We start from the raw sequence: 66,005 nt of genomic DNA on the forward strand, positions 1-66,005 counted from the left end.
ATACCTAAATCTTTTAAAATTGATTTTATAGTGATGCCAAGATATTAAATGGACCTTATGATATAGATAAAAGTGGAAATAGATAATGACTTGGTGGATAAATGCGGAGGAAGAAGGGCACGTTTACCTTTTGTGTTCCTAACATTTTTAATTTAAATAGTAAAATCTTTGAGACATTCCCAATAAACAAAAAAATACATCTTGCATAAACAGATTTTTTGAGGAGAATTAATAATTGTAGAGGAAAACAGCTGTGAATAATGCAAGAGTGTTTCATACTTAAATGAAAGAATGAACAGCAGGAAAAAGCAGTCCTTAGATATAAAAAAAAAAAGTTGAGGAATACTTGATTGGAAGAGGTACGCTGTACACCTTTAGATAAAAAGAATGTCAATGTAAAAAGTCAATGAGTAAAACTATAAAAATGCAAGAGCGCAGTGCAAACAGAGGAAAGTGGGTCAACCACCATTTCCAAATACCCCCACACCCCATAACCTGACAGAACACAAACAATTAAAAAAGATTCTAGCCCAAGACAGACCCAGGTAAAGTGTAGAACAAAACCCACACAGGAATACAACAGCAGTCATATGAAATAAACTGTATACCAAGTTATTCAAGTATATAATAGTTCAAAAGAAAAAGTACACCACCATTACAAATCTAAAACTCAAATGTTGTAATGCTGTTAAACAACAACAGAGAATGCACAAAACATATCAGAAAGGCCAGGTACTAGTTAAAAAGGAAGGTATTGATCGTATCAATAGTCAGCGTGGGATCTGTTAGGATGTGCTGCAACCCCCATACATTAAGTGAACTTTGACAGGAAAGAGAAAAAAAGACTTGAATTCTGCCATTCCTGGACTTATTTAAGATATCGCATTACAAGCTTGTGCGGTTTGTGCACTATTATCTAGAAAGAAGAGAATCTTGAGACCTTTATCAGTAATAGACTTTGCTAATGGCAGGATGACAGGTTGGTCAGAGTACCTTAAACTTTAAAATCACAGGGGGTGAATGGACTGCATCAGCCTTCTTGTTCAAAATATGTTGGGCTCAGACTTGAAATTTAAATGATTCAGGAATAAGAGTGGCTGTTGTGACTTAAGATACTGCAGAATGTCAACTTTGACATTTTTCTGGGCCAACTGCAATGACATGACTCCTTGTTATCCATTCAAATGCTCAAAGACAAAGTTGTCTCCTTAATCCAGAAAACTTTTCTGAATGACTGTATTTAATGAAGCTTCACTTTCGCATCCTTAAGCTAGTATTGCCACTCACAACTGCTTCGATCCTCTCCATTCCCATGCCTTGCCAGCAGATAGAGCCTCCTATAACAACCACATCAACACTATCGTGTACCACCTGAACTGTTGAATACTTGACCATAAAGCATTTGTGTCTTGTTTCCCTGGTGCATGAGTTAAAGATATGGAACGAAGAGCAACAACAATTCACGAGAAGCAAAATGATAGGACTAATAGGAAAATTATATTCGACACTGGCATGTTGACTGATGCAGTACTTCCCAATTACAATTTTGTTCATAAAAGTTCACCAGAGTGAAAAAGTTGGTGTATTTTCTCAAGCTCATTAAATTGTAATGATGCTAGTTTTGGTTCTTCTGCGTCTTTTGAGTATCTTGCCATGGTTATTCAAGGAGTGTTGAAGCTCCTCCAATTGACAGTTTATAGACCTCCAAAACATGCATCTTTCACTGAGGTATTCTCAGACTTCATAGCTTTAACAACTATGACTGTTTCCTAATGGTAGGCGATTTCAATTTTCATAAGCAGTGTGACACAAAAACAAGAGAATTCATTAACTGAAACTCTTGATCTTAGTCGGCATATCATCCAGCCTACAAATAAAAGGACAACACATACTGGATTTAGTCATTTCAAAAGGTTTAAAAGTTGACATGAAGCAGATCGTGGATATCTGTATATCTGACCATTTGTGCATATTATTTAATGTAGACATACTGGTAACCAAGGTTATCATAGTTAATGAAAACTAAAATCAAAACAAACTATTACTAAAATACTAGCTGAAGCCTGCCGTAGCATACAGCGGTGTAAGAATAGGAATGGAAAATGGTGAGAAAGGAATTCAGAAATCAAGAAGAAATAAATACTTCTTGAAAGACGAAGTTGTGACGGCGGTTCACCGTCTTCTCCGATGAAAATCGCTGCAACATTGGTATGACATGTCGGGGCATTGTATCGTCGTAAATCCTGCCTAAGGTTTTCCTCAAAAAGCATTTGTACAGATGCTGTTAGATTGGACTGAGAGATTTCATGCATGTGTTTGTATGATTTAGCGAAGGGTTTGATGGTCCTGAGCATGGAATCTAGCTGGAGAAGTAAATTTTGCTTTATTTTGTAAGCGTACTTCAGAAGCTTGGCGAGAAATGCCGTGTTGGCTGCCTGTGGGCGGGACCGGTTTTGAAGAGGAGCTGCTGGCAGCATGGGGAGGGGTTTGAAAGAGGACGAATAGGATTAGAGAAATGCCGTGTCAGCTGCATGTGGGAGGGACCGGTTTTGAGGTGGAAACAGGACGAACCAGAAAAGAAATATATATAAGAGATGTTTATAAACTGAAATAGAATAATCAACAAAACTGAAATGAAAAACTAAAACTAAGCAAAACTATTAAAGTAGCTGGAAAGACCAACTGGAATAAAATAATTTACTAAACAATTTTAGCTTTCGTTTTTGAATTTTCTTGCCGTTTTTAACCCTTATAACATTTAACTCTAAAACTGAAAGCCATCCACCATGAGCTACCTGCACATATTCATCCAGTGAACAGCGGCTGGTGACGGAGGGTTGGTGTTCACACAGCATTTGCAGTGACAGAGCAAGCTGAACACGTGTGTAAAGCGTGTGGAATAGAAAGTGATTTATGTGCCGCCTTTCTTTGCACTGGTTGTAAATCAAGATGTAATTCAAATGCCTGAAATCGGAATGTGCTGCTCAACAAAAACTTTACTGTATGGACAGAAAAAAATCACGAGTAACGTTTCAGTTTATTTCTCATGTGCCTGCTTTTTGTTGACAGTAATTCACCTGCCACTTCGCACTATAGTATAAAAGTATAGAGAAAGTATACTAATCATTAAAAAAAAAAAATTCGACCTCAACATTTTGATGAATCTTGATGTTTTAGAACTCCCAGAGTCCGAAAATACAGTTTTTTGGAATTGTGTGTGTGTGTGTGTGTATATATGTATAAACACGATATCTCTAAAACACAACTAGATAGAAAGATGTAATCTGGCATGTGGCTGTTATACCAAAACTGTAGATCTGTATTAACTTTTGGGCCAAATCCATTAACCGGAAGTGGTATTTTACCTGAACATACACTTTTTTATTCATACAGCTGCAAAGTCCTATTTATTCAACGTTACTTTTACAATAATTGTTCATTAATTTGATTTGTTGTTGATGGTTCCTTAATGTACATAATATAATCATTGTGTTGCAGTTTACTCCTCAAAATATCCATCTTAATATCTGAGTAAACAAGAAAGTCTGGGGGAGACCACTCCAGATTTTTGAAAATAAAACGGCACTGATCTAGCGACTGACAAGGTCATTATACAAGATCAGCATATTGTTGCTAACTGATCACTTTTGCTTTAAAAACGTCGTTTAACAACGAAGCGATACAAACCTTGTAAAATTCCCGAGTCGGCAATGTCTCTACTGAACTACAGGTAGAAAGGGGAAGAGAGTCTGCCAAGTGGTGAAAAGCTAAGCATACTAATTTGTTTTTGCATTTATTCAATATTTATTTCTCTTTTTTAGTTCATATTCATAGCTCAAATACCTGATATTGTGAAAATAATCCAGTAGCAGAATTATGATTTAAAATATTTGTCCCAATTTTTTCAATGTTTCACTCTCTCTCAAATCAGATAGTTCTTAACATCAGCCATATCATACATATTGCATACCAGGGATTTTTCCTGCCTTGCATCCAAACCTGCTTGGATAGGCTCCAGGTTCCTGTGATCCTGCTCTTGATAAACAGGTTTAGATAATGTATAAATTGTTCTTAATCTCAGATGCTGGCTCTGTCATTTTGTGCCTGTCCATACTCATTACCTGCTCATGCTCTGCTCATTAAGGGTTTACCATTCTTATGCATGGGCTATTCAAGTCTCATGGTCCCTAACCTTCACAACTACATGGTTGTTTTTCTTGTTTCCCTCAATATAACTAGGTGGGGTCTGCACACTGGTTCAAGCCTAAAAGCCCTGTTTTTCCTTAACCCTCTTGATTTTCATGTTCACACCTGTCAGAACACAGTAGAATCTCTTTTCTTAGTTTTTATATTTTTCTAGGCCAGAAGGTGCAAAATTCTGTCTATAAATTGTTTGTACCTAAGATGGAATCAGAGATCAATATGGCTGGTAGAAAATAAAGCCCAGTGTTTGAGACTTATGAATGAAATATGTAAGGCATTCATTATAAGCACATGGTCGTTGGAGCAGGAAATGTTGTGTGCTGTAGACAGAGCAAAAAACACTCACACCTTAAAATTCATCTAAAGTTCATTACAAATTGGCCCATTCCGGGCAATAGAAAGAAAAGTGGCAACAGTCAGCACAGATTTGTTCAGCACAAATGACAGAAAACATTTTAAAAATTATAAAATTGTGTAAAATTGTTCATATTCAGTGCCTGGTTTTGATTATGATTGTTTTTAAATCAGACAAAAACAAATAGTAAAATGTGTTGTGTAGCAAACTTGAACCATACTAGAATATATAAACTAAAATATATATATATATATATATATATATATATATATATATATATATATATATATAAATAAATAAAATAGAAATGTCTTTGTAAAATAAAAACTAAACTAAATACATGATGAAGGAAAACTAAAACTAAACTGAATTTCCAAGAAAGGTCAGAAAAAAATATAGAAATAAAAACTAATATAAAAAGGCAAAACTATAATAACCTTGCTGGTAACTACAACATATGAGAAGTGTAATGTTAAACAATGTTATTTTGATTCGTCTGCAGCCTCACCAATATTCTAAACAATCAGTCTGAATGTAGCTTGTCAGTGTCTCTTATCTAAGGAGAAAATGCCAGAGAGCAGAGCATAAATAGAGAAAAACTAAACTAGCAGTCCAATATGAAATATCGAAAGCACAAATAGATGAATGTAACAAAGCAATCCATCTTCAGATAAAGTCCTATTTTTTTTTTAAATTGTAAATGACAATGCTGAAAATTCAAGACTTTTATTCTCAACTATTAGTCTTCAAAACCAAGTTCATTCCACGGAATTCCTCCTAACAATTACTAGCAAACATGAATTTTTGCCATTTTTTTTTTTTTAAACAAAAAATAAAATTTAGAAATATAATATACCCCCTAATTTAATACTGTTGCACCACAGCATGCTAAATAAATGTTGCAGATGATATGGCAGTGTCACATTTCAACTCGAGACTTCCTTATAAGGCTGGCAGTTGCTGATTCAGGAGTAGTTAATCCTGAAGGCATCATTCCAAGCAAGCAAGTTAATGCCATGTTTAACACTTTCAAGGTCGATGTCGATAATAGTCAACACAAAGAACCGAGGGTTAACTGCCAAGAAAAAAAAAGAAGAAAAAAAATCACCTAGAATATATCATATAGTTTTATCCACTAGACGGCAGGAAAGACCACAAGATAAAGATGAATTGGCACTCAATTTCATTACAGCAAAGCGTCAACTGCCGGTGGCAGCTCTTATCAAAAAAAAAAAATAAAATAAAAAAATAAATAAATAAAATCCTCTGCCAGAGATGTGTTGTGTATTGTCTGACTCAGATTTTTGCAGTGTCAGATGAGGATTTTCGCCTGTCTGAGGAAAGTGACAATGAGTGTGCTGCTGAAAAACGTTTTGTTACTTTAGTGCTTTTCACAATCTGCGTAATATCAAGGAGTTTAGACAAAAAAAAAAAAAAAAAGACAAGAGGGCAGCTAATACGTGTCATGTGGACTTTTCCCCGCCTGGTTTTCATGACCATATCTTTCAGAACACAGTAACATCTACTTCATTTTTCTGAACTGGATGGGCTTGTTGGTCACAAAATTCTGTATATAAACATGGTTAGGAGAAAAAGACCTGTCCTGTATAGGAGGTTTATGAAAACATCAAAAGCAGCAATAGTAAGCACATTGTCCAAGTGCAAGATGCTTTGTCTGCTGTGCAGATTAAGGGTAAAAACCCCACAAACCTTAAGATTCACCCACATTGTTATCCGAAATTGGCCTACAACTTCTAGGCAAAGAAAAAAAAAAAAAAAGTGTCACTAATCAGGGAACAAGTGCAATTAAAAGTCCACATAATGCAAAACAACTGTTATCTAGATGTTTGTAAAGAACAGCAGCTTGGGAAACATACCAAAAATGAAGCCACATCTTCACTGAAATTGGCATGTCTATAAGGCTATGCGAAATGCCATGGGTCAGAAAATTTGTTATTTCACATTCTCTAATATGTCATGCGCTGCATTAATGAAGGTTATGGTGGGAATGTGGCATTGCATATATTTTTTATATATACACACACACATACACATATATATATATATATATATATATATATATATATATATATATATATATATATATATATATATATATGTTAGTTTCTCTCCTTGACATTTTCACTATTTCAGCCATTTGCTGCTTGCTTGATTCCAGTTAAACATTGGAAATGCGAATACGAAGTCCAGGTTGTTCACCAGGTCAACTAAATAAAGAATGTAAGCATGTTCAGAATCCATTTTGAGTTTTTCTTGTTTTTAGTGGAACATACATACTGGCTTTACTAACATTCAAATAATAAAATTAAAATAGCTATATGGAAGCATCTTGACTAAAAGGATCTGCAAACAAACTTAACCAATTTAAATGCCAAATATCTTTTAAAAATACTGGTACAGTATTTAGTTTTTGTACATTCCAAATTAGCATATCAAGACAATGGACAAGGAAGTTACACTACCACACACCAGCTCTGTACTAGAAACATTTTACCAATGCTCCTAAGACTTGTGCATTCACCTTAAGTATATCGTACAACTATGATGGCGTTGCATTATTTTCCTTCAGTGGTATTTAAAAAGTAGCTTAGAAGTAAGAACACTTCACAACACCAACATGCATGTTAGAATTTACCTTTTTACTCCATATGCCATGTTAAGGAGGTTGTCCAGCCTAGAACAAGAAACAACCCAAAATTAGTTGTAAAATTAAAGTATTTTCACAGTTTAAATGGAAGGACGTTTTAAGCAGGGATGATTTATAATGCAACCTAATACATATAAAGCAAATGGTTCTTTGACTATGACTTTTAGGCTTGCTTTAAAATCTATATGAATGAAACCACTATAACCATCTTAGTAACTGTGATATATTCAGGTATGAAAAAAAAAAATCTACATTTGAGAACACAGATATTTTTCTACAGACGCCACTGCTCATGGCTACTTTCTCCAGTGCTTTGATGTCAAATTAATATATTTCAAATATTTTGTTTCTATTAACTAGCCAACTTAGTAAAATTATTGTATACTGCATGCCCTGCAAACTCAAAAAGTCTAGGCTATTATACTCTTATTTGAGCAAGCATTGCTTTGTTCAACTATTTTTGAAATTAAATGTAAAAACAAAACTAATGAGTGGTTGTACGTCTGAGATATATATATATATATATATATATATATATATATATATATATATATATATATATATATATATATAAAACCAACAATTATTCATTTTTACAGGATTCTTCAATGTAAACATGAAATCTGAAGATTTAAAATGAGCTCAAAATCTGTCTCTATTTTCATGTGCAAAAAATTAAGATGAAGCATTTAATCATCCTATGGTTTTGTGTAAATGGATATACTGTATAATCCATTTACTGAGCACATACTGTATGTTTAGTTAGCTGCTGTGGATGGATGGATGGAAAAAGCCTTCAGTAAAAAGGCTAAAAAACTTAATTGCACTGCTGTTACACAAATGAGAAGCATTAAAAATGTAGGGAAAGGGCACATAATTTTATAGTAAACCTAAAATATGTGCACATGAACTGTTTGTAAAGACAAACCTTAAAGCTGATTTTATAAATAGTGCATTAAAATAAAATTAAGTTTGTGTTTGCTTAAACAAAAAATCATTGAATGTGTAATCCATTTGTAATTTATTTATTTATTTATTTTTTTTTTTAACAATCAGCACTTGACACTGGGAAAGAAAATTGACATTTTTCTCCTTTTTAGCTTAATGACTAGCAAATACTTGTATATACAGAATTTATGGTTTATGTTACAGTGGATAGTTTTATTTGATTCCAATGAAATATTGAAGAGAAAGTACTTGAAAAGGAACTTAATTTATAATTATTGATCTGATCATTCTCATCTTCTAACAATTTGCTTTTCTTGGCGAGGGTCGTGGTGGTCATAGACCAAGCAGGTCAACCCAGACTTCATTTTCCCAGCTACAGAACTTCCAGGAATTTCCAAACCAGCTGAGAGATACAATTCCACTAGTGTCTCACGTCTGCCACTCACTCTTACAACATGCTGAAACTGCCTTAACTGCGGCTTTATTTCTGAAGCAGCAACTCTACTCTGAGACCCTTGTGAATCGCTGAGCATTTCACTCTGTCATGGAGTGTCAGCCCCGACACCCTGTGAAGAAACCTCATTTTTGCTGCCTATGCTCACAATCTCAATTTTTAGGTCATTGCTTACAGTTTATGGCTTTAGGCGAGGAAAGGGATATACATTGAATGTTAAACCAATAGCTGCTACAGCTCCAATCCATCTATTGCTTTCATACTCCCATTCTCTGTTATTCATGAAGATCCTAAGATACTTTAATTCCTTCACTAAGAGTTGTCCCTCCCTCAATACCCGGTAAACAATGAAGAAATTGCTTGAGTGCATTTTGAAGGTCAGTCAGATGAGGCAAAGAGGACATCGTTTGCAAAAGTAACAATACTAACCTTTGCCTTCCCAACTGGACACCCTCATATACTTGGCTGATATGCTAGAAAACCGCAAACAGATGAAGTGACAAGAGACAGCCTTGATGGCATTCGAACCCCATAGTGAAAAAATATAACTTAAATGCAAGTATTCAGATGTGAGTCTTATTCATACAGGGAATGAATCGCACATAAGAGCAGCCCCATTATCCTATAGCATCTTAGGATTTTTGATTGGTTAAATAAATAAGACAGCAAACCAGGAGTACGCCATAATGTGGGATTTGAAAAAGAAATTTTAACTTGATTAATTAACCATTAGTTTCGAATTTGGCAACATTGGTAATTTAATAATTCAGCAAGGCTATTTACATTACCTTTCCCTGTTGTAGGAGTAGTGAAGGTAAAGGAAGGACATTTTAAGTAATGCAATTAACAAAAATTATAGAAATATGAAAACTACATATAAATATTGACGTACAAGACTGAACGCAGGCAGACTAGACAAACATATAGGTTGGCTATTTACTGTTATTAACAGTTCTCAATTATCTTGGCACAAATAGTTTAATACCAAGTCTTACCAAGCATGATGTCAGATGTGTGGAGTTTTGTAGCTTCTGAAGTGAAAGATTCTTCATGTGTTGGAGTGCACTCTCTTTGCTGCATGATCCTTTTCAGTTCTGTGCTGTTGCTTTCTCAGGTGGCCTTCTGTTGTCTTCTGCTACTTCATAGGTAATAGGTGTTAACTCATTCTCTGGCCAAAGAGTTTAGATGCTAAAGTTTCCCCTTTGAAGTCATGACTTCTTGGCCTCAGACTACTGGCACACAACTTTGGCTTGACAGGCTGGGTCTCAGCTTTTGGTCCACAAAGAAAAGAATTTCACCTTTTCAACTTCTCAAAGAGAAGATGCCTTATAATATCTTAGGTTTCAGAGACCAAGTTTCAGAGAGACATTTTGGAGAGTCGCCCCAAACGTGAGAGAATACCAGAACTTCTCTCCTCTCTTTGCTTCTTCCTATTACTTCGAGAGTTTGTGGCTTTAAAGGCTGAACTTCTACTGTTTGGATTAAAGTTATTTCCTGTTACAAAATCAGTGTCTTAACAGATGGGTTCTTTGGTTCATTTTAGTGGTCATCCCTTAAATGATAGGTCTTTGTGCCTGCTTGAGGCTATTTTGCACCTTCTGGCTCAAAGATCTGCAGAGAGGCCTTTGGAGAGATCTCAGATCACTTCTGAATTACACCTTTATCAGGCAAGTCCAGGAAAATCCGGGTACAAGTACATTCACTTAGATTGGAATTCAAGTGGTGATTTTGTGCAGCTGGTTGCCAGCATCCCTGTCAAATCTGCTTTCTTAACAGGCCTGTTTCACTATATGGTTGAGAGACATGCATGTTATTCAGTGACCTGAGATAAAGGCTGTATTCTTTCAGTACTAGGACTCTCCGGGTTAATCCTAGAGTACCGCTGGTTTGACCTTATGTTGAATGAGTGGTTGCTTACCGTTACCTACATTGTGAGGGAGTGTCAGTTACACTGTGGATGATCCGGCTCACAGGATCCTCATTGTTGAGGACCCGAGCAGCTGGAACAGGCCAAGGGGACTCCCAGGTAACACCTGGCTGCAACAGATAGATGGATGATCATTTCCAGAGCGTGAGACTGGACTATGCATCTGCCTGGGGGATTGCCAACTGAAAGCCCAAGGTGTTGTGATGTATGGTGGTTGTCATAATGCACTGTACCACTGCATGATCCCCCAACCTGACCTGGTGTGCCACGAAAGCCTAGCAGAATGGGCTGTGCCCAGTTTGTCTTACAATACCTCCAACAACACATGCAAAAGGCACAGGGTCATATGCTTTTTCCCCCAAAAACTACCACAGAGAGAAGAGCTGGTCTATTGCTCCATGGCCAAGAAAGAATACACATTGTTCCTCTTTGTATATCTGGCATTTCCCTCTGGAACCCTTGCACATGCTATACCTGGGAAACTGAGGTGTGACCCCTCTGTAGTTGGAACATACCCTCTGGTCCCCTTACTTAAATATGGGGACTACCAGAGATGTCAGGCACTTCAAGAGTGCTTACCAACCTTCCAGGCAACATGGAAAGGTTATCCAACTGTCAGAAGGTAGCCTTCATGTAAATTACTCCTTGTGGGATCTCTTGACTTGACTAAGAGATACCAACAGACTAATTGGACTGCTGCAGTAGTGGTTTTGGAAACAAATGCCCAAGGCAGGGAAGCAACTCTATAAAAATACAAAAATCAGGGGACACTGGCAAGAAAATACACAATAAATATCCCTTGGAGTCCAGTTAAACATTAAGAAACAGAGTCTGATACATCTGTAAGTCTGGCTAGAGCAGGCCTTTCACAAAAGCAGAGCGATTAGCAAAATGGATATGAATTAAGGAGGTCACCATCCATCCATTTTCCAACCTGCTATATCCTAACTACAGGGTCACGTGTAAATGCGATAACCTACAAGCCTACAGTAATTGACACTGGACTCAACTGCTGTCCTGGTGTTTCACAGTCACAACTGTGCTTTATATTTGTAAAAATTTAGATCAGTTTGTAAAGATATGTTTCCACTGTATATTTGCAAATAAAGGTGGATGCTAGTTGTGCAACTTTAAATTATTTATTCACTTAGAACACAAACCCATAGATTGAAATCTTTTCAGAATATATATTGTACAAAAGCGAGACCTATTTTTCAAACTGAAATGTAGATACTGTACATAGATCAAGTCACCAAGAAATGCAACTACACTCTTTAACACTAGAATTACCAGAGCCTATGAAAAAACTCGTAAATCTGTCCCACCTTAAATTGCTTCTTAAAACCGTTCTCACCTCTCCGCCAGCGTCTTTTGTTAATCTAAATGTGCTGATGAAAGAAAAGCTGCAAGTAGCCAGCTATTCCATTCCCCCACCGACTTAGAATGTGCACAAACTTCGCCCAGCTCATGTCTTGATTGATTTTCTGGGAGTGAAGTGCAGTTTTAGAGTGGAAATAATAGATCATTGTTTGGAACACATGCATTTCATGTCTGTTCCGTTTCTGCAGTAATCTGTGTAAACACATTGTTAAAACAAACGTTTTTTATATTCTAGTAGTAGATGACAAAATGTAGGCATAAACTATATAATGTATGAAGCCTGAAGTCCAAATAAGAAATACTTTCACAGAAGGTACAAATCTAACACAACAATTGCGCTTTTATTCAAAAATATAACTGCATAAATAAAAAGCCGCCTTAACATGCCGCATTGACACCTGTTTATTGTGACAGCCTCAGTGGCGCAATAGAATCATCTGCCGACTGGGAATCAAAAGGTTGCGAGTTCGATCCTGCACCACTCCGTTTTGAGAAGTAAACTGCTCTTAGTCTTACTATTTCAGAATAAAAACATACATTTGATTTCAGTCTGTAACAGCCGGTGTAATTTATGATACTTGTAAAGGTTAGCTTTGTTTTTTTTTTTAGTCAGTTTTATTATCTCGGCCGCGTTCACGAGCCCAAACACACCCCACCCCCGTATCTGACACTGCTGTTTTCACATAGACACACTATAACAGAGGTAAACTAAGCTCCCTTCTACATCGGAGCAAGAATGCACATACCATTTCTTGCATACTAAAGTGTCAGCAGGCACTTTTCGTGGTATTACACACATTTTTGAGCATGCCCTCTGCACACTACTTGTGACTTTAGGCTTTAAGTAAATAAAGGTAAATCGTGTCATAAAATGATTTCTTCAAAACGTCACATATATTTGTCTCTCTTTTTTAAAATGTGCGTTGATCACCGCCAGCATGTTGTAGCACACAGCATCTGGCCACCTGCATGTTCTTGCGCGCACACTGAATAAGAGACAAATATACAGTCTGACAGAGAATCAGACTGGAAAAAAAAGCAAACATTTAGAAATGCCATACTTTTACAGCTGATCGGACGCTGTTCGTTTTCAAATATTGCATTTGTGTGATGATGTTTTCACATATACAGTGAACCCTCGTTTATCATGGTTAATCCGTTCCAGACTCTACCGTGATAAATGAATTTTTTGCGAAGTAGGATTATTTATAAATCGAATATTTTCGCAGTTAGAGTATAGAAAACCTGTTTACGACCTTCTAAATACATTTATTATTAGAGCCCTCTAGACATGAAATAACACCCTTTAGTCAACATTACACATGTATTACCAAATATATTAGACAAAATAAGAGAAAATATATTAGACGTTACAAATATATTACTAGGCGCACTCGCCTTTTAAGGCGACCGACTTTTATCCTCAATTTTTGTGCGCTCCATGTGTACATCAAGCATGTAAGTGTAGGGAATGAGAACAAAGTGCCCATTCATAACATCTCCCGAAAACCTACGTTTTTTTTTTATCCCCTCAAGTGCCTGTCCAAAGTCGTACAATGTCAGCCCGTATCTGTACCGCTACAGACGGAGTTACATGCACTAAATAAGCTATAGATGGAGAATAAGCAAGCACCATCTCCCCTGATATTTACTACGCGGTGAGGCATTTGTACTCCACCAACATTATTTCCAGAGACATAATTTTGTCTATTTTTCCAGCGCATCGCGCACAAAAGCAAGGGAACGATGAGAGCATCAGAACTCTGCTCACATCGCGTCACTTTGTACCTCAAGCCGCAAGTAGTAAGTCTGTAATAAACAGAATATCGCTACGCTTTGCACTCACGGGACGGAAGGACAATCCCGAACGCTTTTATATAGTAGATTATTGTACTGTACATTTAATTGCACACAACCACTAACCTATGAAGGCACGACCTCCGTAGGAGAGTCTTCAGAGGTGCGTTATTGTCTTCAGTGAAAAAGTACTAGGCAGTGAGCGTCTGAAGAACATCTTGATAGGCAGTTGCTGGCGCTGTCTTTTCATATGCGTGAGGAGGCTTTTGTAGGGTATTGCCATCTTTAATCATATCCAAGAGTTTCTGATTGTAATTGTATAATGGTCCACGGAATGGTCAAAATATTCTAAATACCATAGCTGCTTTAGCATTGTTACTCTCACTGCACTTTAATTATCTTCTTTCAGCTGCTCCCGTTAGAGGTTGCCTCAGTGGATCATCTTTTTCCATATTACTCTCACTGCACCACTCGGAGAAGCTGATCGGAAAGAGAATTATCGGTATGCAGCATCAAGCACACGCTGCCTCAGCCATGCTTCCTATTTGAACTGTTTCTCATATGACAAATGCTTCAAACCATTTCCTGTACGGACCTCGCGGATCAGAAATAGTTTCATCCCAAGAACTCTAAACGTACTCAATCAGTCCATCAACTGCTCCTTGTAGAACTGTTAGTTCTTAGTACAGTTCTTAGTGTAAACTTGCTGTACATTTATAATATTACACAACCTGAGCCACTTTATAAAGAGAGTGTATTTACATATGATGACGATATTTTTAAGATGAAATGCAGCAAAATATGTTTATTATACAGATAAAACTTCATTTAAATAATCTATATTGTTAATAATTAAAGGACACAGTGTCGCTACGCTAGCAAGGATCTGGTGCTCCGCTCACGGATTGTTCCTGCTGTGCACTGTATGCTTCACTGGGACTGGCGTGAAGGATAGAATAATTAAACATGTACTACGAAGATATTTCAATGTTCCTTAAAAGTTTTGAAGAATTGGCATTATAAGCTTACACATGGCTTAACGTCCATTACAGAGTCGATTGTGTGGCTATCAGTTACTTGGACGTCATGTTATAGTGCGAGTTCTACACACGGTGTTATGCGAGGCCCCTGGTGAGTTGCAGTGAGTTCAGGTACTGTGACAAACCAGCTTAAACCTCTTAAATGAGACTATTTAATGCTGGATGGGTTTTATCACATTGAGTGGTAAAAATAGTAGGGGGACTGAAGATCTCTTTGAATAAGTAATGGTTTAAAAAATTTAATTAAAACTAAAATGTATTAAGACATTTATCCATGTTACCACCCAGACAGATACATTACCCGGGCTGAATCAGCGACAGAAGTGATTCACTCTGTACCAATATTTTAACAATGAATAATTCTAAATACTGGTAACTTCAATCAAGAAAAACTATCAGCATGTTTTCTCTGTAGACACTCCATGTTGGACAAATTCTATTCAAATGTTAACCTCCTCTGTGTCAGGTCTCAGCGTTACCCCGGCAACAGTGTAGACGCTTCTCCTAGCCTCTTAATCACATGTCATAAGCAGTGATGATAAAGTGAATCGGTCTTCAGTTAGTGAAACTGAAACAAACTGTGATAAAAGTGATTTTGACGAATCCCAAAGTGATGCTCGTGTTTGGATTTTTTTTTTGATCCTTCAAACAAACCAGCACCACCTCTTATGATTCTGTGGGGTAGCCAGGAATAAAAGTGAACAGCCAAGATCCATTAACGTACTTGAAGTTACTTCTGGATGATGATATTTTTGAAATAATAATTGTTGACAGTTAGGACAGGTTTATACTTCATGCAACGTGACATGCTTCAGTGGACGCTACTGCTACACAAGCGTTTTACAGTTCACACTTGCGTGCATACTTTATGTAAATCTGGAATATTCCACCAGGTGGAAATTTGAGATATCACGGTAAGAAAACGTTCGGCTTCACTGTGTTGTGAATTGCCTGAAACAAATTCTGAGGACACCATGCCGCAATATCTCTGAAAAGGATGTTCAAGGATTAAGTCCATCAATCCAGGGATGCACCCATTCCAACTAGGATTGCACAAAGCAATCCCTGGACAGGGCATCAGCTCATCACAAAGTGAATACAAGCACTCAGATACACTATCGGCATTTTAGCATTACCAAATCCCCAAACCTGCATATCTTTGGAAGGAAACCGGAGCACACTGTGGAAACCCAGCAGGAAAACATTGTAAACTCCAGGCAGGGAACATCAGTGATGTGACTCCCTGCGAGACAGCAGCAAATCAATTAAGTGAAGTAGACCAGATTGTGGACATGCAGTTTGTGACAGGAGTTGTGAGAATTGTGTGAGGACTGCTTAGTTTAACACAAACCAAAAAGCCTTTATGCATGAAAATCGATTGTTAAGAAATACAGAAGAATGTTCTTGCCATTACACACAATACAGACGTTACTAGTATTTGTAATTGAAACCAAAAACTACTGTAAATGCTGATGGAAGGTTTTGACTCTATGTACTGTAACTTTACCTAATGACATATAACAAATTTTGTACCTTGAAATGAGACCTCAGGCAATGATACACATTGAATTTAAGTTGAAAACTAGGCCTTTCCTCCTTAAAAAAAGGATGGTATAAGGAACTGAAACTATCGACCTATACACAGAAACCACTTTATTTAAAAAATTTTCACTGCTTTAGGCTTTTCAATTTCATAAGCTGTCCTGTAACATCATGTTATGAATGAAATAATTTCTAATGAACATTTCTAAACATTTAAAACTAGATGCAGCATTCGATGTACAGGTAGGTGGTATAACCTGCTTGGCATTGCTGCCTGTCGCACCTCCTCCGGTGCCCATGGGTCAGCTGCAGGGTCTTCAGCTAGGAACCACCATTCACCAACGTTTCGCTCCTTTAATCGCTAGAACGCCTCCTGGTGGCGGAGCAGTGACAGGGATGTCTCCCTGTCACCCCCTGCAGCTGTTATTGGGGTTATTTGTTCTTTCCCCAGCTCCTGTCCTTTCTCCTCAACCAGAGCCAAAAGCTGCCTTTCTCTGCCTCTTCTGCCAGATCTTTAATGGCCTTTCTTAGGTTCATTCCAGTCACCCCTGCGTCCCTCAGGAGGCGTGTGGTTGACAGCCCCACATACCCTCGGCATCCCACGTCCACTGGGTAGATGGTGGTCTTCCAGCCGGCCTCCCTGCACTCCTCAGTCAGCTCGGAGTGCTGCCCTGTCGACGCCCCTCCAGCACCTCAGCCAGTTTCCTCAGGACTTGGTCGTGGCGCCATCTGTAGCGCCCCTGGGAAAGTGCGATCTTGCAGCCTGACAAGATGTGCTGGAGACTTGCATTGGGTGTGTTGCAGAGTGCGCAGCTTTCCTCATTCCCAAACCACTGGTTGAGGTTGCGAGGACAGGGAAGCGTGTCGTAAGTTGCACGAATCAAGAAGCTGACCCTTGCCTGTGGGATCCTCCACAGATCCGACCAACTGATGTTCCGGCCGACGACTCCCTCCCAGGTTGTCCAGCCTCCTTGTCGGCCCTGCGACACGGCCTTGATCTTGTAGCGCTCTTCCTCTGTCCTCGACACCTCTGCCACCACCATCTCCTTCCTCTCCTTGCAGTTAGCCTTAGACCAGAACCGTGGCGCTTCTCCCCATCCTAGCCCTGCTCTTCCGACCTGGACTCTGCCCATGATCTCCTGGTGTTGCAGCCTGCTGATGGCTTGGTCAACCTCCGCTTGGGCATTTCACTTCTGGCCAGTGGAAACCATGGCGTTGGCATTCCTCACTGACTGGTCGGTGGATTCCCTTAGCTCGAGCACCAGCCTGGACTTTTCTTGCTTGTAACCCAGACTGATGGACTGCAGTGGGAGCTGTAGTGTGTTCTTCCCAAAGAGGCCCGTTTCGGAAAGGCACCGTGGCAATCCCAGCCATTTTCGGATGAACGAGTTGGCTTTTGCGTCCATCTTACTCACGGCGGATGAGGGGATCTCGCTCATTTTCAGGGGCCACATTACCCTCCTGAAGAGTGTGAACTGATAGCACCAAACCTTGTACTTCCCGGGGAGTTGGCTCAGATCGATCTTTCGCAGGCCATCCGTGAGCTGTTTCATGACGGACCTCCCCATGTGCTTGTCTGACAGATCTGCGGTATACTGCCTTCCCAGGCTTCTGATGGGTTGTTCAGCCAGAAGGGGGATTTTCTCTCCCCCGACGGTGAAGATGGTGTTGTCATTTCTGATTCCCCTTTTGAGTGACAGGCTACGAGATTTGGAAGGTTTTATCTTCATTCTGGCCCATGACATCAACTCGTCCACCCTTCCCAGCAGCCAAGATGTACATGCTGCTGTCTGAAGGAGGCTGGTTACGTCATCCATACAACTCCTCACTGAGGGGAAACCTCTGACCAGATGGTAATTTGATTCCTCCAACCACTTGTCTTGCTCCGATGAGGATTATCTCAAAGGCTGCCACAAACAAGATTGGAGAGATGGCACACCCCATTGCAATTCCCACCTCCAACTGCTGCCACCCGGTGGTGAAGTCTTGGAGGGCAAAGCACATCTGCAGGTCACTGAAGTATAACGCTACCAGGTTCTTGATGCAAGGAGGCATGTGGAAGAACTCCAAGGCGTAGTTGATCAGCTGATGTGGGACTGAACCATATGCATTAGCGAGATCGAGTCAAACTACATGCAGGTCGGTCTTCTCCCGCTTGGCCTTCTGGATCTGGTCCCAGATCATCGTAGAGTGCTCTACGCACCCTGGGAAACCTGGAACTCCTGCTTTCTGGCAGCTGGTGTCAATGTAGTCATTCTCTAGCAGGTAGGTGGTCATCCTCTTGGCCAGCACTGAGAAGAAGATTTTGCCTTCCACGTTCAGCAGGGCGATGTTTCTGAATTGGCTGATGTCCTTGGAGTTTGCTTCCTTTGGGATGAAGACCGCTATGGCCCTTTGCCACTCTGATGGAATGAGCTGCTTTTTCCAGACAGTTCTCATTAGATACCATTTCAGGAAGATCTTAAATTCACAATGCATAGAGATAGTTCCTTTCTATATCACTTTGCACTTTTTAAAGAATATGTTTATTTCATACAAGATTTTTTATACACACACATTATATAAACAAAAGCTTTCACTCTAAAACTTTACCTGGATTACCGTGTTTCCCCAAAAATAAGACCAGGTCAATATTAATTCTTGCTCAAAAAGATGCACTAGGGCTTATTTTCAGGGGATGTTATATTTATTCATGTACAACAATATACATTTATCCAAATACAGTAATGTCATCTTCTTCTGGAATAACGTCATAACTCTCCATATTCAAACACTGAATTTATTGTTACTCCAGCCACTTATAGAATCCTCCAGGATCGATGTGTGTGTTTCGATGTTTGATGAACGGATGTCGACTTACAAATGTATTCATGTTGCTTTTATATTCAAGTGTTGCATATTCCCTAAAGTAATGACACAATGCATTTTAAAAGTATCACATACCATCTTCTGTGCCGTGTTTTTTTTTTTTTTTTGCACTTTCACAGTACCATCAAAATGTATGGCGGTGTATTTGAGCCACAGACGAAGAAAAAATAAGGACATAATGAAAATGTCTATTTTGTGATTAAAGTGGAAATTTTGGCTTTAAGCTCAAAATGTACTCTTTAGTCCTGTAGTTTACTTTATCATTAAAAGTAGATTGTCATAAACGTCATCTTAAAACCGACCCAGTTCTTAACACATTAAATTTATAATATTCCAACTCTCTGCACAGAATTCTTAGATTTATACTTGATATCACTTTTATGATGAAATACATTAAAAATATGTATGTTACATTTACAGATATAAATCATTAACTTTGTTTAAATAATGAATATGGTTAATAGTTACACATATGGGATGGCATGGTGGCAGAGTGGTGATCCCTGCCTGGAGCTTGCATGTTTTCCATCGGAAGACATGAAGGTTTGGGGATTTGGTGAAGCTACAATGACGCCAGTGTATGTGTGTGCTTGTGTTCATCTTGCGATGAGCTGATGCCCTGTCCAGGGATTTTGTTTCTTTCTTGTGCCGATGCTGCTGGAATGGGTGCATCCCCAAATTAATGGATGTAATTATTAAACATCCTTTACAGAGATATCGTGGCAAGGTGTCCTCGGAATTTAATAGGATGTTTCAGGCACACATGTCACATTGCGAGAAGTATAAACCTGGCCTTAGGCGCCTTGCTTTTCAGCTGACGATCTTGACTAGGGCTTATTTTTAGGGTAGGGCTTATATTACAGAGCAGCCTGAAAATCATGCTAGGGCTTATTTTTGGAATAGGTCTTATTTTCGGGGAAACGGTAAAAGCAAAATGCAATCTCTCCTTCTTGGTACATAATATAGTACAGGTTAGCTTGAAACTTAAATCAGTGTACGGATTATCATGCTGTGAGAAGTTGGATTTAAACATTCACCAACTACCATTTTTAGGATTATTCTACCTAGATATACTAAAAAGATGAATGCCAAAATCATGTACAAGTAGATGAATCCTGTATCAATACCATTTTTTTTTTTAAACTGGTAAAAGAAATGTATGGAAAGCTGGAAAACATTTACTCAGTGAGGATCACTTCAGCTATTTTACAGCATATAAAAAAAGTCTTGATTCTCTATATATTTATCAAAAGTCAATGAATCTAAATCTCTACCTACCAGACCTTCGACCACAGCCCATACTTAGGGGCATGATTAAAACAATGATAAAAATCACAATATTACACAACCTATCCTACCCTAAGGATCCCTCCCTTTCTTATATTTCATCAGATAAAGATATAGATTTACACATAACCATTTTCATTTTATCACGAAACATCCTCCTCCTTACCCTCAACATTGCTGGTACCTAATCTAAAGCCCCATGGAGTACCTAATGACCAACAGCACCGTATCCAACTGTATAAATGTCTGACCTTTGAAAACCTGGAGCATACTTGGTGTAGTCTGAGAAGCAGCAGTTTTGGCAGGAGAGGAGACAAAGGGGAAAAAATAGATAAACCTGGAATACAGCATTTTAACAAAAATCAAGAACTTCAAGCTTAACTGTACATGAATTGCTTTAGGTCATTTTATTTATTTTTTTACAATAGATGCCTATTGTCAGTCATCAGGAATGGAATGCACACAAACCTTTGTTTTAAAGCTCCTGGAATTCAGTATCAGACATGTTCTTAATGTTTTGTACATTACTGTCATGGTGCTCATTAGTCAGAAAGGGAGTGGCTTTTCAAATGAAGTCATTTATACTCTAAAGGCAACCTAATAAAAAGTGCAGCATGCCACCGGCCAAGGTTCAGATTAAACCAATACATATGTAGATGCCCAATAGCAGCTCCACAGCTCGGTGCCTGATATCAGCCAGGCCCTAAAGTAAACTCTGAAATCCTGCCCAAAATAAATACAGCAAAAATGTCACTTGATACTTAAGTTAGAAACAGACTATCGTTTCAGTAAAACGAGATCATGAAGGGAATTAACCAAAGTAAACTGAAGTCAGTATCTGATCACAATCACGCCAGCATTTTCTAAAAGTTACTCACACTATCCAAACTGCTCGTCAAAAGGAAGTATTTTCAGAGTTATACACTTTGTGATCGTTTGAAAACGGTCAAATATACCATTCGAAAAAATTAAGGAAACACTTAATCATCACAGTCCAATACTAAGTCAATTAAGCTTCAGGGATATCAATCTGTCCAGTTAGGAAGCAAAAGCGATTGTGAATCAGCTTCATTTGCTTTTGTGCAAATAAAAGTGACAACAGGTGCACTGGAAAGGCCACAGTAAGAAAAGCCCCAAAAGGGAATAGTTTTGCAGGTGGTGGCCACAGGCAATTGCTCTCTCCATATTCCTCCTGACTGATTCTTGCTTACTTTTACTATGTACTCCCAATCTGTTGTCACTACTAGCAGCATGAGGTGGTACCTGCAGGAGATTTATGCCACACAGGGTAGTCCAGCTCCTCCAGGATAGCACATCCATACATGCCATCTCAAATAGGCTTGCCGAGTTACCAAGCATTGTCTGAAGAATATGGAAGATGTACCAGGAGACAGGCCATTACACAAGGAGAGCTGGACAGGACCATTGAAGGGCACCAACCCAGTGGTAGGACTGGTATCTGCTCCTTTTGTTCCAAGAGGGACATGAGGAACACTGCCAGAACTCTATAAAATGACATCCAGGTAGCTACTGGTGTGCAGACTCAATGAGAGTGACACGAGGCCCGAAAGTCCTCTAGTTGTACCTGTGCTCACAGCCCCTCACTGTGCAGTTCAATCAACATCTACTTGGGGAAAAAAAAAAACAACACAGTTGGCATCTCCGCCATTGGTGTCCCAATCTCTTTACAGATGATATCAAATTCACACTGAGAACATGTGACAGACTATTAAGCAGCCTACATTACTGTTCTGCCCCACATCTTGTTAGTTGAGACTGTTATTTGTTAAACTGTGCTCCCCCTTCATCTTGTCATTTATTAACACACCTGTCAGTCACGTCCCACACTCACAGTGGTACTATAAAAGTCTATGAAACTCACGTAAAGCACGTAGGTCCCATAATAAACATTTGAATACAATACACCCCATGTGTCTCACGTAGGCACCCCTTTATCTCTTGTTTGGTCCGTCCAAAACGTATCCTTAGGGTATATAAACCCCTGGGTCTGGTTAGTTGTGGTACGCAGCAATTTGAACCTCTGTCTACGTGCTTCTCTTCGTCTTGATCCAACCGTGGAAATCACTCGCCTTGTGTCTTTTGAAGCTGTATTATTTAATGTACACTGTCTGCTATGTATTGTTTTGTAAATTATTCTTTGTCTTTGATTGTACACATCAAATGTAAATGCCTGTATGTTTCTTTTGTATATGTTTCAGTTTACAACGAAGTACGTCCAGTAAAAGCCTTCAAGATAGCTCGCTCACCCCTTGTCGTTTTTTATGCGGATGTACCGAGTTGTTTAAGCTCTCTGCGGCCGCATCGTGCGGAGTGAGGCAGAAAAATTACCCAGCATGACTGGATTGGCAGTGGGTGGAAGCATACCATTGGAGGGTTACATAGACCTCCACTAGCTAGGCAATAGTACTTTGACTGCTGTTAGGTATTGGGATGAAATTCTCAGAGCCATTGTCAGACCTTTCACTGGTGTAATGGGCTCTGGCTTCCTATTGTGCAGGACAATGGCTAGCTTCATGTGGTCAGAGTGTGTAGGCAGTTCCTAGATGAAGGCATTGATGTCACTGACAGACCTGCATGTACCCCAAGACCTGAATTCACCTAAACCGCAATTTTAAGGTTTTGGTTAAATTTCTCAAAGAGAGAATATAAAAGATGCCTCCTTTTGTTTATCTTACAAGATGGATTTCTCAAAGACAGGCAATTACTGTTAAGTCATTGCATTTCCAAAGAAAGGTATGTCCAGTAGCAGTGCTGCTTTAAGGTTTTGCTCTCTGCAGAGTTATTCATTGGGTTTGAATCTAATACATGTACATAAAAACACAGCAAGTGGTAGCAGAAAGTGTCAGTGCTTTTATTAAAAACAATCAAAAACAGAGTCCAAATACAGTAAAGAGTGCAGTGCTTCATCAGTCAATAAAAAAAAAATGCATAAAACAGTGTAAAGTGGAGGCTAAAAACCAGTCAAATAGATCCATTAAATGCGAGGTTAAAAACACAGGCAGGAAATGAACATTTACAATTCAGAACCCTAGTGCCTTCCTTTTAAAACTGACATCTCTCAGTCTTACCCTGATCGGGACTCGCAGCACAGAGAGATGTCCATTCAACAGATGTAGACAACCTTTTATTCCAGCTGGTGTATTTGCCGACAATTTCATGGCGTTCTATGGGGAGCTACTTAGTCCTGCTCCGCTTGTACCACTGCTGATACCTGGCTACTCACGGTGGAGACTGCTGCCAATCACCGTCTCCTGCTGACAAGAGCACACCATGACCACAATGGTCAGTCCTGCTCCACAGTCACTCAACAGGGGCGATTCCTCAGCCCCCTCCTGAGCACTGGCCACACGCGGTTTCCTGGGGCTCCAAAACCATCTACCTGCTTCCTCCAGTCTTATACCAGCTCGCTCTCTCTTTCTCACCTTTCTCTTAGCTCCTCTCTTTAACCTCCTTTCTTCGTCTTGTAATGAAAGCTCTCCCTTATATGCCTCCGTGGGTGCAGTACCTCAATACACCACCACAGAAGGCTGATGAAGCAGAGATGGACCACAGCCTCCCACAACTGGGCAAGAATGCACACACACGGAGATCAAGCCTACCATTCAATTATCAATGACAGTACCATGCAAATTGAATGAATAAAAGTGCACTTGTTTTGTTATACCTTTTATGAAAGTGTTTGATATTTGGACTTCTTCACACATTATATACTTCACGTCTGCATTTTGTCATTACTGTAGCAAGATGACCATTTTATATTTACCCACATTGTTCAAGACATGTTTATCAATAGGCTTCAGGGATTCCAGTGTTAACAGAAAAATGTGCCTGTCTTGTAAACTTGTTAAGCATGTTAGTTTTGTGTCTTTCTGAAGAACCTATGAACACTTGATACATCTGTGGCTTTTTTTTGTACTGTGTTTATTTTTGCTGTGCATTACACAGCATAGGTTTTGGTAAGAAACTAGTTCTGCATTACTAAAATGGCAATCCAAAATAATTGCACCTAAATTATGAATGTCTAGCTGATAGACTGGCGAGAAAAAAAAAAAACACCTGCATAAAAATAGTAAATATATACTTGTGCAACAGATAAAAGGTGTAATGCAGTTAATAACTAAAATGATTAAAACCTGAAAGTGCAGGAATTTTACTGTACATTTAAGCAGTATCTTTCTACCTATATATATTTGGTATTGTATTACCAACACTGATTGATTGTGTGTGAGTATATCTATCCTCTTTATATTTATATCTCTTATTTTTTTGTTGGAGAAATGGTGAAAACTACTCTTAAGCTTTATCTCAGGTAGGTACATTACAGAAAAAAATACACCTTGTAATTATGAGAAGCATTTTCTTTAATGCTATATGTATTATGGATAAATATTTTCGTACATATTTTGTTAGTAATTATTTAATGGAAATTTTATTTTAGTATTTTTATGGTCACTGTACAACAGGCCTACATGATATTTTGTAAATAAAAATAAACAGGTAACACCTGTGGTTTACCATTTAATTATAAAATTCCACTTTAAATGTAGGGCATAGAACTTCTATGCGTCTGCTTATGCGGGATGGGGGAATGGGGAGAGAGAAAGAGGGACTGATCCTGTATTGGAACCGGCTGATCAAGTAACCTGAAATTGGTGACTGGCCAAAAAAAAAAAAACCTGATTGGAGCATCCCTACCGTAAACGCTACCTTCTCCCCATGAACTAATAAGTAAATGAAATACTTCGTATAATATTGAATTTAGGGTAAGCTCTCAATTTTGCAGAGGAGATAGGAGAAATAAGGAGCACATCTGAAAAATTTAGATCAACATTGGATTTTACTGATATTACTAGGGGGTTCTCCAAGCTCGCTTTGCTTGCCAATGACCCCCGGCCTACGCTTCGTGTCCCTGCCACTTGAAGAGGGGGGCTGAGACACGGTCGCTCCTCCAAAACCCCCTCTTAAATGGTACTACAATGGGATTTTTTTTTTTTTTAAATTAATTTCTCTTTGCTCAATCAACTGCTGGCTTGCTGCAGCACCACGTGATCTGCATCTCATACGGAGCTTCAAACATTTAAATGCCTGTACAGTAGATGTCTCTGTCATCTACTCTGTTTTATTTCTGGCCCTGGGCATGGTTAAATCTCTTGGCACAAATTGTTTTGCGGGATGAGAGTTCTTGATATTTTTTAGTTTACAATTTAAAATGGAATAAGAACTTGAAAATCTAACAGCATCATATTAAAGTGCCATAAATTCTGAAAACAATGGTACCAAACATATATGTAATAAGTCTTAAACAGTAAAACAGTAAACTGATAGATAATCTCCTTCCTCAATTAAAATGCCTATTCTATTCTAAAATGTTATTTATTAGATCCTGCCAGGTTTTGAAAAAGTTTATTTATTTAATTTTTTTTTACAGATTCTCCAAGTGAGAATTAGATTTTTTCCCCAATTTCAGATAATATATAATATCAGTTACCCATGGACTTAAAATATTGTTTGTCTTTCTCCACTTTAAGCCCATCTGAAGTACACCAAACACAGCTGTTAATGGATTAGGAGGTATTGTGACACCAAGGCTGTCTGAAAGGCATTTAAAGATTTTGGTCCAGAATGATGTTAATTTGGTGCACACCCAAAACATGTGGCCCAGTGAGGCTGGAACTTGATTGCAACTTTCGCAGGTTGGATCTTGCTCTAGAAACATTTTGGATAATTTTAAATGAGACAGATGCGCCCGATATATAATTTTAAGTTGAATAATTGTATGCTTTGTGCATATGGAACTCAAGTGAATTCTGTGCATTGCTACGTTCCACCCCTTTACTGAGATGTTGAGTAAAAGATCCTTTTCCCACTGTACTCTTGGATCTTTGAAAGCGAGGGACTGTACAATGGTTTTATTATATTGTAGAGATGCTGTCCGAGTCAAGACTTTTTCCAGCATAGAGGTAGGTGGGAAGTGAGGAAAATTGGGCATGTTCTGTTTAACAAAGTTTCTAATTTAAAGGTAGTGTAATAAATGTGTTGCTGAAATGTTAAATTTGGAGTGCAATTACTCTTAAGATGTAGAGACATTATGTACAGATCTCTAAATTATTTAATGCTGAATGTTTTTCAAACATTGAAAACTGCGCACGTTTGATAGGGTGGAAAAAGGTAGCTCTCGTGCAGAGGTACCACAGGTGAAAGGTTTTCTGTCTTGAAATACTTCCTATATTAGTTCCATATTCTGAGTGAGTGAAGCACAATTGGGTTGTTAGTAAATTGACGAGGACTTGTACTTATTGGGTTACAAAGCAAGGTATTTAAAGAAGTACTGCAGGATTTTATTTCCATTGTAGTCCAAGCCTGTGCATTATCATCTATTTGTGTCCACATCCAGGTTTTTATAGCTTGTACTGTATATTTGCTGCCCAGTAATAAAATTGAAAATTAGTACAGCCATGCCACCTTCCGCCTTAGGTCTTTGTATGGTTGCCCTTTGGATACATGAATGTTTTGAACTCCAAATAAATGAGGTTGTGGTTGAATCTAATTTCTTAAAAAAGTATTTATTGACATATTGAAACATTTTGTAATAAAGCAGCTTAGGAAGGTTATGCATCTTAATGATAATTCTTCCAGCTAAAGTGAGATGAAGGGTAGACCATATATGCAAGTATTGCTTAATTTTTTCCATACAGATGGCAAAATTTTGTTGGTAGAGTACTTTGCTTTAGGTTTCCTTCTGATGTTTACCCCTAGGTATTTAAACTGAATTGTGATGATAAAAGGGAAGGTGTCCAATCTAATATTGTGTGCTTAAGAATTCACTGGAGAGAGCACACTATTTTTTTTTTCAAATTAATTCTGAGACCAGAAATCTTTTGAAAGTCTGTTAGTGCTGTTAGAACTGCAGGCACAGTATTTTGTGGATCTGATATATACAGTACCACATCACTTGCATATAGAGAAATTTTCTATTCAAGTCCTCCTGTGATAATCCTCTATCTCGTAAGCATTTTGACAATGAACTGCCAGTGGCTCAATGGCGATTGCAAAAAACAGTGGTGACAAGGGGCATCCTGGTCTACTACCACGTTCTAGTTTAAAGCAATCTGAATAAATGTTGTTAATACAAACTGAAGCTTCTGGACTGGCATACAGTAGGTTGATCCATGCATAAAATGTTCAGGCCAAACTCAAATTTCTCCGATGTAGTGAAAAGGTAGTTCCATTCAACTATATCAAATGCATTTTCTGCATCCAATGATGATATCATCTCCGGGGTGTTGGCGTCTAATCTTTCACGCCTGTTTAATGCAATATATTTACCCACAAAATCTAAGTATACATCTTTTAAAAATTCTAGTTTCGTCTTGCAATATTACCAAAGGAAGCACTTTCTCAATTCTTCTAGCTGGGACTTGAGAGTATTTTAACATCATTGAAGTGAAATTGGTCTGTATGATGCACATTGCAGTAAGTCCTATTTTGTTTAGGAAAAACTGTAGTATACCTAACATACCTAGAGACAGAGCACGTCCAAAACAAAACAAGCCCCCCAGCAGTGGCATATGAGGATTAAAACAGATATCTATTGACAATAATGCAAATACTATAAGCATAAAATATAATCTTAAACCATCTTGATATAGTAAACCCAGGGAATGATGTTAAAAAGTAGCCCTAAGTAGCACATATAATCTATACTGTATATATTTTCACTAAGTGCACACAAGACAGAGAGCCCCGCCCGCCAACTGCAAGACCATGGGATACGCACGACAGAGCCCCGCCTGCCAACTGCAACCCTCCTCCTGCGTCCACCATCACTCTCGAGGCATGTGCACTGCCTGCACGCAACAAATCACCAAACACAGCCTCAGTTGCTTTCGTCTGTGCTACAGTCCACATGAGAGAGAGACCCACGCACGCACACACGCACGCACACACACAAGCGCGAGAGAGAGACAGACACACACAGGCACACGTGAGAGAGAGACAGACACACACAGGCGCGCGTGAGAGAGAGATGCGCGAGCACACACAGGCGCGCGAGACAGAGAGACAGGCACACACAGGCACATGTGAGAGACGCGCACACACAGGCGCATGTGAGAGAGAGAGAGAGAGAGACGCACGCACACACAAAGGCGTGCGTGAGAGAGAGAGAGAGAGAGACACACACTCGGGTGTGACCGTGCGTTGTGGCAATGTTACTTTTCTTGGTTGTTTATTAAATTATGGATTTTTCAAATGTTCATTTTTTTCGCTGTGCTTAAAACTCATTTAAAAAAAAAAAAATGTTTTTAGCAAGCAGTTTGTAGCGCTATAGCGTGAACCGTTTGCAGTGTTAGTTTTCTCTGTTCAAGGTTTTCTCAATGTTTTTACATTTAGTTTACTATTACACTGTGCATTCTATGGTATAATTAGCTATATTTGTGCTTAAACACTTAAAAAAATATATTTACATACAGTTTGTACAGTCTGGAACGGATTAATTGTATTTACATGCAATCCTATGGGGGAAATTACTTTGGTTAATGACCAATTGGGTTTATGACCAGAGTTTTGGAACGCATTATTGTCGTGACTAGAGGTTCCACTGTATATATAATCGTATATATATGCACAACAGAGCCTCAACCGCCCACTCTAACCCTCCTGCCGCATCATGGGGAACGCACGACAGAGCCCCGACCGCCAACTCTCATCCTCATCCTGCGTCCACCCTCGCTCTCGAGACATGCACACTGCTTGCTCATGTGCCCACCCCCAACACATCACCAAACACATCCTCACTTGATTTGGTCTGTACTCAAGTCCACATGCAGCTGTGAGCCAAGTGGACTGTTCAGGTTGATGATGCGGCGTAGGTGGCTAGTTATTATTAAAGCATAAACAAAAAGTGGGCGAGAAGGAAAAGGATGTATAATTACTACCAGTATCATTGCAAGCGGATCAAACAACTGGGAAGATCTTTGCCATGCCATGAGAGGATATGGCTCAAAAAAAGTGACAGGATCAGTTTTCTTAGCTTTTTCTCGGTTTCCTCCATAGTGGTAAAAATGTAGAGCTTGCCTTGAATGTCGCTTTCAGTTTGGCAAATATAAGAGGCTTATCTGATCTCTGCTGTTCCGCAAGTGCTATTTAATGGTGTAAAAATCGGCACATTTAGCAGCTGTTGAGGGTGAGAAATCACAGAAAATCCGAATGTGGTTATTTTCAAATATAATCTTGCTTCTATCAGAGAACTAACATTATTTGCAATTTAGATTGTAATTTTTTGAAATGCACAGTAACTGTCCTATGTTTAGAGGTATTTGATCCCCATATGTGGTAAGCTGTTGCTACCTCCAATTATTTGAGAAAAGTTCAGTTATGAATTTTACTGGGTTTGGACTTTCACAATTCTCAGGGAGACCTTCAATTCTAATATTATTCCTTCTACATCCATCTTCCACTGCAGCAAGTCATACTCCTAGTATTATGCATTTGGAATTTGCAGCCGTTGCTTTTGTGTCAGCGGTAGACGCCAGTTGTTCGGCTATTTCAATTCAAATCGTGAATGTTTGCTTAACTTCTTCCGAGTGCCAAGTGCTCTCAGTTTATTCTCCAACTTGGACATATTTTCCTGAATTTGTTCATATTTTTTTTTTTTCCTATAGTACCTTTTAAGGCTGCTTCAAAAAGATTTATACATTTCTCCTGGTCTTTAATATCCTGCAGCAGCTTCTCGCTTGTCTTGTGTATGTCCTTTATTTCTTTCCTTATATCATTTATTTCTTTTATATCTTGAGCTCCTTTTATGTCTTGAACAGTGGCCATTGTGGTGATCATTACCTTTAGTTCGGACAGATTGTTTCAGTCTTCATGCTCCACAGGTGAAGAGAAAAGCCCAGTTAATCTCAATGTTCTTGGCTCGCAAGGAGTAGAGGACAACACGGAAGGCAAGGCCATTTTCAGTTTCAATGAATCTTCTGAAATCAACGAGCTATCGTGACCTGAATCACTTGCACAATCGTTCCCGGCTGGAGATGATGCAGCAGCGCCAGGTCTGAGGAAATCTGTGCTTTCGCCTGTCTGTTCCAAGTTAGTCTCTGAAAGACCGTACCTTGAACTTGATGCCTGTCTAGGCTTGGACAAAGCTTTCTTTTCCATTTATTTCTGAGCCCCTTTTTTGCCGCTCATGTTTATATATGCTGGCATATACTGTAATAGAAACTTCTCGGGTTGTTTAAATGCAGAATACCTCGGGATGATAAAAGAAATAGGAGAAAAAAAACAACACTGCTGCTAATGGAGTTCTGCTTTAGATGTCCATCTCACATAACGGACAAGACCAATTCTCCTAAACAAAACACTTCTAATCAAATCATTTTCTTAACTAGTTATCCCTGCTATTTCCCAATACTGCAAGCAAATGTATAATGTTTTTGAGTAGCCTTATCAGCAGAAATACATTCAGCATAGTTTCTAAGAATATTAGACAAAGTTCTAATTTGACAATAGGAACTTTGTTTGAAAAAAGGTTTTTAGTGTTGTGAAGCTGGTCAACTAGAGAAATTGATGCTAGTGACTAGTATCAGCACAAAGGTTTTAGCCACCATATTTTTTTGGAAAGAACAGATAAATTGTCTGCTAAATGCACTTGCGAGTTTTACTTTGAACAGAGCTGCATCTTCACTGTTACCAGGTATTTATGCCATGGCTGGCAACCCCAAGGTACTTGTGCTAATCTCTGTTGACTTTAAACATGTGGCGCTTGACAAAACATTAACTGCCTTCTCCCAGTATGTGGATTGTAACACCTGGGGAAATAGGACTATTGACCTACTGTATGCAAACGATAAAGACGCATACAGCACCATCCCACTGCCTGTGCTTGGGAAAGCAGATCAAAACCTGGTTCTGCTTCAGCCTCACTACAAACCAAGTGTGAGGGAGCTACCTACAACCACACACTCACTCAGGAAGTGGTCCTCTGAGGCGGAGCAGGCTCCGAGAGACTGCTTTGCAACTAAGGACTGGGATATCCTGCAGGGGTCACACAGTGAGAACATTGAGGTTGTTGACTGCACTACTGACCTACATCAAATTCTTTATGGACATTATAGTTCCAGTAAGAACAGTACGCTGCGATGTGAACAAGCAGTCATGGATTACAAGTGACATCAAGGGCCTTTTGAACCTGAAAAAAAAAAAAGCTTTTATAGGCGGTTATCAGCATGAGCTCAAGGGCGTGCAGAAGGAACTCCGGGTCCAGATCAGGGCGGCAATGGAGCAGTACAGGAGAAAGCCAAAGCAAAAGTTGCAGAACAGCAGCATGAAGGAAGTGTGGGATGGGATGGGATGAAGATCACTGGCTGCAGCTCGAAGCAGGGTGCCACCATCGAGAGACGTGGAGAGAGCAAACCTGATGAATAACTTCTTTAACAGGTTTGACCACCCTAACCCACTCTCACCTCAGAGTACTGCATCCTCCACCCATCCTTCTGCCGATACCAGCATAGGAGAGAGTCTCTCTCTCTCTCCCCTCCCAAACCACAATTACAGCAGCCCAGGTAAGCAGAGCGCTAAGGAGACTTTGTGCCAGCAAAGCAGTGGGTCCAGATTGATTATCGCCACGACTGCTAAAGGTCTATGCGTTGGAGCTGGGGAGTCCTCTACAGCGCATCTTCAATCTGAGCCTGGAACAGAGGAGAGTCCCATGGCTTTGGAAAACATCTTGCATCACTCCAGTCCTAAAGGTATCACATCCTGGTGAGCCGAATGACTTCCGGCCTGTCGCTCTGACGTCACATGTGATGAAGACCATGGAGCGGCTGCTGCTTCACCAAATGAGGCCACAGGTCTGCACGCCCATGACCCTCTGCAATTCACATAACAGGAGAAGGTGGGAGCGGAGGATGCCATCATCTATATGCTACACTGATCCCTCTCCCACTTGGACAGAGGCAGTGGTGCTGTAAGAATTATTTTTCTGGACTTCGCGCCTTCAACACCATCCAACCTCGGCTCCTTAGTGACAAGCTGACAGAGATGGGAGAAGATTCATACCTGTTGGCATTCATGGACTCTCTTACAAACAGACCTCAGTATGTGCATCTTGGGAACTTCAGGTCTGACATTGTGGTCAGCAGCACAGGAGCGCCGCAGGGGACTGTACTTTCTCCGGTCCTGTTCAGCTTATAAACATCGGACTTCCAATACAACTCGGAGTCCTGCCACGTGCAGAAGTTAGCTGACGACACTGCTATCGTGGGCTGCATCAGGAGTGGGCAGGAGGAGTACAGGAACCTAATCAAGGACTTTGTTAAATGGTGCGACTCAAACCACCTACACCTAAACCCTAGCAAAACTAAGGAGCTGGTGGTGGATTTTAGGACACCCAGGCCCCTCCCAGACCCTGCGATTAGCAGAGGTGACTTGGTGCAGAGGGTACAGACCTATAAATACCTGGGAGTGCAGCTGGATGATAATTGGACTGGACTGCCAATACTGATGCTCTATGCAAAAGATGACGGAGCTGACTATACTTCCTTAGAAGGCTGCCATCCTTCAACATCTGCAATAAGATGCTGCAGATGTTCTATCAGACAGTTGTGGCGAGTGCCCTCTTATATAAAAGTTGGTGTGCTGGGGCGGCAGCATAAAGAAGAGGGATGCCTCACACCTGGACAAACTGGTGAGGAAGGCAGGATCTTTTGTAGACACGGGGCTGGTCATTTTGACATCTGTGGCAGAGCGATGGGCAGTGAGCAGGCTCCTGTCAATCATGGAGAATCCACTGCATCCATTGAACAGCATCACTGACAGACTGAGGAGATTGTTCCTCCCCCACACTATGCATCTCTTCAATTCCACCGGTTTGGGTAAAGGTTAACATTATACAAGATTATAGACTGTGATTACACCTGCCTCACACTCTCCACCTTGCATTTTTTTATTAATATTGTTTTTACCAGTATGCTGCTGCTGGACTATGTGAATTTCCCCTTGGGGATTAATAAAGTATCTATCTTGTAATTCTGTCACATTTTGAATCTGAAAGAAAACTACATATCAGCATTGGTCAAGCTTAAATCAGTGAAGATAGGCTGATTACCGTCCTCCCTGCTCTTGCCTTGTCAGAAAGGAGCGTCCTGGAAGAATTATACTGAACAGCACTTATGAAGTGCTCTTTGGTGTAAAGGTTTTCTCCCATTTCTCTTTACATCCTGTGTCTGAAAAAAATAACTCATTTTTTAGCAAAAAAACTGTTCTGAGTAAATTCATCTGTTTGTTGCACAGAATCTTTTGCAAATCATTTTTGATGGAATATTAATGTGCACTTACTGTATGTAGTAATCTACCGATTAAGAAATCTAGTTGTCTGCTTTTGAAACACCTTCTACCTACACGGGAAGTTGGAAAATTAGTGACGTTGGAAAGTTCAATATAGCGGCCGACAGTGGCGTCATACCATCGAAATAAGTACGTACATCGGTTTCAATTGGCGCAGGGAAACCGCCTACCAAATTTCGTGAAGATGGGGCCATAAATAAGTTCAACATGGCGGACGTTGTCGACCGTTACGTGTAGAATTTCGAAATAAAACCTGCTTAACTTTTGTAAGTAAGCTGTAAGGAATAAGCCTGACAAATTTCAGCCTTCTATCTACACGGGAAGTTGGAGAATTAGTGATGGATGAGTGAGTGAGTGAGTGAGCGAGTCAGTGAGGGCTTTGCCTTTTATTAGTATAGATTATTCAATATTTATGACATCTTACTTGAACAACTTGGTTAATGTTAGTCATTAGATTAATCAATAATTGTTAATCTTTTACAAAATCATGTGTGTCAGGCCTGCAAGGAAATGACTGGCACAGAACTCGGCAAAACAGGAAACAATTATGGATTGTTTGCTAGGTCACTACAGTGGACTTGAACAGAAATATCTGTATTCACTTATACGGAGTAAATTTTGAGTCAGCAATTAAATAGCCTATGGATTTTACAAGGTAATGTTATACATAACCTTAAGAGAATAAGAATTTAGTAACATTTTCATAGAGACATTTAAAAAAGCAAGCAACAAAATGCGATTTTCATTTAGTTTGACAAACCGGTCAACAGCCTTGCTGATGTGCTTTACATGTTACCTGCAACATTAGTAGCATCACAAACAGTATAAATGAAAATGCACACATTTGAGAACAGTTTTTAAAATTTAGGATTCCACTTTATAACATTCCTGCTGACAAATGTATGGTGCTACATTTCCCTCTGCACTTGTATTTTTGCCTTTTAATGATAAAATGAATAACTTTTACCATGTGCAAAAATTCACTTTATTTAAAAAACATTCTAAAAGTATTAACTGTCCAAAGCACTGTGTCTACAATTAGGAATACTTAACATTTAGATTTACAGATTAACTAGAGCAGAAGCAGAAATAACTGGTGTCATAATGGCAAGATGTGTCAGAGGGTAGCAAATTACTGTCAAAGAAATTAGTGAGCAACTGATGCACGGAACAGAAAAACTATGCAAGGTATTTTCTGCAAAAAAAAAAAAAGGAAATGAAAATTAAAATTCTAAAACGAAAATGCAAAAGAAAGTTTGCATTTTCAAAGTCTACATGCACGAATGCTGCAACAATGGAAAAAAAAATATATATATACAGTGGTACCTTGACATTCGAGCAGTGGTACCTTGACATTCGTGCCGTCACTAGGTTGATTTTTTGCCTTGAGTTACGAGCCAAAATTCGAAATACGAGCCAAAGAGCTTGTCGCTGCACATTCCGAGGAACTGACAACAGAGGAGTTGACGCAAATACAGATGTGGCAACATATGGAGGTTGGCATTGAGAAGGATGTTCTCTTAAAGTGAGATAAAGGAAGTGTTTGCAATTTTTGGGAAAATTTTCGAACTTTAAAGAAGCACCCTGAAAAAGTTAAAACTGACTGTGCAGCGGTGCTATTTAATTACACTTGCCTAACTCATTTCAGAAACATTCTAAAGAGGAGGACTAAACAAAGCTCCTTGGATAGGTTTCTACTGAAACACCTTGAGAATGAAAGTGATGAAAGCGTGGCAAAAAAGAAAAAAAAAAACTAGAAGAAAATGAAGTTAAGCAAAAGTGAAGTGAAAGAAAAAAAAAAAAACCACATTACAATACGCTAATCGGCTTTGCCAACATCTGTTTATTTCTTTAGATTCTCTTTTATGTATTAGGTTTTATTTTGTTTGTATACAATATTTGTTTATCATAAATATATTTTTCTTATGTTGAAAACATTTAACAAAAAATTGGGGTGGTTTTTTGGGGCTGGCACGAATTAATCTCATTTCAATTCATTTCAATGGGGAAAACTGATTTGAGATACAAACATTTTGACTTACGAGCTCGGTCATGGAACGAATTAAACTTGTATCTCAAGGTACCACTGTATATGAAAACCCCATTTGCAATTTCATTTACAGCCTGAACAGCAAGGAAGCTGCCAAAATAAACAGCACAAATCAAATAAGCACTGGCGCCGCCTGCTGCTCATTGAATATTTATTTTCTCTTTGCATTTTCATTTTCAAGATGCAAATAGCATAGATCTTCAGGTAGAGATTTGCACCTCTATTTCTAACAATTATTTGTCCTTTGTAGCTGATGCCACTTTGATGGATAGAATACCTCTTACTTCAACTGTATTTAATTCATGTGATTTTGATCTTTTCAACTCCATACTGCGAGCTTCACAGCTCGCAAAATCGGAAGACCACACAATTGCAGTTCTGAAGTAATTAATGTGCGGTTTGTTTAAAATATTTAACATGACAAAAATTACAAAATGATATATAATTATAAGTGATTATATTGTGATATTAATAAGATGATCCAGTAGTAATTGTTTACTTTTATTTCATTACTTTTAAAAATAAATTTACAGTAGTTTTATTCACTATGAAGACCTTCCATAATCTAATTTTCATGTAATTCATGATGCTTTTTCCATTTATGCAATTTTTAATCCATCTCATTAAGAAATATGAGTAACACATCTGAACTGTATAATCTATCAATTTCCTGGAGTCAATTTTCAGCCATTGTAGAAAGTACTGAACATATTCCAAAAATAATTCCAAAATATGCTTGAATAAGTACAAAAAAAATATTTGAATTGCATTATTGTTATATCGTTTCATATTACCTTTATATTTGTGTATGATCAGATAATTCCAGATAATTGTTTCTACTGACTGGAACTTTCAACACTTTCCTCAGTCTTCATTATTGTCTCACTCTCTTAAACAATCATGTTTACCAAACCAGATGATTCCTTCAAGAAATATGACAAATGATTTAATCATTTTGACACGTTAAATGACTTTAATCATTATGTACACAAAATAACCATTCTAAAACAATTCTGCTATAAATATAATTTCATATACTACATACAAGGTCTTAATATATTGATTATGAAGATTGACAAGCTACAGACATTAAAGGGGATTCCAGTCACAATGAAGGTAATTTCATAGAAATGTATGCTTATTTTTGGAATATGTTCAGTTACCCATACCATTCCAGAAAGTATTGATGTTATATATTATTTGAAATTGGAAAAAATCTAATTCTGTTAAAAACTTTAAAACGTGGCAGGATCTAATCAATATTTTAGAAAAAGTACTTGTATTGGGGAGAAAGTCACCTTTCCTTTATATTACACTCAAAAGTTTTACTCTGGCTGTTGGCCTCTCTTTCTCATGGATGGGGGTGGAATTGAATTGCGTTTCATTTATGTTAGGTAGAATGCCCAGAGGGGACTGGGCGGTCTCATGGTCTGGAATCCCTACAGATTTTATTTTTTTTCTCCAGCCGCCTGGAGTTTTTGTTTTTTCTGTCCCCCCTGGCCATTGAACCTTACTCTTATTCGATGTTAATTAATGTTGATTTATTTTGTTTTCTTATTGTGTCTTATTTTTCTATTCTTTATTATGTAAAGCACTTTGAGCTACTGTTTGTATGAAAATGTGCTATATAAATAAATGTTGTTGTTTTGTTAAGTTTGGATTGATTGCATGGAATGTTATGTGCTTTAAATAAATTCAATAATTGCTTAAAAAATAGAATGGTATGAAAATTGATTTTGGTTTGCTTAAATTTCATTTTGGTTTATAAATATGAAATTAATTGAAATAGTACATATTTGTTACTCACATATTTATTAATGAGATAGATTAAAGAAAACCATGAACATTACAGATTATGGAAGGTCTTCACAGTGAATAAAATACCCTATCAATTTATTTTGAAAAGTAATGAAATAAAAAGTAAAAACTTACCTGTACTACTGGATCACCTTATTTTAAAAAGTTATAACAATAATGATTGACCACTCAATCACACACATTAATTACTTCAGAACTACAATTATATGTGGTCTTCAGATTTTTTGGGATTGTTTCAAATGTGACGCCTACAATACAGAGGTGAAAAGATTAAAATCTCGAGAATTAAACACAGATGAAGTGGAATCAGCTATGAAGGACAAAGAACTGCAGAAAGTCAAGGTGCAAAGACACGCACGAAGACCTGCGCTATTCGCATGTTAGCTTGAAAATAAAAATCCAATATGCAGCAGGTGGCAATGGTGCTTCATTTTACTTTTAGTTTTTGCAGAATTTTTGCATGTAGACTTTGAAAATGAAATTGCAAATAGTATTATTTACTTTTAATTTTTGCAAAAATACTTCCCATAAACATCTTGATGGAACAATAGTTCAATTTAGTTCAAACTATGGCTGCAGGTTTTCATTCCAGCAAAATGAATTTCCTAACATATGAATGTTTTGGTGGCAATACAGAAATTACAGAACAGTCAAAATTTTAATGGAATATAAAATTTGTATGGGGATAAATTAGCTGGTTTTTAAATTTTATTTATTTATTTATTTTTTTTTAAGACTTTTCTTATAGGACACTAAAGGACTGTGTTACAAAACAAAATTAATCTTATCTTCTTATATAATACACTACGTGGCTGTCAGTTTGTCTGTCCAGGATTTTAAATCGCCTGTAGTTCGCAAATTGTTTGACCTACTGACCTGAAATTTGGTACACATACTACGTGACCTATACTGTACACTTTCAGGGTGATGATTTTTATTACTTTATTTTATTGCAGAATTAACTCACTGCACGTTGTCCGTGTGGTGCATGCATACGTCCTCAGCTACCACCTTTGCCATCACTTCATCTACCTCTTCATACCTTAAATCATTCTTGAGGCAGATTGAAGACTTGAGTGCCAGCTTAAATGAAAAATTAAGAAAAACACTAAGTAACTGCAACACAAACACTGTCCCATTTCACAAAGTCATTTTTAAGTACTTATCTGATGCAAAAATAAAGCCTAGTGCACAGTTGTGTTACTACTAGTGTGAAGTTCAGACGAGCTATTATACAACCTGACATTCACAAATTGTAATCTGGATTATGGTACATTACAAAAAGTGTTTTCATTTTATTTCAGACTAGCAAAATACCCGCGCTTCGCAGTGGCGAAGTACTGCCTTAAAATTTTTATTAAGAAGAAAATAAAATCTTTTTAAACTGAGGTTAAATATACCAATAATTATTTGTCAAGGATCTCTTTCTATACCACATTGTGAGTTCGGCCCTCCGGTTATAATATGACCAAGCCGTGCGTTGAGCTTACTCTTGAGCATGCAACGTACAGTTGGCCATGTGAACAGTAATCTTGTTTTAGATCTCACAGCTTGGATTGCTGCTGTCATAATCGGTTCGAGTTTCATGGTTTGTTTCAATTACAACAGTATTTGCAGGACTTGTGTTGAAGTAACATTCGGCATCAGTCAAGTGTTGTAAGCATACAAACTGTTTCATCGATAACTTCACATCCAGCTTTTGAGAGTTTAAACATTCATAAACATCAAAGTGTCCACTACTGAAATCGTCACCTGTGAGTCTAAGATGGTTAAGAGGCACTAGCAGTTGTCAAAAGGTGTAAAATATTTGGCCATTTTGTTACACTTGAAAGCGACAACCGAACAATTCAGCGGCAGCCATCAACTTACATGCAGAACCATAGGTGAAGGGCTTAAGCATTTCACTCTTATAGTGCTCCTGTGTAGTATAATAATATCTCCTGTACCGTCATCAGTCCACACCGTGAACCTGTCCCAGTCATTCAATACATAAGACACAATGTTCCTCCGGATATCAAGGGTGAGCCTGATATGGCCGGGCAATATGTAATATAGAGAATGGAAAAGGTAGGTGCCATCTCCGTGCATGGAAACCACTTGGTAAGTGACAGTTTTGATCGATGGTGATCACCTCGATAGACATGTTAATGGGGGTACGGTTGGAATGATAAAGGAAATGGGTACCTGAACAATGTAAAGTAAGTCTAAAATACCTAAATAACTATAATCGTAATAAACAAACAATAAAACAGCAGAGAAGCTGTGGATTAAATAAAAAGACTGTAGTTATCAGCAGGGAGATGTGAATCCCATGGCGAAGCAAGTAAGGGAATGTAGAGACCGGAGCGACGGATGACCTTATATAGGCAGGCAGCCAACAACGTGGGAGACGTTAGGATGGGGGACCCAACGCTGCCTCACACAGTGACCGAGCTCCAGGCTATGGACGTTTAGATGTACGTAAGTAGGATTCAGTTAGCATTGGGATCCCGCGTACCAAAATTTCTTGAAGATGGGCCCATAAGTAACAAAGACTGTTATGGCGACCGACAGTGGCGTCATACCACCGAAATAAGTACGTACATTGGTTTCGGTTAGCGCAGGGAAGCCACCTACCAAATTTCGTGAAGATGGGGTCAGCCTTCTACCTACACGGGAAGTTAGAGAATTAGTGACGTTGGAAAGTTCAATATGGCGGCCGACAGTGGCGTCATACCATCGAAATAAGTACGTACATCGGTTTCAGTTACCGCAGAGAAGCCACCTACAAAATTTTGTTTTAATCAACATGGAAAATACATTAGCATATTAAATAGAGGAGTCGGAGTGAGGAGTACCAGAAACTAAGGAGTCGGAATCGAAGGATTTATCTCCCGACTCCACAGCCCTGGTTTTAACACAAAAAGATGCCGACGGAAGAAGTGAAGAAGCGGCTGCTAGGGTGGAGAAAATAAGAATTGCTCAGGAAGCAGCAAGCACAGCAACCTCAAAGCAAACCAATGCTAAACAAACAGAGAAAGAGTATGAAAACTAAGTGTATTTACTGCACGTTACTGTGCAGTCCGCCGTTACTGTTTGCAATATATTACCCGTTTAGCCCATCTTTTCATTAACTATGTTTGATGTTTAATACTTATTTACTAATAAGATAAACGTTCAAATAAATCTTTAGTCTAGGCAGCTACTTTTTTATTTGAAGAGGTGATCATGTGTCTGGTAGAGTTTTTACTGAAAATGTAATACTAAGAGTCAGCAACATACAAATTCAAATTAATTCAATTCAAGGTAAACTGAAAAGATAGCAGACTGTCACTTTTTTAGCAAAACACCAATGCTCCACAAAGGCTTCAGAAAAAATGTTGACAAAAGGCAAAATTGTGGAGTAGAAGAGGGGGAAAAACAGATGTGCAAGTATTCACTATTTTCCTATTGAAAATGGTTTATTTATCACAAAAATACATTAAAAGGCAACAAAAATCTTTTGCCAGCCATAAAGCATATACTGCTGAAGGCAGAAGTTTAAAACTTGCTGTATAAAGATCAACACAGCATTGATAGACTATGGTTATTAATTGAAACAGTACACAAGCAGTATCATATTAAACAATATCAGTGGAATATTTTACTTTAACCTAGAATTTCAAGAATTACATAAATGAACCCTCATGGGAAATATACCAGGTAAACTATGTGATCTTTTAACTTCAGAGTTTACGTTAAGAATTTAAGCAATTTTCAATGAAAAAGCGAGAGAGAGAGATCCCGATTATCTTTTAGGTTTCTCTAAAGCACCATATTTGAAATCTGCAAGTATCACATGTATAAAATGGTTAGTGGATTGTAATGCAGTGACTCCACTTGTTTCAACTGCCAATTACTCCTTTTTTCAATTTATATTAAGTCTTTTTGGACACAAAATATTTATGTTCTGCACAATTACATACGTGGTCGATCTCCAATCCTGGAGGGCTACAGTGGCTGCAGGCTTTCCTTCCTTGCCACTTTCTTGATACTAGAATTACCAGTCTCTACGAGAAAACTCGTAAATCCGGCCCACCTTAAATCCGTCTGCACCTCTCTGTCAGCATCTTTTGTTCTGTAAATGTGCCGAGTAAGACAAGCAGCATGCTATTCCATCCCTCCACCGTCACAGATCGTTCACTCCCAGATAATCAAACAAGGCGTGAGCTGGGAGAACTTTGTGAAGTGCTGGAGTTTTAGAGTGGAAATAGATTGTTATTTGGAACATATGCATTTCATGTGTGTTCCATTTCTACAGTAATCTGTGTAAACACATTGTTAAAACAGAAGCTTTTTCATATGATAGTAATAAATGTTACAAAATGTAGGCATAAACTATAGAATGTGTGAAACCTCAAGTCCAAAGATCAAACAAACACTTTCACCAAAGATTCAAGGACAATACAACAGCTTCCGTGGCGTAGCGGTAAGATTTGCTGACTTGTAATCAAGAGTCCCCGGTTTGATCCCGACTGCCTCCTATATTTGCCGTTTTCAGTAGTAAGCTGCTACCCACTCAAACTCCAGCAGTTCGCTCCCAGATAATCGAACAAGGCATGAGCTGGGAGAACTCTGAACAGTCTGCGACGGTGGGGGGAAGGGATAGCAGGCTGCTTGCTGCAGAACTTAATCGGTACATTTACAGGACAAAAGAAGCTGATGGAGAGGTTCAAACAGATTTAAGATAGGCTCTGGTAATTCTAGTTTTAACACTAGAATTACCAGAGCCTACGAAAAAACTCGTAATTCCGTCCCACCTTAAACTGCTTCTTAAATCCCTTCACACCTCTCCGCCAGCGCCCTTTGTCTTCTAAATGTGCTGATAAAGAGAAGCTCGGAGCAGCCGGCTATTCCATCCCCCCACCAATTTAGAACGTGCCAAACTTCTCTCAGCTCATGCCTTGATTGAGCATCTGGGAGTGAAGTGGAGTTTTAGAGTGGAAATAATAGATCGTTGTTTGGAACACACGCATTTCATGTCTGTTCCGTTTCTACAGTAATCTGTGTCAACACATTGTTAAAACAGAAACGTTTTTTTATATTCTAGTAGTAGATGACAAAATGTAGGCATAAACTGTATAATGTATGAAGCCTGAAGTCCAAATAGCAAAGAAACATTTTCACAAGAATAACACAATTGCGCTTTTATTCAAAAATATAACTGCAGAAACAAAATGCCGCCTAAACATGTGACATTGACACCAGTTTATTGTAACTGCCTCCGTGGTTCAATAGACTCAGCCCCGCTTGGGAATCAAAGGTCACAGTTCGATCCTGCGCCCTCCGTTTTGAGAAGTAAACTGCTCTTAGTCTTACTGTTTTAAATAAAAGCATACATTTGATTTCAGTCTGTAACAGCCGGTGCAATTTATGATCCTTGTAAAGGTTAGCTTTTTTTTTTAATTCACTTTTCATTCTCTCAGTCGCGTTCAGAATCAATCCATACAACCCCATCTGACACGGCTGTTTTCACTAAAGGCGCTATAGCTCTGCAGTGTACCACGATGCATACTAATGCAAAACCCCGGTTCTGACACACAAGCGCTGGCGAAGCTGCTTTCTTAGTATCTCACCGTCACTTGCTTTTCTTTTTTTCAGTTTTATTGAGTGTTCCTGCCAGTCCCCGCATGTTGCTGTATGCTGTTTCTTTTGTACTCCAGGACATGCAGAGGAAAGAATGGTAAAGACCAGTAACCGGCTATATGCAATCATCAGACACTCCCCATCTGCCCGTGTCGTTCAAACACAGGAACATATATTGGTGTAAAAGTATAACAAAAGTGCACTTTTTTCCATCGCCTTTTCCTGTAAGAAGCAATGTCTCTCTATGCTGTGGTTTCTATTACACACCTGAAAGAAAGAGACAATACATGTGAAAATATCCAGCATACAGCAACATGCGGGGACTGGCAGGAACACTCAATAAAACTGAATAAAAAGAAAATCAAGTGACGGTGAGATAAGAAGAAGGCAGCTTCGCCAGCGTCTGTGTGTCAGAACCGGTAGGGGTGGGGGGGCGTTAGTATGGTACAACGCAGAGCTATAGCGCGTCTGTATTCTGTTTCTTTTGTACTCCAGGGCACGCAGAGGAGAGAATAGTAAAGAGCAGTAAGTTCGGCGCTATATGCAATCATCAGACACTCCCCATCTGCCCGTTGTTTTGTTATACTTTTCAATACTTTTATACTGCTCAAGCGGGCATGCTCAAAAATACACGTGTAATGCCACGAAAAGTGCGCAGACACTTCATTTCGCAAACAAAACAAGTGCACTTTTATTCAAAACTACCTGTATAACCGAAGAAAAAGAAAGCAAGTTACAGTAGGCGATTGATACGACAGCTTGCATGGTGCAATGCTAAGTGCAGATTTTCATTCCGTGCTATATAAAATCATCACATTCAAATATTAACAGTTCCCACACACCCAAGGACCACCCTTCCTACATTTACGACACGTGTACTTGTTGCCGTGTACACACCTCTCTGTGCTATGGTTTCTATTACACTGAATGAGCACCTGACACTGTACTTTCTTCCCTGGGGAAGGTCCGCATCAGAGAATTTCCAGTTCCTGCATAAATTCACACCCGATCTGGCGCTGTTCGTTTTCAAATAATATTGCATTAGTGCGATTATATTTTCACATATATTGTCTCTTTCTTTCAGGTGTGTAATAGAAACCACAGCATAGAGAGAAGTGTGTACACTGCTTCTTACAGGAAAAGGCGATGGAAAAAGTGCACTTGAATAAAAGTGCACTTTTGTTATACTTTACACCAATATATGTTCCTGTGTTTGAGCGACACGGGCAGATGGGGAGTGTCTGATGATTGCATATAGCGCCGAAGTTACTGGTCTTTACCATTCTTTCCTCTGCATGTCCTGGGGTACAAAAGAAACAGCATACAGCAACATGCGGGGACTGGCAGGAACACTCAATAAAACTGAATAAAAAGAAAAGCAAGTGCGGTGAGATCGAAGAAGGCAGCTTAGCCAGCGTTTGTGTGTCAGAACCGGGGGTTTGGCGTTAGTATGCATCGTGGTACACTGCAGAGCTATAAGCGCGTCTTTAGTGAAAACAGCCGTGTCAGATGGGGTTGTATGGATTGATTCTGAGCGACTGAGAGAATGAAAAGTGAATAAAAAAAAAGCTAACCTTTACAAGGATCATAAATTGCACGGCTGTTACAGACTGAAATCAAATGTATGCTTTTATTTTAAAACAGTAATACTAAGAGCAGTTTACTTCTCAAAACGGAGGGCGCAGGATCGAACTCGTGACCTTTTGATTCCCAAGCGGGGGCTGAGTCTATTGAGCCACGGAGGCAGTTACAATAAACTGGTGTCAATGTCACATGTTTAGGCGGCATTTTGTTTCTGAGTTATATTTTTGAATAAAAGCGCAATTGTGTTATTCTTGTGAAAATGTTTCTTTGCTATTTGGACTTCAGGCTTCATACATTATACAGTTTATGCCTACATTTTGTCATCTACTACTAGAATATAAAAAAACGTTTCTGTTTTAACAATGTGTTGACACAGGTTACTGTAGAAACGGAACAGACATGAAATGCGTGTGTTCCAAACAACGATCTATTATTTCCACTCTAAAACTCCACTTCACTCCCAGATGCTCAATCAAGGCATGAGCTGAGAGAAGTTTGGCACGTTCTAAATTGGTGGGGGGATGGAATAGCCGGCTGCTCCGAGCTTCTCTTTATCAGCACATTTAGAAGACAAAGGGCGCTGGCGGAGAGGTGTGAAGGGATTTAAGAAGCAGTTTAAGGTGGGACGGAATTACGAGTTTTTTCGTAGGCTCTGGTAATTCTAGTGTTAAGGCAGTGGTCAATTTCTGCTTCTAATAACTTCTGCTTTAATATTAATTGACTTACTATTTAAGACAGACAGCTAATGTGTCCAGCACACAATATTTGAAAAGAAAGGTGCAGTTCTCAGTAATACATCATGAGAATGATAATAATAATACTCATGAGAACGTTTTGATGGTGCTCATTAATAAGAAAATGAACAGTATTGGAAATGCATGGTCTAGTGCAGAAGAATGAGCCATAAGCCATTAGATTAAATAACAGACTTAAGAATCAGCTTCTAATTAAGAAACTGGTTGAAGTAAAATTGGTTAGAATTTGAGTCCCCAACATAGCTGGTCTGTGACGATGCAGGTTCAGCTCCATGCTCTCATCTGCTGTTCGGAAGCCCTTGAACCCAACACCGTCGGTAATGTTACTGATGAGCTAGACAGTGAGGCAGTAACAGTGGAGCAAGGGGATGGTGTATAAAAGTGTCAAGTGCTTTTATTAAAACAGTAAAACAAAACAGTGTTCAAATAGTGCAATGATTCAAGTTCAACAAATAATCCAATAAATGCAAAAGTGAATCGTGGAGGTGAAAATCAATAGAAAAAACAACCTTTAAAACCCAAGGTTAAAACATTGTTGAAAGCAGTCTTAAAACACAGACAAGCCTGGTGCTTCTTCTACACTAGCGTCTCATCTGCTTCCCCCGTTTGGTCCCTGCAACAGTCGAGATGCTCTCTCTGCATTTGACCTTCTCAGTGCCTGTTCCTGCTGTTAGTTGACTTACCGATCCTTGGCTCCGGTCGGCTCCTCCCGACAGTGACTTGGGAATTCCCCCGCGACCAAGGATCTCACGCTGGGGACACCATGTCCCAAGTCCCAACTCCCACCACCTTCTGCAGAGAGTCACCCATCCTCCAGTCACTCCCATCCTTCACAAAAGCAATCTCCACGGTAGCGACCACATCCACTATTCCCCCCCCCACCCCGGGTGTCGGCCCAACACCCAGGCCGCCCGCTCAGCTGCCGCAAGCCTGCTCTCGCTCGCTCTTTCCTGCACCGAGTTTCTCTCTCTCTCCTCACCTCCCTCCTTCCTCTCTTTTCTTTTTGTTCTCCCCTTAACCGTCTAGGGCTTCCCTTTATAATGGACATGGCAGCTGTGGCAATCAACGGTTCCTGGGAATAACTACGATGGGGACAGTCACTCTCCTGTGCACTTAGATGAGAAACGCTCACACCGCAAATCACCCCCAGGAACTGCTTCAACCACACTACCACACCCCCTCTCTAAGCCACGAGCACAGTGATTATTTATTTAAAAAGTGGCTCTTTACATGAGCTGTAGACCCGCTACACCACATAGTCATCCGCTGGCTCACTTCACATCTTATATTTGTTTGACTGCTAATTAAGGAAAAAAGAAGCAATTTGGATTAGTGTTAAAAACAAGGCAATTAAAACAAAAGCAAGAAAGTCAACAGCAGAAAGTCTTCACTGATTAAGAAAGCAGCAGGAAGGAAAGCCTGCCACCACTATAGCCCTTCAGGATTGGAGTTGGACACCACTGACCTGGTGTTAACAGATCTCACATAAATCTTCTCTGTAAACCTAATCAAGTCTCTCAGTTACATACAGTACACAGAAGAGATTATAATGTCTTTCATATTACATCTACTTGTAACAGTTGCATACAATACACTAAAGAGTAGTGATGAATTCTGACCATCAATGCTAAACACATTTTGAAGCAATGTGCTCGTATTTAACAAAATATTTTCTGTATTAACATATCCAAACACTCCACATACGTTAGTTCACATCGGATTTTAAGTCTCTCTAAAGTAATCTTGTAGATGCATGAATATAGCACATTAAAACAGACAACCTTTCAGTAAGTTGACTCCTAGCTCCTGGTGGAAAGGAAGTTCCTTCAATACCCTCCTGCAAACTCTGCTGCTGTAGTATATACACTAGACAAACAAGCATTCAATACTTTTTAAAAATCACTAATAAACTCAAACTTTTTATGCCTGTTTACAAAGAGAGCACATTGCCCTTACACAAAGTGAGGATTCAAAAGCAGTCCTTTCCAATGACAAACTGGACTCCTGTTTAAGATGCCCAAAACTGAACAAACAACAAACTTTAGGTAATTTATCAAGCTTCCATACAGAAACATTCATAATACTGTAAAACAGTTATACTTTTATAGCTACTGAATGCTACCCAAGTACATACAGATGTTTTTGTGTGTGTGTTTTTTTTTTTAAAAACAACAACTTGAAGATGGCTAAGGGAGTTACAGAAATTATGAAGAGTGCAATAAGACCAGTCACTTTTTCCATCTTAAGCAAGACAATGTACATAGCAAAAATGTAATACTAAGCACTGACCCAAATCAAAAAATATGACAAATATATAGCAGTTTGATTTAATGCACCATGAAAACTGAAAAACTAAATTGCCAAATAAGAATGTGTATATGTGCTTTTGCCTTAGGCAACAGGAATACTTTTCTTTGGTGATTTAGGTAGCAGGTTTGCCATAGTAGCAAGGGAAGAAAAAAAAAATTGGTGGAAATGTTTTTGGGAGACAATATGGCAAAGAATTTGAGAATCATGTGGCATAACAATTTTAAGCCCACTCAACACCAACTAATTATACTAACAAAACCAAAAACAAAAACACTAAAAAAGGAAATTGTAAATAGCAAAAGCCTTTTATTACAACCACAAGCAGATAAATGTTTACCTGAACCTTTGAGCTTGCTGAGCAAGAGGCCCCGGGTACCTTCTGTTTGGAGATTGGTACAACTGAGACAGTAGCGCCTGACTAGTTTTCTGGCTTGGGTTATTTGCAAACTTGACTGTAATAGGTTCCGTTCCTCCGGGGGGTTTCTGACCATTAAGACCTTTAATTGCCTCTTCTGCTTCAATTCTTCTGTCAAATCTTATGAATCCAACTCCTCTGGAGACTCCTAAGTAAAAGAGAAGCTCTTTAGTCTGCAATTCTAAAGTCATTAATCAATTCAAGCAAACCAGTGAAAAGACAAAATGTCTCAGATAGTAAAATTTGCAGTTTAATAATCCTAACATTTAAAAAAAGATCAAGATAGTTCACCCACATATGCACAAGTGTAGAATAGGGAAGTGGATTTTCTTAATGTCCATCTTATTTTTCCCATGCTTCATCCCTAACTCATCAATATCTTAGTCAGCATTAAAAGTCTAGATGAATGACTAATAAAACCCTTTCCTCCCCACTGGTTGGTAAATAGTTGCTAAGATCATTTTTCTATGCTACATAATTAAAGATAGGCTAGTTGTCAACTACCTTTCAATGTGACTAACCACAAATGTGAAAAAATGTACAGATTAGTTTCATTGCTAAAAAACTGTTCCAATTAGGGGATAAGCAAATGGAAATTGTTTTCACTGAAATGCCAACATCAGATTCTTTAATTTACAGGTCATGCTGCAGTAAAGTTTAAGCCACAGCATAGTTATCTCCCTTCTTAAAAATGTGAACCATTATTCCAATGGCCTATTCCATGGCATCACCCCTGTTTTGCAGATATACATTAAAGAAAACCACCACCAGTGATCTTAGCACCTCTGATTAGATCTCAATAATCCTTTAGCTGCGGAGATGGACCCAGACAATGCCTTGATGCAGATATCGAACCAAGCATGCTGAATCCATGAGGCAGCCAAGCCATAAATGTCAGTTTATGTATTAAGCAAAAATCTTTACCAAGGGCAACTTGAGAAAGAGGGGGGAGAGAAGGAAGGAGAAAAGAAAGAAAAAAAAAAACAAACACCCACCATGTACCATCACTTAACCACATGAAACTGGCTAATGATATTTTAAGAGAAAGAAGGCACATTTAACTGTAATCCCACTTTATGGGACTTGCCTAACTTCAAAGGTTAAACCTTCAAGTGGTTAGCAAAGCAGAGAGTAGAATACAGAAAGCACGGGGAGGAATGCACTGCTAATTTAATGGTAAAATATTATGCTTTCCACAATCAAACTGCAATAAATAATTTCAAAGACAATATGCTGCTTTAGCCCATCATAGAAGCATGACTGCAAACATAAGCATGGCAACTGCACTCTAAGATGTTGACTGTCTTAATGTACCAGTTAAGCCTGAAGTAGCATACAGTAGTTAGTGCTGGGCGGTATGCCCAAAATTCTAAATCACGGTAATTTTCAAAATTACACCAGTTTCATGGTATTCAACGGTATTTTTTTCCCCCCATACATGAGTGGATGTTAACCACATTTTCCACTGCAATTACTGCAGTAGATTGGTTACGAATAACTTATTCCACTGTCATGAGAATTGTACAAAAAAAACATTTTAATGTGCACACAAGTATTAATACCTGGTCCCATAGATAGCTTTCAAGGGGGTGGCGCAAATGGAGAAGGAATCGCATTGCATGACAGATGCAGTCAAAATATAGAACCTTTTTATTGAACAAATTTTGCAAACAACCTAAACTAAAATTTTGACAACATTTTTTTAACCATCCAAAGAGTCATTTAGACTTAGTAAAATATCCAGAGGTGCTTGTCAAAAGTTGTATTTCACTGAACATGTCTTAGAAAAATAGTAAATATTTTTGTAAACCAACTACACTATGTTAATGTTAACAATCTCTGTCCACTGACATGTTAGTGACTTTTTAAACAACTTTACCATCATTAAACTGCAGAATATTTAAACTAATAATAAAATAAATAACAGTGCAACTTCCAGTAATAATATTACTTGAACACTTCAAGCCCAGGTGCATTATAGTATTCACCAAATAAAAATAAAACAAGTGCAACTTGGTGATGACATCTTTACCAACTGAACCATCATTAAGGCAAACTGCAATATGGACCTTGCTTCAAGCTTAGCTATATACATAAATAATAAAAATGCAACTTGTATTTATAATGCTATTTCTTGCATAGCCCTAAGGAAACTTATTAGGGTCACGGTGAAGAAAAAAAAAAAATACGGACACAGTGAAGGAAAAAAAAAAACAAAACCCACAAAACTATATGTCGAGAATAAAGTCGACATTTTCACTTGTAATAACAAAATAAATTATGAGAATAAAGTAGAATGCCGTAAACTAAACTTCATTTCAAAATCAAATGTTTAATTTACTATATTTTCTCAAACCCCATCATAAGTTAATGTAGCACATTAAATACTTTGTTAAGTGTTCCCCGACCCAGTTGTTAATCGCTAAGTACTCCTTAAACTAACTTCCTCTGCACGAAGAGCAGGCGCAGACAGCGATCACCGCACAGAATACATTAATTTCATGGTATTTCTGTTCCCTGAACATTTAGAATGTTAAGATAAATACTTGATATCATTTTCATGATGAAATACATCAAAGCAAGTATTAAACATGAAATTATGGTGGAGTGGCGGTAGTGCTGCTCCCTCACAGTAAAGGGTCCCCAGGTGTTCATTCAGGGTAGAGAACTTTACGGCAGGTGTGATGAGGCTCCAAAAACTGGATGTATGAATGGGTATTGCACAGGTTGGACTGAAATATTGTGTAAATGTTGGGTTCTTCATCTGGTGGTCGGAGATACGAACACAGAATTCAATGGACGTTCTTCTGAGCGGGCTTTCTTTATTGCATGCATGCTCTCTTTGACGTACCAAACCCCCAGTTCCTATCCTTCCTTTTTCTTTCTCCATATAACCACTCACCACACGATAAATGTCTTTGTGAAACTAAAACTAGTTATAAACTTAGACCATGGAGTGTTCAGGGAAAAAAAAAAAAAAAAATCTGCGTTTTACATGTTTGATGACATGCCATATCCCCATTCAGGGCTGCACTCATCCCAGCAATCATTGTGTGCGAGGCAGGACGGGGTGCCAACTCTTCGCATGGTCAACATAGCATAACAAAACCCCACATCCTACAAGACTCTGAAAGAAAACTGAAGCACGCCATGCAACTTCATGGCTCAGGGAAAACATAACACAAAGCATTTAATGTACTACATAACTTATGACGGGGTTTGAGAAAATCTAGTAAATTATTCATTTTAACATGAAGTTTAGTTTATGACGTTCTACTTTAATGACAAATTATGAGAATAAAGTCAACATGTCGACTTCTATCTCATCATAAGCATCGAGATTAAAGAGGAAATGTCACCCAGGTACAATACACAGTATTGAAAAAAATAAATAAAAAAAGTGCAACTTGGCTTGCAGTATTATCCAGTAGTATAGAAAAGTATTCATACATTTGAACATAATGATCCACATCCGACCTTTTAAAACTAAAGTATCTCTAGACCAGTGATTCCCAACCACTGTGCCGCGGCACATTAGTGTGCCGTGAGAGATCATCAAGTGTACTGTGGAAAATTATTCAATTTCACTTAATTGGTATGAAAATGATTATTTATTTACTGCAAATAATTTGTCTTTGTTCGTCTATGGGACAGTGATAGGCAGAACAATTAAATACTCTTAATCTGTGTATCTACCTGTTGCCATTCAAACAGTAGAATTAGTGATGCTTCGGCTGTGACATTTTTGTTTGGTGGTGTGCCGTGGGATTTTTCTAATGTAAAATATGTGCCATGGCTCAAAAAAGGTTGGGAAACACTGCTCTAGACAACAGACACAGCTCTTTTTTTTCGGCAAAAGATCTTCTGTGTCATAGTGTTGTTCTTCTGCTACAGCTTCAGAATGTTTTGTCCATTTTCACTGTTCAATACCTCCACTAACCCATGTACTCCATTTGTTTGCGTGTTTAGCGTTGCAGCAGTGAAAAAGGTCCCCCTTAAACAGTTTCCCGCTATGCCACGTTCTGAACGTTGCTTAGGGTATTTAAACCGGTGTTGCGGTATAAGAAAAATCCATATCACAAAAATAAAACCCGTTTTTTGGTATGAACCGGTATACCGCCCAGCACTAACAGTGGTATATGGAGATCTTTTGGTAGGTAGAAGGTCAAAGGTGGAGAAGGGACACTATCCATGGAATAATTTGTTACATCAGATTAAAGCATAATGGACATATCTGTGCTTCTGCTGTCGGTTCAAGTAGTTATAGTTGCTACACAGGCAGTCTTTTAAAGCAAACTACATTCAAAGTCACCTTGTTGCTTACTGCTTCAATGAAGCTGTAGTATCATTCACATACAGTGGTACCTCGGTATACATCCTAAATCTGTTCGAGATCCTTTGACTTATACCAAAACAGGACATATACAAAAACATTTTTACCATAAGAAATAAAGGGAAAATGATTAATCCATTTCCATGAAAAAAAAATCCTATTGTTATTGGCATATTATACATTGATGGGGTTGTATAAAATAATTTAAACACTGCTTAATACTAAATTACATAAATACAAAAGCAATTAGATAAAATAAATGAAAATTTAACCTCACTTTAATTTAATAATGTCTTTGTTTTTCACAATCTTAGATACCGTCGTTCTCAGAATACAGTATGCAGCAGCCATATCCCGGATACGCATGCCACCTTCATACTTTTCAACAATCAATTCAAATTTACATGAAAAAACAGAAAATCATGTGAAAAAATTCACAGAGTTATAGGGCGGGTTGTTCACTGAATGCTAGCAACTGGCATACTGACGCTCGTGGGCAGTTGTGGCTTTGTCTTGAGAGGTAAACAAGGGTAGCAGGCGGTGTTCTAACACGTGAGTCGTATACCAAGCAAAATTTTTTGCATCCAAACATGACATATACCAAGTTGGACTTATTCCAAAGCAGACATTTACCGAGGTACCACTGTATTTACATTATTAGTCCACAAAATGGCAATTCAGTATATAATCTCTAAGTCAGAAACCAGCCAGATTCACAAGAGGCCAGTTTAAAGATGCCAGTCAGTTTTTTTTATAACTGTACTGATCCACGGTTATGAAAAATGAACCCATACCTACCTTACCCAAAATTATATTAAAAAAAAAAAATACTGCAGACAATCGACATGAGACTCACCCTAGCCTAAAACTCAAGTTGTAATGGGTTAGTGTTTATCACACAGTTAATGAAACCGAAATCATAAGAAAATAAGGCTAGTACGTGCATGTTTTCACTTTAATTAAGCAAGACATTAAAGCTTCAGTTTCAGGGGACCACACTGGATTCTTAGGTTGAAAATTTACTTCTGGGGAAAACCAGTTAAAGTTTGCAGTGAACAGCAACACAATCCCTGCCAAAAAAGCTCTGATAACAGGGTTCCTTCCTAAAGTGCTATCTACAATTTCTTACAGTCCATGTGCTTTAAATGTTAAGCGCTGCAGTAACCCATTTCACGTCATGTATTAGACAACTGTGCAAAATAATCACAGAAAGATAGGGAAAGAAAAAAGAAAAAGATTTAACAGATGAGATAAAACTAAATTGGCTGTTATCAACTAAAGACCTCAGCAGTCGAGGTAACCGAACCATGACTTGTATAGCATGTTATTTTGAGTACTACATGGTATAACTGCAAATACTAAGAAACTATGATATACACATACACACACGTTTACCATACCATGCAGGGGCTATCATTCTACACATGCAAAGTGGGAAGCATAGTTTCTAAACACTTATGAAACAAGGCAGAGATCAAAAACTGTTTCAAGCTAAGGAATTGATAAAATGTTTTACAATACTTTGTTTCTGGAAAAAAATGCAAAGCGGGGACAAATGATGCCTGCATAACAATGTGAACCTGTATAGCCTGTAGCAGCTTTCTCCCTTTACACAGTTTTACATTAAATTCCAATGTGGAATAGAAAACTGTAGTATTTAAATTTCCATATGTGGTTATTCTATTCATATTGCATCTGTTATGTAAGCTTTTATAACTAGTTATCACAATAAACAAATATAAAAAAACTCACCATTCATATATAACATTGCCTGGTGATTTTTTCCTCCGAATTAGTTTATTTTTTTGAAATTCTACAGTTAAATAAATTCTACAGTTAAATAAATTTAAAATTAAATATGCCACAAGTATTTTTCTGTACTCTCTTAATGGGGATGCGTGCCATTTCACCTTATCTAAATGCGGACTTCAATTTATAGGGCTCTGGTGATGTAGCCAGGTTTATTAGTTAAGCTATTCTTATAACATTTCTTTACGAAAAATTATTATTGCATTATTTGTTTGCCCATACAAGTATTGAGTGGTATTCACACAACCCATCCAAATAATGGCCAGAGTCATTCTATGCTATCCAAATGTGGTCGCCAGTCATTGTTTTTACTGACAGAAATGACTGATCTATAATAATAAAAGGCAAAGCCCTCACTGACTGACTGACTCGCTCACTCACTGACTCATCACTAATTCTCCAACTTCCCATGTAGGTAGAATGCTGAAATTTGGCAGGCTTATTCCTTACAGCTTACTTACAAAAGGTAAGCAGGTTTCATTTCGAAATTCTACATGTAATGGTCATAACGGTCCAATGGTCGACAATAAACAAAAAAGCGGAGAAGCCGTGGATTAAAAAAAAAAGGCTGTAGTTATCAGTAGGGAGATGTGAATCCCATGGCGAAGCAAGGAAGGGAATGTGGAGACCGGAGCGACGGACGGCCTTATATAGGCAGGCAGCCAACAACGTTGGAGGCATTGGGATGGGGGACCCAATGCCACCTCACACGGTGACGGAGGTGCAGGCTATGCACGTATATATGTATGCAAGTAGGATTCAGTTAGTGTTCGGAACCCGTGTACCAAATTTCTTGAAGATGGGCCCATAAGGAACATATTGTTGGAAAGTTCAATATGGCGGCCGACAGTGGCATCAATCCACCGAAATAAGTACCAAAATTTCAGTCTTCTACCTACACGGGAAGTTGGAGAATTAGTGACGTTGAAAAGTTCAATATGGCGGCTGACAGTGGCGTCATACCACCAAAATAAGTATGTACTTTGGTTTCGGTCAGCGCAGGGAAGCCGCCTACCAAATTTCGTGAAGATGGGGCCATGAATAAGAAAGTTCAACATGGCAGACGTTGTTGACCGTTACACGTAGAATTTCTAAATGAAACCTGCTTAACTTTTGTAAGTAAGCTGTAAGGAATGAGCCTGCCAAATTTCAGTCTTCGACCTACACGGGAGTTGGAGAAATAGCGACGTTGGAAAGTTCAATATGCCGGCTGACAGTGGCGTCATACCACCAAAATACGTACGTACATCGGTTTTGGTTAGTGCAGGGAAGCCACCTATCAAATTTCGTGAAGATGGGGTTAGCCTTCTACCTACACGGGAAGTTGGAAAGTTCAAAATGGCGGCTGACAGTGGCGTCATACCATCGAAATAAGTACGTACATCAGTTTTGGTTAGCGCAGGGAAGCCGCCTAACAAATTTCGTGAAGATGGGGCCATAAATAAGAAAGTTCAACATGGTGGATGTTGTCAACCGTTATGTGTAGAATTTCGAAATGAAACCTGCTTAACTTTTGTAAGTAAGCTGTAAGAAATGAGCATATATATATATATACACTCACCTAAAGGATTATTAGGAACACCTGTTCAATTTCTCATTAATGCAAATATCTAATCAACCAATCACATGGCAGTTGCTTCAATGCATTTAGGGGTGTGGTCCTGGTCAAGACAATCTCCTGAACTCCAAACTGAATGTCAGAATGGGAAAGAAAGGGGATTTAAGCAGTTTTGAGCGTGGACGGGCCGGTCTGAGTATCTCAAAATTTGCTCAGTTACTGGGATTTTCACGCACAACCATTTCTAGGGTTTACAAAGAATGGTGTGAAAAGGGAAAAACATCCAGTATGCAGCAGTCCTGTGGGTGAAAATGCGTTGTTGATGCTAGAGGTCAGAGGAGAATGGGCCGACTGATTCAAGCTGATAGAAGAGCAACTTTGACTGAAATAACCACTCGTTACAACCGAGGTATGCAGCAAAGCATTTGTGAAGCCACAACACGCACAACCTTGAGGCGGATGGGCTACAACAGCAGAAGACCCCACCGGGTACCACTCATCTCCACTACAAATAGGAAAAAGAGGCTACAATTTGCACGAGCTCACCAAAATTGGACAGTTGAAGACTGGAAAAATGTTGCCTGGTCTGATGAGTCTCGATTTCTGTTGAGACATTCAAATGGTAGAGTCAGAATTTGGCGTAGACAGAATGAGAACATGGATCCATCATGCCTGGTTACCACTGTGCAGGCTGGTGGTGTAATGGTGAGGGGGATGTTTTCTTGGCACACTTTAGGCCCCTTAGTGCCAATTGGGCATCGTTTAAATGCCACGGGCTACCTGAGCATGGTTTCTGACCATGTCCATCCCTTCATGACCACCATGTACCTATCCTCTGATGGCTACTTCCAGCAGGATAATGCACCATGTCACAAAGCTCGAATCATTTCAAATTGGTTTCTTGAACATGACAATGAGTTCACTATACTAAAATGCCCCCCACAGTCACCAGATCTCAACCCAATAGAGCATCTTTGGGATGTGGTGGAACAGGAGCTTCGTGCCCTGGATGTGCATCCCACAAATCTCCATCAACTGCAGGATGCTATCCTATCAATAATGGGCCAACATTTCTAAAGAATGCTTTCAGCACCTTGTTGAATCAATGCCACGCAGAATTAAGGCAGTTCTGAAGGAGAAAGGGGGTCAAACACCGGATTAGTATGGTGTTCCTAATAATCCTTTAGGTGAGTGTATATGCCAGCAACAATATACATGACAAAACAATTACATTGTCAATCATGTTACGTTATTATTAAAATGTTTCCTTTTCTTTTTCATTACTTCTTTAACACACTACTTCTCCGCTGCGAAGCGTGGGTATTTGCTAGTTACTAAATAAAGCTAAATACTGAATACCCACCGGATTAAGTTTTATCATCATTTGCAATATCACCATTTCTTTTTAATAACTAGTGTAGCTGTGAAGGAGGTCACAGGGTGTTTGAGGCTATAAAAGGCAACATTTTATAATTCAGGTGTTGTAGTAATGCAGTATTTGTATACTGTGTGAATGCCATTCAGCAATGTGTTACTGTTCTACCCTGTCCAAGTGTGGAATCCATTTTGAGTGTCATCATCAGAGAATGGGGGCATGTAGACAGCTTAAGTAGCAATACTTCTCAATGAACAGTTAATCTGTTTCAGAATGAAAATTTAAAACACATTTCTATGTATTCATTTGCTCAGTGTGTGGCTCTCTTAACTATCTATACGAAGTCCTATGTTATTATGTACAATCATTTTTATTAGCTAGTTGGGCACTACAACTTTAGGATTACTGTCAATTGTTTTCATGAAAACAACTTTGACAAATGGAAGGAAGCCACGCAGTCTCGTTTTTTCTTTATTTTTTATTTTTTTAAAAAAACGACTTACCACAACATGTCATCCAGGTGGTTTTTTAATAAAAAAGTAATTTTTCTACGTTACATAAGACAGTAGTCATCAGGTTCCTGCAGGACTGCTTTGTGCTTAATGTTGGGAATTATAATTGATTAAATTTTAGAGTATTTTTAACGTGTAAGAAAAAAATACCAAGTGGGGATTACTAGACGTGGATCTGAAAAGCCGACAGCAACAGAGTCTAATTCTTCAAAAATACCGTTTACCATCATATGTAAACAGAAGAGTTTTCATTTAACTAAAAATTGGTGCAATATAAATGTAAAGTTTTATTTACTTTATCAGATATGAGAATAAACAGTGTTACCTTGCCATTATTTTAAACAATTGTTTTTCCTGTTAAGTACGTTCTTTTGCATTCTGCAGTTGAGAAATTCTTGTAGTAGAGAATTTATTAGTAAAACCTGAGTCACCTTCAGTTATCCAAATGTGGACAGCTGTGATTTAATTTTTACAAATTGAACGCCGCATTTTGTAAATATTGTTTATGTCCTCAATTGTATTAAAAAGAGGATGTAGTGCTTATATACAGTATATTTATACACATGCACAGAGTACATATACGGCATGAAATATAACCTATTATTATGTCACATTATATCATAAATTGTACCTGCTGAGTATAAAACATTTTACCAAACTGAGTTAAACTTATTACCAGAAGCTAACACAGTAAACAAAAATACCTAATATCCTTAGTCTTACAATAACTCTAAATGTAAATTTAAATTTAAAATATGCATTTTTACTGGTGAGTTAATCAGAAATACTGCACAAAAATCATACAAAATTACTTATAATTTATAACATATACTTAGAAATAACATTAAAACTTTACAGAACATGGACACATTGCTAGAACCAAGTATTTCACTCAGGCTCTGAGTCTGTGTCACTGATCATCAGAATGTCAGTGTCAGAGGGCCACCCAGTGTAACTTGGTTCATTTCATACACAAGTAAACAGACCGTCGTCTGACACAGGGCTCAGCATCAAACTGCTCAAGTTATGGACCTTCTGTGCTTATCCTGTCTAAATCCTCCAAGGTTGAGACATTGAGCGAATCCGCACTTTTGATTTTATTCCTCTCTGTGCTGAAAGGTCATGTTTGTATGAAGCTGCTGAAACAGGCCTAACAAGCATGATCTCAACAAGACATAGAATACTGTGAAAAACTGACAGCATTGCACAGAAAGACTTCCCACAAACTGTTCTAAAACCTGTCTGAGAATTTACCTTTATTCTGATTTTTAGTAATCTCCATTTGTACATCCCTGACGTGACATGCATTCTTCAAGAAGACTTTGATACCAGTTGTCAGTGTCAGTCTCATTTTCTCCAAAAGTGGTTACATCATTTGGCCAAGAATCATGATAGAAGATTGAGAAATAACAAATGATCGCAGAACCATATGAGCTTTCCTGCTGTATATTTCCCCTCATTTTCAAACTGGCTTGACTTCCTTGACTGTAACCTCCCCTGTTTCCTCAACATGCAATTGACGATCTAAAGTTGGTGAGACTTGTGCCTTTGAGTTATATATTCAGAAGGGCGATGCCTGTGTCGGTATTACTCACTGACTTTCCCTACTACTTAGTTATCAGTCTGTCTTAAGATCTGTTTTGTTATCCTGGGCCACGACAAATTTATGCTGCGCAAGTAATTCTAGCCTAGTGTGCTTCAGAAACTCCTGCAATTTCCCATTCTTTAATGGTCTTGTCTGACATCCCCTTGGCTGTGAGAACAGAACTGTCAATAGCTGCTACAGCTTGAGGCAAAAATCAAAATTCTTCTGAAGTGTTACAGTTAACTTTGAGATCTCCCAAAACAAGTCATGGATAAAATGACAAAATGCCACAAAATGCAGTCCCTTCATTTTCTGTGCGAATTTGCTTTGCTCTCCCTTTAATGTTACTGGTTTTAACAGTTTGTAACCAGATGTTTAATAGGTTGGTGCACAAAGTGCAGAAAAACAAAGTACCCAGTACATGGGGGTCAACCAATGCTGGGTCTTTAATGCAGTCCCATTCCAAGCTGCTTGCTCTCAGCTCACACTTGCTTTTTTGGCTGGTATGTTTTCCCATTGTCAGCTGTAGTAAGTCGTAGACCTTTTCAATAATTCGCTGTCCATTGCTCATTTTGAAAGCAGAAAACTAGGGGCACTCATTTCTACAACAAATGCCTAGCCAATGAAATAGATTTCTCTTTGAAAGGAAAGCGGGGCAAAGTAGAATTGAAAAACTGATGTAGAAGACTTCCTTCAATCTTTTTAAATAACTGGACTATTTAATCAGGCGTATGCCTCAGTGGAGTGGATAGAATGACACAGTAGACATGAAAGTGATTTAAGAGACTTTGGAAAACTTTTTAAAATTAAAATAAAGAATTTCAGCTGTCAAGTGTTCATTTTGCAAGTTGCAGACAGGGGATCTGCTCCAGCTAGGGCAACAAGTGTCCCTTCCAGTGAATAGGACAAAAGGGCACAGTGACAAAAAGACTTCCTAGAGTCTTAAAGTTTAGCTTAATTTTAGCTGTTCAGTGTTAATTTTGTAAGCAGACGGGAATTTCAATGACAAAGGATCAGTTGTGGAAATGAGTGTCTCCTCCAGTGGATGGGAAGGACCGGTACATTAAATGTAAAATTGATACAGAGTACTGTCTCCAAATTTAGCCATAGAGTGCTTATTTTGCAAGCAGCTTACAGATGCATGTATTACTACAGCAAAGGCTCAGCTGTGGAAAGGAGTGTCCCCTCTAGTTGAAGGGATGGAGATGCACAAAAGAAAAGAATGTGCTACAGAAGACTGCCTTATATAGGCTTATTAAAGACACTGTGACCATTTTAACTACCCATTGTTCATTTTGCTATGGGGCACAGCAGATCGATTACCATGACAGAAAAGGCATTTGTTTTTCGGATCTTAATGTAAAACTACAGTATTTCACTCACATGGTTTTAACTACTCATATGACCGAGGTGAAATTTGAGTTCCACAACAAAGCCTTCCCTGTGGAAATGTTTCCTCTTTTTACCCCCCAGAAAAAAATACCTCAGTAAATTTTTTAAGCGCAAGGGACCACATATGGGATGAAAGTGGTTCAGTACATTTTAACAATTTGTTTTTAAATGTCTTTGTACAGAGTTATTGGGTGCCAAAAATTAATTATAATTACTATTAAACATTTAGTAAATTTTTCATTTTCTTTGTTGATGAGCTCCAGTTGAATTTATTGGTAAAACATCATATATGGAGCACGCCAAAACGAATGAAGATCTGATAAATGGCATTTTGATACTATTTTAACAAAGTTTACTGTCCCACCGTCAATCACAGAGCATCCTGATAAAATGACAATGTGTAATACACCAGCAGCCTTACAATGCAGTGTGTGAGGTAACAGCAGGCAGGCGGCTGTGCTTGCATGTTTACTGACGGAAAGGCAGTATCTTGCAGGGAGTATGCGTTGATGATGAGAAATGGCATGCAAAGATATGAGAAAACATGACAACCATATACTACTGTTGCAGGAAATCAAGAGAGGCACTGAATTCCATTGGGCATAGATATCTTCATAACAGGAGACCTACATGATTGGCTGATATATTTAACATATTTTCCATGTCTTTTCATGCATATACAGCCCTTCGTTCATCAATTTGCCACTAGTGTAACCAGCCTCTCCTTGAAATTCACCATTTGGGATACACAGGCACTATGTCATCCGTGCTTCTCTGTTAGAAAAATTAATATCTCTACACGGCCCTCGCACCCAGCGTGACACGGGATGTATAAACCATCCTTTATTAGAATGCAGTTCATGAATCTCTAAAGAGGAATCTCCTCCATACCAACATTTATATTAACAGAACATCTGCTCAACAATAAAAAATGGCCTTTTGCATCTGCTACAATATAATTATTCACCACTGGTGAACTAAGTATAAATAATCACCAAAGTCTGTTTTTAGTTGCATTTATGACCATTTTATATGCACTCTGTAGCAATGGCTGCAACTACCCACAAAGAGATTCACATACTCCAATATAACGGTCCGGTATCATGGGAAGCTTCCCACACCAGGCCATAGATCGCTACAATAAATGGGATAAAGAAACAGCAGCACTGCACCTATGCATCGCATAGGGGGAGAAGCAGCAAGTGCATTGCTAGATATCCAATATCACTAATGCAGTCAAGTCTCCCTAGCATTTGAGAGGAGGTTTGGACAGAGGAAGTTGCAGAACACATCCAGGCTGCCCTGTCTACTAAGCAAAGAAGGGACACAATAAGCTTGGATGTCTGGCAGCTCACATACTGTAACTTACCCGTCAGAGTTGCCTAGAATTTCCTGAAAAATCTCCAAAGGAAGTTTGCCCTTCAAAACATCCTTAGGACACTAGCTCCCCCGAAGCTCCAGTGACATGCCCATCTAGCAGTGCCCAGAGGCCTCAGTGAAGCACTCACAGAAGCAGAAACAGCTGAGACCATTTTGTGTTCAACTGGTAAACTTAAAACATCCCTGCTGGGCAAAGAGCGAAGCAGATGACCCTGACACACGGGAAAGAATCGGACCACCACCACACAGAAATTGTGTTGGTTATGCTGTCATAAGGGACACAAGGCTTCAGTATGCCCAGAGCTTCATTTGCAGGAAACATCAGAAGGATGTCGAGGAATTATTCCCATCACTTGAGGTCACAATCATTTTCTCCACTGGCACACCTGGGTCCTCAAGTAGCCCTTGCCATTGCTGCAAAACTCTCCCCTTTGACGCCCTGGTAGATAAGAGTTCTACCGTCTCTTTGGTAAGAGAGGAGCTGCTACCTGAGAAAAAAGCTTGGAGCACTGGAGTTTTGTGAAACTGCTCTAGATAACCTGAAAACTATCACTAGAGCAGAATTTTAGATGAGTCAAAAGACAGGTTACAAGTTACCATTGATCTCTGGGTTGAATAAGAGTTGTGTGGCTTCAGTTTAAGACCAGCGCATTCATGAAGCAGACTTTTTATTGGCACACAGAGCTGTTCTGGACATCAGAAAAGGATAACCGTGGGGGAAACAACTACCGATTGCTGGTATTATACCATGACCACACCCTTCAAATTATAAGTCGTTTCCCACCAAGTTTGCACTGCTGGCAGGGAATCCAAAACAATGACATCTGTCCTTCGAATCAGAAAGGCTAAAACACACCACCACTGTTAGGCAGACCCAGACACCTGAACATCCATTAGCATGAAACTCCATCCTCCATTACCAGGAGAGCCGTCATTGCTATATGGCAATTTAGCAGAGCTGATTTGTTTAAACACCAACAATAACACCTTCTACTGGGGAAGCATTTAGACATCTTTACTGCTTGTGAAAAGGGCTGCAACAAAACAGATCTGGTTCAGCTCCAAATCAACACATGCATTGCTGCTCTAATTTGTGGCAGCCACACTGGCTATTGCTGACTAAATATCAGGCAGCTGAAGAAATGGCTGTGGCAGGCATGACTGAACAATCAAACCCAAGGACAACTCCAGTAACCCTCATCAAGAAAAAGGATGGCAGCTGGTGCTTTTGTGTTGGTTAAAGAAAGTCACAAAGCCAGACTCTTAACTGCCGCCTTGTATAGATGATGCTTTGGATCACGTAAGCGGCTACAGCTGGTTCAAGTACTTAGATTTATGCAAAGACCACTGGCAAGTCACTTTACAGCAAGAGACCCAAGGAGGAGAAGGGGGAAAAAAAGGCTTTATCATTGGGCAAGGATTGTGTCATTTCATAATCATGCCTTTTAGACTTTGTAATGCCCTGGACACCTTTGAATACCTCATGGAGCGAATGTTGGGAGGCATTCTAAGTTGCGGTGTATTTGGTGAACATCTTGGTGCACTCCCCTGACTCTGACAGAGCCTTAGCCCAAATAAAGGTAGTGTTTACCACCCTCCAGACCACTGGACTTAAGCTGAACCCAGCAAAAATTTTACCTACTGCAAAGAGAAACTAAGTTTTTAGGTCATGTGGTCACAGCAGCAGGGATAGCTAATGACCTTGAGAATATTGCCAGTTTATGCAATAGGACACAGCCCAATGTACAGGAGCTCTGTAGTTTACTGGAATTGGCATCTATACCAGTGGTTCATGAGAGGATTTGCAGACACAGCAGCACCACCACACACAGTGATCAACCAGAACAGTGATTACAGGTGGAAACCATAATGTGAGACTGTTCTCACAACTGAATGAGGCCATTATTGCTGAATCTGTTTAACTCAACACAGAGTCACCACACGTCCTGGACATAAATGCTAGTAATCAGAGCATTGGAGTAGCTCTGTCCCAGGTAAAAAGAGACTAGAAAGGGGTGATCTGCTAGTATATCTGCTGTCTGAACCAAGTGCAAAATTACTGTAAAAAAATTATTGGGAACTCCAGGCACTGGTCTCTAGTCTTTGTCACTTCCGTCCATACCTTTATGGATGCCAGTTTGGATGAACCACAATTCGCTCACTTAACTTCTGAAGAGCCAGAGGGTCAGGTGGTAAGATGAATAGATGCACTAGATAAGTCTGAATTTGTCTAGAAGCACAGAGTCTGAATTCAGTACTGCAATGCTGGTATCTTCTCATGAAGACTTTATTGAAGAACTGCAGCCACTGTGCTAATCAAGAACACACTGAATGCTGTGTAACACTATACTATGTTACCAAGTCCTTCAGGGAGTGCATGGATCATAAAAAGGTAAGCCATTTGAGTTTCTAAGACACTGTGGTGGCTGAAACAGTTTCTCTGGGTTGGCTGATATAGATGGAATGTGGTTTTGGGCAGATTAAATAAATAAATAAAATCTTGGCCCATGATGTGCAGGCTCCTATCTTGGGGTGGGTGTGCATGATTTCACTCTGTTCCAGGGATGATGGGGGCACCTGGCTGATTAAGTATGCATGTGCAAGTTCAAGTGTGAGCCAGGTGCCTCAATTGCTGTGGAGGTAGTGCCATCCCATACCTGCACCCCATTAGGAGAGGCAGTATAAGAGGAGCCTGCAAGGGAAAAAAAAAGATAGAAAGAGTAGAAACAGAGAACTGTGAGAGTAGCATCAGGTGGAGAATCAAGGAGAGTTCCAATGTGGGAGAGGCAATGCAGTCATTTTCCCTGCAGAGGAGCAAAGTTTCCATGCTCTAGGTGCTGTTCGTCTCCACTGATTTTTTTTGTGGTTGAGTGGGTGAGAATGAGTTGAAGTCCTGTCCAAGGGATCCAAGGTACGACAAGGGAGCATGAAGGATGACGGGAGGATAACTGATCACAGGTGGCCTGGCTGGAGCTACTTGAGGCAGCTAAGACAGATGTCGAGTGATGAGCACCACAGTTGCTGGTGTCTGTCAACTGAACAAGCTTTGGGTGAGCCAGGGAGACAAAGAGGGAGATGTACCGGGCTTGCCTGATGAAACATTAAGGACATGATGACTGTGTTGGCTTTACTATCGTTTAGTTCTGATTTTACCTCATGAACTGTGACTGTTTTTAAAGGCTTTTTATTTACTTACTAGGGGGCTTACCCCCTGCTCACTTCACCTCGCCAACCCAACTTGCCTATGCTACGTGCAAGCCAATTCACATCTCTTCCATTGCTCCTCCGAAAACCCCTCTTAAACAATGATACAATGGAAACAAACACAGGTTTTTTTTTTTTTTTTTAAACCTTCTCTCTGCTCGATCAGCTGCTGGCTTGCCGTTGCTTGATATACATCGTGTGGCGCTTCACCCATTTAAAAGCCTGTATAGCAGCGGCCTTTGTCATCTAATCGGTCTTATTTTTGGCCCTGGGTGTGGTTAAATCTGTTGGCACAAAATCTCCTCTCGTGAGACGAGTGCTTGATATTTTAGTTTATAACTTAAAAACTGAATAAGAACCTTAAAATCTAACATCACATTAAAGTTCGATAAATTTTGAAATGAAATACCAAACATACCTATGTAGGTTTTAATATATAAGCATGATTTAAAGCATGACAAAAAACGCAACATAAAATCATTGCACTTTA

At 39.0% G+C, this 66,005-nt stretch overlaps 1 protein-coding gene across 1 annotated transcript; it reads right to left on the minus strand.

Annotated features, from left to right (window-relative positions):
- Window positions 1–7,193: 7,193 nt before the first annotated feature.
- Window positions 7,194–48,573, minus strand: LOC120532787 (ELAV-like protein 2). Its single transcript, XM_039759167.1, has 2 exons — window positions 48,290–48,573; window positions 7,194–7,253 (listed from the first exon to the last, which is right to left on the minus strand). The coding sequence occupies exons 1-2, from the start codon at window positions 48,556–48,558 to the stop codon at window positions 7,211–7,213; spliced, it is 312 nt and encodes a 103-aa protein (XP_039615101.1). The 5' UTR covers window positions 48,559–48,573; the 3' UTR covers window positions 7,194–7,210.
- Window positions 48,574–66,005: the final 17,432 nt, after the last annotated feature.

Source organism: Polypterus senegalus, chromosome 7 (assembly GCF_016835505.1).
Source record: "Polypterus senegalus isolate Bchr_013 chromosome 7, ASM1683550v1, whole genome shotgun sequence".
Lineage (NCBI taxonomy): Eukaryota > Metazoa > Chordata > Cladistia > Polypteriformes > Polypteridae > Polypterus > Polypterus senegalus.

Excerpts from the sequence above, each read along its gene's own strand:
- LOC120532787 (XM_039759167.1), bottom strand. The coding sequence starts at position 48,558 with ATGACTTTAGAATTGCAGACTAAAGAGCTTCTCTTTTACTTAGGAGTC. Across the intron at positions 7,254-48,289 it reads CAGCAAGCTCAAAGGTTCAG|GCTGGACAACCTCCTTAACA; the intron begins GTAAACATTTAT and ends TTCTTGTTCTAG.